The sequence below is a fragment of the Lissotriton helveticus genome, chromosome 9 (assembly GCF_964261635.1).
Source record: "Lissotriton helveticus chromosome 9, aLisHel1.1, whole genome shotgun sequence".
NCBI classification, from domain to species: domain Eukaryota; kingdom Metazoa; phylum Chordata; class Amphibia; order Caudata; family Salamandridae; genus Lissotriton; species Lissotriton helveticus.
The window spans coordinates 306183954-306256042 of NC_136070.1; positions in this window are offsets into that span (position 1 = coordinate 306183954).

A 72089-nucleotide genomic window follows, 5' to 3' on the forward strand; every position below is an offset into this window, starting at 1 on the left:
GTTATAGCAAAGCTAAACGCAGGTGTTGACCCGGACCAAGTTTTCAAAGCTGCTCGGAAACATGCAACACTAGCCATGTTTGGCTTGGAGAAAAGTCACACAGCAGAAAACCTTTTGGAAGAGTTTGACAAAAAGGTCTTGACAATGCTATCCCCCCTAAAACGCAAGATTGGTTATGTTTCCACGGATAATGGCGCCAATGTAGTTAAGGCCATGTTCCTTGGTGACCATGTTAGAGTGCCGTGTTTGGCGCACTGTATCAACCTGGTAGTTCAAAAATTCTTGAGTGATAAAGAGAGTCCAGCGTTCGAGGTAATGGCCACCTGCCGCAAAATGTGCAACCATTTCAGCCATTCTTTTAAGGCCCGGAAGCATCTGCGGAGACTGCTACTTCAACGTGGAATGCCAGTGAAAGCACTCATCCAGGAGGTGGCAACACGTTGGAACTCAACCTTCTACATGCTTGAGCGTCTGCATGAGCAGTATACGGTACTCGATCACTATTTCTTGACAGAGGCTACATCTCAGAAGGAGGACCTGCGGATGAGTAAGGCGCAATGGGACATAGTTAAAAGCCTGACAGACATGCTTCGTCCTTTTGAGTTCTTCACGCGTGCAGTCAGCCAGGAGGACTGTAATTTGGGAAAAGCTATCCCATTGTTGTGCATACTGGAGCACCAACTGATGGCGGTTTCTTCTGAGTTTGCAAAAGATGAAAAAAAAAAAACAATTTAATTTTGTCTGAGAAATTATTACATCGCCTACGTGGTGATGAACGTCTTCAAAACATCAACTCAGATCAGCATTACATTTGTGCTACTATTCTGGATCCACGCTACAAAAAGGCGCTGGCAGACAACGCATTCTTTCCTTTCGCTGATGCAGATGTTCAAAAGTACAAACATTGGTTAGCCTGGTCAGCCAAGAGGTTTGAAAAAGAACGGCAGGTTATTGAAGGAGAAGCCAGTACATCAGCATCAGCATCAGCAGGCCATCCGCAGTCACAAGAATCCACTTCTGCACCTGTGGCTGGGGCACAAGTGACCTCTCAGCCGTTAAAGACACCGGCAACTGGATCATCTGCACCACACACAATGACAACACTAACAGTGGCTGGGGAGGAGGATTGGCTAAGTTTGATGGGGTATGGTTCTCGAAAAAATGTCACAGGCACAGCAAAAAGTAAGCAAAGTGGAGGAACAGTTGATGACCTTGAGTCGATGGTGCAGGACTATCTGAATGACTCAACAGAGGTCTTCCTTAATGATGAGCCATTGCAGTATTGGCATGGCAAAAAACAATTGTGGCCACAGCTCTTCAACCTGGCTATAAACTATTTGTCTTGCCCACTCGCAAGTGTGTCTTCTGAACGTGTTTTCAGTGCTGCTGGTGGCATTGTAACTCCCAAACGGAGCCGCCTCTCGCCCAAAAATGTGGAGCGGCTGACAATGATCAAGATGAATCAGCACCTCATACCACCAGATTACAAAGTACGAGAAAGCACGCCGCATGAAGACGAGGAGGACAGCAACGTAGATGAGGGGATTTTTTCTCTGTTCGGTGCCACTGACCTCATCCAGCCTGAATTCGCAGAGTATGATGACGAAATCTTGTTCTTATTCCCTGACACCGAGCCCTGAAAATGAGACAATCAATCAAGAACTTTCTTTTTCGTCCTTATTCACTTTTATTCCTGTGTGCTTTGTGTCTCTCTTTCTTTGTTTTGCACAGTTAATTTAATTCAAACTTTAATCACCTAATCCCAAAAACAAGACCATCATCAGAACTGTCTTCACTTGTTTGCTTATTGATTTGAAGGTGCCGCAGTCTACATTCCTCAGGTTCACAAGTTCTGAAGAACATGCTCCTCTATCCTCCTCCTCCAGACTGCGATTTCCCTCCAAGCAGAGTGCTGGATTACGCATAATGAAGAAAGACTCAGCACTTGTGGGGGTGTTGTACTTCTTTGCGGGTGAGTTGACGGTTTTGGGCCCATTGCTGTGAAGCTCTAATAATGGACAAAAGTGTTTTGGACCAAATATGAGGTGGAAATTTCTTGCCGTTTTTGCTGACTTGCTTGCCTTTGAGGTGCTCTTTGGCGGGGTTCCGGGGGTTTGTGTGTAATTTTTGGTGTCTGTCGAAGCACTGCTGCGACAGTCTAATCTTGATTGCATTTGCTTTTCAGGAAATCCGTGGTGGAAAACAGGAGTTATGATGATTGATGATGATGACCTAGCTGAACAGCGCCGCATTTGGAACGAAGGCCGAGAGATATTGTAAGTATGAGATTTAGCTTTTTCGCTGTTTGGGGGTGTTGTCGGGTGTTTTTTTGCGGGTGGGTTGGCGCCGGCGGGTCTTGCCTGGGGCATTCCTGGGAAGGTCTAATACCGGATAGAAGTGTTTTGGACAAAATCCAAAAGGAACAGCCTTTTTTTTGCCATTTCTTCAGACATCTTGCTCAATGTAGCGTTTTGGGGGGCTTCCTGCTGTTCGTGGGTGGGTTGCGGCCGGGGTCTCTGTCGAAGCACTGCTGCGACAGTCTAATCTTGATTGCATTTGCTTTTCAGGAAATCCGTGGTGGAAAACAGGAGTTATGATGATTGATGATGATGACGACCTAGCTGCACAGCGCCGCGTTTGGACCGAAGGCCGAGAGACATTGTAAGTATGAGATTTAGCTTTTTCGCTGTTTGGGGGTGTTGTGTCGGGTGTTTTTTTGCGGGTGGGTTGGCGGGTCTTGCCTGGGGCATTCCTGGGAAGGTCTAATACCGGATACAAGTGTTTTGGACAAAATCCACAAGGAACAGCCTTTTTTTTGCCATTTCTTCAGACATCTTGCTCAATGTAGCGTTTTGGGGGGCTTCCTGCTGTTCGTGGGTGGGTTGCGGCCGGGGTCTCTGTCGAAGCACTGCTGCGACAGTCTAATCTTGATTGCATTTGCTTTTCAGGAAATCCGTGGTGGAAAACAGGAGTTATGATGATTGATGATGACCTAGCTGCACAGCGCGTTACTTTGGACCGAAGGCCGAGAGATATTGTAAGTATGAGATTTAGCTTTTTCGCTGTTTGGGGGTGTTGTCGCGTGTTTTTTTGCGGGTGGGTTGGCGGGTCTTGGCTGGGGCATTCCTGGGAAGGTCTAATGCCGGATAGAAGTGTTTTGGACAAAATCCTTAAGGAAAAGCCTTTTTTTTGCCATTTCTTCAGACATCTTGCTCAATGTAGCGTTTTGGGGGGCTTCCTGCTGTTCGTGGGTGGGTTGCGGCCGGGGTCTCTGTCGAAGCACTGCTGCGACAGTCTAATCTTGATTGCATTTGCTTTTCAGGAAATCCGTGGTGGAAAACAGGAGTTATGATGATTGATGATGATGACGACCTAGCTGCACAGCGCCGCGTTTGGACCGAAGGCCGAGAGACATTGTAAGTATGAGATTTAGCTTTTTCGCTGTTTGGTGGTGTTGTGTCGGGTGTTTTTTTGCGGGTGGGTTGGCGGTCTTGCCTGGGGCATTCCTGGGAAGGTCTAATACCGGCTAGAAGTTTGTTGGACAAAATCCATAAGGAAACACCAGTTTTGGCACTTTTTGTAAGTTAGGGTTCGTTAGGGTTAGCCCTAGCAGCAGGATTGCATGTGTTTAGGGGGGTTCTATTGCAACGCGGTTCTGTTGTTGTAGAGCACTGTTGGAGCGATGGTGGCTATGGATACTATTGCTTGCAGGCAAGTGGTTTGAATACAATCCACGGTCTGTATTTGGGCCTACTGTTACTTTCAAAGTACGTTTTGTAACCATTTTTCTGCTAGGCATCGTTTTTGGAGATATGATTGGGTTCTTCTACATTTTTGCGACTGGCTTTAGTAAGGGTCTTGGTGGGAGCATTGCTGGGAAGGTCAAATTTTGTTCTAAAACACAGTAGTACACCCACCTTGAGGGGAAAGATCGGCTATAATATTTTGGCCATACTTATTGATCCTTAAAAAGGTGACTCAGACAGAGCACGCAATTTCAAAAATATTGTACTGTCTATTAGGGAAATCAAAGTGTCACTTTTTGAACCACACAGCGTACATACCTTTTATTTATTTATCAGTGGTATTGTAATAGCACTTCCTGTTTTCCGTTCAATAATTACAGGCCGGGTTTCAGTCAACATCCGCCAGGCAGGCAGTGGACAGGGTGTCTCTTCTGTCAGTGGTCACCACCACATTGATGGACGAAGCGTCAGCTGGAATGGAGGAGTGCCGCCAATAAGAGGAATTGTTTGCTGCATGCAACTTACTTACCAATTTCAACAGGACAACTCCAACAACATACGCAATACAGATACAGTATCCATTGTTGTCTTTTATTCTATGAGTGTGACTGCATGTGCTTACCTTTAGTTTGTAACCAAAGATTGTCTGTAAACTCTGTATCTTCAATTATTGTTTGTCCATGCTCTGCTTTTTTTTTCTTCTCTCAACAAAACCTACCCAAAAAGAAACCCCCATTCCCATCCATTTTACAAACCCTAACCCTCTTCCCCCGGGCTGTGTTGTTTTGCTTGATGTCTGACTAAAATGACATCAATAATTCCACACACTTGCTGGGGAGGATAAGGTGATAGCAGCAACAGGCTGGTGAAGGAATACGAGGATATCTTCTAGACTTACTCAGCTTCAGTACTATATCTTCTAGTAGTAGTAGCCAATGTCAAATAAATTCAACGCAAGTACTAGTTATACTTGCAAGCAAATACTTTACCATTTGTTAGGCTACATTATGGCACTGTTCTAGTGTACTGTCACCTGCTATTTTCTCGATCGTACCGTAACCGTTGTAATGCTAGAGTAAGGAGGACAAACAAGGTTTCGTTTTCTTTTTTTCCATAGGCATGCAACTGCCACTGTGTCACACCACTAGTACCACCGCAATGAGGAAATGTCACCCGCCCAGGATTGACAACGTTAATCCCCATTTCACCTGGAGCCAGCCCTGGGCCTAGCCCTAATTTCTAACACAAATTACAGGTAAGATAAGCGTTTGGTGGGAGGTAGTATAATGGAGTATTATTTCGGAGTAGACAAGAGATTGACGGTTGTACTACTAAAGTCCTACGACTGTTCAGGAAAACAAAGTTACTGTTACACCCCCGCCCCCCACCCACCAGACTGAAAAGCAGTAAAAAACAGGTATGGTCAGATAAAGTTGAAAAATATATTTATTTAGCCCTAACAAAATAATCTCCCTCACCCACCCTAACCCCAACGATTGTCTCTGAAACGTCCCAAAACGATCCCAACTCCCAAATCCCACCCCCCAAAAGTCTATAAAAAAAGGGCAAGGGACACTCCACTACTGGAGGGTGCTGGTGCTGGTGCATGATGCGGCATGGGCATCATACTCCTTGCGGAGGGTGGCAAGCTCGGAGCGGAGGCCCTTAACCAAGTTCTTATACCTCAGGACCTCCTGCTCCAGGTTGGACATGCGGACTCGTAGGCGGCGTTGGCGTTCCTTGCAGCTCCTGTGGGGGGCAGCTGGTATTTCGGTTGCTTGGCGGTGGCGGTCGGCTTTCTTAGCCCGGCTCGGTCCCGCTGGCTTAGTCACGGAGGAGGATGCAGTGGTCACAGTCGAAGATGTTGCCCCGCTCGACTGCGTGTCCTCCTCCTCCTCCAGGGCCACCAGCCGCCGATACTCGGCGACTGTGGCCTCCAGCCTCCGTTGCCGGGCCAATCTAGCCTGCTCCCTCCTTGTTGTTGATTTGGAAGGAGCAACTATATGAAGAAAGAAAGACATAGTCTGTAACCAATGCTCCTTATTAATAACACAAAGTGATTGAGCCGAAAGTTGGGTCACAGAGTACAAGTAGCAAATTGAAAGCACAGTACATAACTATTGAGGACAGTATCTATGTAACCTCCCACTTCTGCATCCTTGCTCTAACAGTAGTGGTAGTTTAATGAACTAATTCTACGACCACTATGGACTTCCATTACAGTCGACTATGACAGTACACCAGTCTTATTCTTCTTCTTCTCTCTTGTTTAGGGAAATGGGTACGTTATCTTATGCAAGCCGGCAGAATGACATGGACACAGCACAGTGAAGTTGCACCCGAGAAAAAAAGTTGCACACCATGATGATGGAGACAGACTTGCGTTACTGTACCGGTCCAGTACATGCAGGTGGTGAAGCTATTACTTTTCTATTACTGGTGGCACTGAGAATACTCTGTTACAAGGGCTACTGCTTAATTAATTTACCTTTCACCCTACAGTGCAAATGAGTACTAGAAAAGGAAACTGAAGAAGCTAACTAATTTGATTATCTATCACTTCACATGGGACGTATTTAATGACAGATGAGATGACTTTAGGTGCTTTGCTTAATATTGAGTGAACAGTGATACACCCACACATGAATGACGTACTACAAGTAAACTAAAGTTATTAAGAGAGGTACGGAGTGTCCACCGTAATAACCAGATATATGCTGTGAATGCAAACGCAATACAAAGTACTGCTACTATTCATGGTAGTATTGGACACATTTACAATTTCTTTTCCTTGCCTTCCCTGCACTGGGACGGACGTGCGGGTGCGGTGGTACATGCTCTTCAAGGTAACACTTACTTCACCTGGCGACCATCTACTCTCTCTAGATACACATGTGCTATGTAAGAGTCAGAGAATACCATGCTCCAGGCATCCATTCAGTCAAAGTATACGCACACATACAGTTTCTGTTTCACCCACCCAGGCTGCTGTCCTTCCACCCATCCTTGCTTCATCATTGACCCAGCCATGCACCATACCATATTCTTTCCTTCCCAGCCACCTCTGGGTCCAAGCAAACACATATCGTTCTTCTTTGCCAGCCATCATACAAGTTCGCGTCCCACTTACTTACACCCTTCTTTCGCTTTTCGTTCATCCCATCCATCACGTTCGTCTAAGAACTTATTGGGATTCTTCTCACCAAAAACTTCACAGCTAAGTCGAAGTACATTTCGAGGAGGCTACTACCTGGTTGATTTGTAATTGTAATACACCCGTGCAGAAAGCACACTATGCAGTCTTCAATCTCAATAAGTAAGGAATATATAGCTTACCTGTTTCCGCCACCACCGTTTGATCCCCCACAGGAACGGCCACCAGCTCTTCTAACGCCGCCTCCTCCCCAGAGGCCTCCGAGTCCAAGTCCAACACAGCCACCTCCGCGCTGGCCCCGTCACCAGATGTTACACCTACAAAGTACATTTAAGAATGTTAGAATACACCACTCACTACTATATAATATTTGGTCTAGGAGAAATGTTAAAAAAACAGAATACAATGTAATAATTTGTGACTGTCTACTCCATAGTAAAAATGTCCCATTTTCCAGGGAAGGCTGTTGTCTTGCTGCACTTTTATGCACAACTGATGAATGCTTGCTTTTGATTTTTAACACGCACCACTTTTTCTCCTAACAGACAGAAGCTTGACTCCTGAGTCCTAAGAACACGACCAGGATCAAGTTCAAACTAGGTGAGAGTTCGGCTCGACCACAAGAAATGTGTCCAATTAATCGTCAGCACTAACCACTTTTCCGTTTACAGTTAAATAGTTTTATGACAAAGTAGATTTTAATAAATGTGTTTACTTTTAATAAAGCTTTTACACTTAAATAGACTCTGTGGTTTTTGTTCCTCTAGACTAGAGTGGATGAGCTAAAGGTTTTGGAATTTTTGCAAGCATGAGTGCCTCTGACACTTCTTGACTGTGCTGTGACTCCGTACTACTCTCTTGTCCTGCGTACGATAATCTAGAGATCATTGGGGATCTATAATCGGTGACTTCGGGAGCTGAATGACTCTGCCACACTATCTAGTCAGTAAGGAGACAGTGCATAGAGGTATTGCTGAATATAATGGGAGTCCAATGGAATTGCCAAATGTCCAATCTTAGTTAGCTACACAGACAGACTAATAAGAATAGTCTAGTAATACCACAGGGAGTCATATTCGAGGCAGGATAAGAATTTATATCCAGTCTACAAGAAGATCAAAGACGATTTAGAAAAAATCGAATGAGGAACGCTAGGAAAAAATAGGTACTGTTTATTAAAATGTAAACTTACTGGGGCCAGCAAAGGAGCCCTCGCCTGCCCGATCCTGGCCTGCATCCTCAGCACCCTCCTCCTGTGTCCTCTTGCCCTTGGGGGGAGCTGATGTACAACATGAAAGAAAGAAAAACCAGAAAACATGGATGAGATTTTTCAACCAAATCAAACATTTGAAAAGAACAATAACAACATATTTTGGAAAAATAGCAAATAGATAGACAACTATTCCACGGGATCTATCTCATGTGGTATACTACGTTATTCGTATTGCCTGATTTGCGGAACGTTGACTTAGAAAGTTCCTATGTAACTCAAAAAACAGACTACTAAAGAGGTTTGCCTAGGCCTGGCACTGCAGGCAGCAGTGCGCAACACGTGACAGACAAAGTCCATCCTGCTTGCAGATCAGTGAATACTCAAACTATCAATCCACCCGCCACCACCGCCACTATTTCTTCTGATAGCCATGTGACTGTCTAAAGGAAGGACTGGACTTCAGTCTGTTGGGGCTGATTTATAAGTCCCTTGCGGAAGTTGCGGCTGATTTTCCTCCATTGTTGCGTGCCTTTTCTGACGCAGCGGCAGAACAAAAGACTCGCCATGGTGTTGGTGCGGCGTATATATTAAAAAAAAAACACATATGGGCATATGGGCGATGCATCACGTTGTAAAGCCCTGCGCCATCAGGGGGCGTTCCGGCGCAAGGGAGGGCGTACCTGCGCAGGAACGAATCCTAAAAGTGGCTGAGGGAAATCTACAAGATGTCAATCAGTCACTTTTAGGACAATGATGCATGACTCAAACCCTGCGCGCTTGAAGCCGACGTACGGCTTGATGCATCATTGGGGAGATAGGGTACCCCAGAGCATTGCTGGAGCTGCGCCATCGTTGGCACGCAACTCCAGCAATGCGCTGCCTTTACGGCACAGATGCGTAAGGCTTCTGTGACGTTTTGGGCCAATGGGTGGTGGTGGCATGGCACACAATTACTGCCGCATCCCTGCTACTTTGCAGGGATGCGCCGGTAATTGAAAATATGACCCTTACTGTCTAGCATTACGCAGTTCTTTTCTTTACAGTACACTCATACATAATTTCTCAGGCCAATGAAATGCTTCTGAACACAACATACAAAACAAAGAAGCATAGTAGCAAGCAAGGCTACTGAGAAGGAGAGCAGTGCACCTGAAAATGAAATGCATAGAAGATTTTGAAATATAATTTACCTCAATGTAATCGGCAGCATTATTGCTCTTGGTAAAGAACAAAGATTTGCAAATAACAGAGCAGGATAAAACAGAGTAGTAAATGTACTACTACTACTACTCACCAAGCCCGGGGACCTCTACGCCGAGCGCGTCCAGCAAGTCCCGCTCCCGGTCCATGACATCGGTCCAGCGGTGGGTGGCCTGGTTATATGTGCGCCGGACCCCAGAGATCTTGTACATGGCCCGGCACACCTTCTCCCACCGCTGGCGGCGCTCCCGGATGCCATAGCCGGTCGCGATCTTGCCGCCTCCCAGGATCGTCTTGGGGAGGCGGCGCTGGACGTGGAAGATCAGTGCCGCCACTTCCTCCGCGCTGAAGATCTCCCTCGGGACCACTTGCTCCCCCCTTAAACGCCCGCACGGGAGCCGGGCACGGGGTGCGGGACCCTTCCCCTTCTCAGGGTGCTTCCCGGCTCCCTTTACCATGGTCTGGGCAGAAATAAACTTAAATGATAAAGAAGAAATAGAATAGTGAAGAAGAAAAGAAAAGAGTTTAAAAAAGTAGTTTAAAAGTAACTAAAAGCTGCAGAAAACACAAAAATATAGAGCTAGAAAAATAGAGGGTTAGATAATAAGTAAAATTAGATCAAAAAAACTTCAAACAAGCAAAGGATGGCAGAGATTGAGAGAGGATAGAGAAAGCATGCCCAGAACCATAGCAATGAATGAGAAACAAGATGGCCGCGCCCGTTCACGACCGCGTGGGTAAGTTCGCGCGAGATTTTCCTTGCGAGTACGCGCGAAATTGTACTAGCGAGCAGCACACTTTGCGAGATTACACATAGCGGGCGGAAACGGAATTACGTCACGCCAACAAGATGGCCGCGCCCGTGTACGACCGATAGGGTAACTTGGCAAACGTATAGCTAGAAGCGCCTCGTGAACACGCGCAAGATCACGCGAACATACACGTCGCAACAAAAACAATTTTGTATTCGCACGTATTCGCGGCTTCCGAAATCGATCTCGCACGGATTCGCGCCCCAAAAAACGCGCGAAATTGCAGAAAAAACGATTTTAGCTAAACTGAAAGCAATGAGCAGGTGCAAAAGTTCAAACTTAACATTAGTAACATTCAAGGTAGTGCTTCCTGATGGGCCCCTCCAGAGTTTGCAACTATTCTATGACCCTGCTATGACCCAAACAGCAGGCTCATAGAATAGCACCATAAAGGTCCTGTGAAAAAAAAAATTCACTGCAACAAAAAGCAAATTACAGATAAGGAAGGAAGCAGGTGCCAGCCAGACTGGAACTTTCAAAATTACTGACACATTAATGAAACACAAATTAATTGATGGCAGTTGAAGAAGGGCAGGTGTGCTTGCTTTTTTCAACCACCATAATCTACAGTGATAAATAAACCTAATAGGTGCCAGTGAGGATGTACTAGAGGGTGGCATGGGTGTCCCAGAGGGTGGCAGTGGTGAAACAGAGGGTGCTGTGAACCTGTGATGATAAACCAGACGTAGAAACAACATAGTCGCGGCCGTTGCAAGCCGAAAAGTAAGTTCGCAATTGCGAACTTGTCCCAAAATCGGCGCGAACACGCGCCAACACAAAAAACGGAAAAATCCGCAAATCCGCTAGAGTTCGCGGATCTTCGTGGATTGCGAATCCGTAAATACGCAAATTCGCGGATTGCCAATCCGCAAAATCCGCCCATGCTTAGACTAGAGTCTCTCTAGCAATAGCATTACCTAACTAAAGTTCTCTAAGGAAACTCTTACATAATCAGCCCAAGCGAGCGCAAAGTTGCAAACAAGTAAGAGCAGCGCCGAGCACCTGTGTCCTACAATCACAGAAGATTTTACAATGTAATTTACCTGCAATGTAAGCAGCAGTATTCTTGCTATTCGGAAAAAAATGATACACAATACTTATACTACTAGTATATTAGCTACTCACCAAGCCCCACAACCTCGACACCTAGCAGGTCCAGCAGGTCCTGCTCCGGTCCAAGATGTCGGACCACCTGTGGGACAGCTGGTGATAAGTGCGCTCGATCCCGGACTGGTGAAACACAGCCCGGGGCATCTTCGCCCACCGGCGGTGAGGCTCCTGGGTCAGGTACCCGGTGCCAGGCATGCTGCCAAGGTGAAGGGGTGGTGGCGCTGCAAAAAAAAACAAGGGCGACCACCTCCACCTCTCTGAAAAGCTCCCGGGCCTGCACCCCTGGTTGGCGCAGTCTGCCGCAAGGTAGGCGGCCCCTGGGCGCAGGCGCCTTGCCCCTGGAGCGCCGTTACCTTTAGGCATGGTTCTGGGGATAGCGGGAGGCACAAAAGAAAATTTGGAAGGGAAAAATAAAGTTAGGGGAAGGAGTAGGAGCTTAAAGAAGGAAGTAATATAAAACAGTAGAAAAGTGAAAAAAACACTCAGGAAATAAGGCATCGCGAACGAGCGGGACAAGTGAAAAACAAGATGGCCACGCCCATATGCGACAGCATGGGTAAGTTCGCAAGATACTATCCCCGAGCACGCAGACTCCCGTACACGCAATACACGTTCGCGAGCAAGAAAAACACATTACGAACAGACGGGACAAGCAACTACGCGTGCTTGCGTAGCTGTGCGTAGCTCGATTAGCGCATGTGAAACTTCACGTAGATAAGCGTAGCGCGACTACGCAAACTACTCCCAGGGTTAGTATTTAGGCACGGATATTTTTGTCAGGATTTTGTGTTTAGATTTTTATATCTCACACTCTTCTAATATTGCCTTTCACAGTAACTCTGTTTAAAAATAGTCTGACCACTCTTTGTACCAATCCCAAAACGATAGAGTGTTAGAAGCATGCAGTCGTTGTCACACTAGAAATACACTCCCAAGATATGAATCCAAGAAGCATACTGCCTGTTCTTCTGAAAGGGAGAAGGCTACATCACTGCATAGGAAAGTCAGATGGAGAAAGGAAGAGCGAATGACAGAGGAAATGATACCTTCAGTGATGATCAATGGTGGCAAAAATAAACAAGCATTTACAATGCAATAAGTCCTGCATTTTAGAAAGTTTCACCTTTTTGTATTGTAAATGACAATGCCTTTTATTATTGCAGGTTTTTTAAGCACATAAATAAAAAGCACTCTCATTTACAATTCCAATAGCAAATAATCTCTCAATTGCATGACCTATTGCATTGCAAATGCTTGTTTTCTTTTCACTGATGAGAGGTGCTGTGCTTGCTGTACACAATTTTATACTGCAAAATGCACTTTTGGTTTTACATGTTTGCATTTTTCCTCAGGAAGATGGCGTCCGCGAGTCCGTGAGGAGTAGGTCGAGCTCTACCTAGCTCTTGACCCCTGTTGTTGTTTGTTGTCGACTATGGACTGTTAGCAGGGCTACGAGAAAAGAATGCTCCGTCCGCTAGTAACGACCTGAACAACCCAGTTGCACAGAAAATCGACGGATGCGTGTGCCGGTGTGCCGGTGTGCAGAGGGGATAGCGTTTACTCACCTGAGTCACAGGCGTGTTGGATCGCGTGTTGGGTCATCAGAGATCGTCGAGGGATCGTCGAGGGAGTGGTCGCGGGTGCCGGTGCCGGTGCTGGAGGTCGTCGGCATTAGCGGTGTCATCAGCTGGGCCGGCAACAGTAGCAGCAGCGGAATCAGAGTTAGAGTCAGCGCCAGCATTGTGTGGGGGACTGGGTCGGATTCCCTCCGAAAAGACTCTAGCACTGTTTGTGGGCCGTGGAGGGAGAGGGAGACGTGCCGAGTGAAAGGTGCTTGATTCCCTGATACCTACTCCCGGCACCCCATTCCGCACTCGCGCATCAGCGGGGGTCAAGTGCGGAGCTTTGATCCAGCTGCAGAGGAGAGAGACATAGGCTGAAACGAACAGACGAGTTGACGAGCCGAGCCGAGCAGAGCCGACTAAGCCAGTCGAAGCAGCGGCAGGAGAGAGAGGCGAGAGAGACAATCATCAGCCTAAGAGGAGGCTCGAGGTTTTTTCATTTGGAGAGTGGAAATCCGGAGTCCTGTCATCCTGACACCAAAAAGGCGAGTAAGGGGTAAAAAAAAGAGTAAAAAAACCAAAAAAAAAACACAACAATTTCACATTTAATAATACCCCCTACAATAGCGAGAGACCAGCTATAACCTCAAAAGAAAATCTTAAGCCAAGCCAAGTCTTGTCTTTCAAGCCAAGCCAGACCATGCAATGTTGAGTGTCACTTAAACTCAAAACTATTTAAATCCCTGCCCGTTGGTTCTGTCAGAGACAGACAGACAGCAGCAGCTGTAATAGAAACTGTCCAAAGTGTCCTAAATTCTGATTTTTTTTGCTATTTCACTATAAAAGACACTATAAAGACACGCTGCAAGATACAGTCACGTTCGGGGGGAAAATAGATATATAATCTCACAGAACTGTTGGAGACCGAAAACTGTGACAGACTGTTTGAGACTGTGATTGACTGCTAAAGATTGCCTAAAAAAAAGCACAAAAAAAAAACTGCCAAACATCCGAAGGGTTGAGCAAGGGTGTTCACCGCCGAATTTAGCATCCAATAGCATACAGCATCCAGCAAATTTGTAGTAAGTAGTCGGGTGCTATGCGGTGTGGCGAGGTGTGGCGAGGTTAATAATAGCTCAGCAGCTCAATAGCTCAACAGCTTAACCGATTAATTGTTCAATCTCAACCTCTCAAGATCTTAATACTACACTACAATATAACACTGCATGACAGCGTGTCCATATCCGAAGAGAAAGATGGATGCAGGCGACACCTTTATCATACACGGCTTGGGGAGCTTGGAAAATATCTCGAGGCCACTCCGGATTACTGTCAGCAAGTCGCGGTGCTTTGAGCAGGGCACGTAACTTCCTGTCCTTACCCAGGTATTCGAAATATTCAGCGGCTGCTGTAACAATTGCCTTCACTCTTTCAGTGCAACCTAATCGTAAGCACAGTCAAAAAAAAAAGGAGAGGCAGGGGTTCAATCAAGTATTTAATATGGCAACCGCCAGCACGCTCCAAGGTGAAGGATCTGGTCTGAGTAAACAGAATCAACATCACGACCTAAATGCTAAAGACAAAAATATAATTAGTCCACAGCAAGAAGTAAACACTCAGGAGATTCTGGAAGAGGCCGAAATACAAGGACAGGGGAATACGATACGGCGGGTTGAGACCAGGGGGGCAAAAAGTAAAGAAGAAAAAGATAAAAACCGGGAAAAAATCAAGGAAAAAGAGAGAGAGAAAGAGAAAGAGAAAGAGAAAGACCAACCAAAAGACAGATCGAAAGACAAAGAATAGGAAAAAGCAAGTGAAAGAGGCAAAGAAAAAGAAAAAGTAAAAAACAAAGATGACGAGCAGGAAAATGGTCCGGAAATCCAACTGAGGCAAGCCAAACTAGAATTACAGGTAAAAAAAAGCAAAGCGATTGCAGGCAATCAAAAACCTAAAATCAGCTGCTAAGTCAAGTGGGTTGCCACAGGATTCCCAGCCACGGATTTCAACAATCTTCTGTCCCGTTTCTAAAGAACTCGCCTATCAACCGGACCCGGTAGAAATAGATATCAACGAAAGTACTATACCTGAAATTCAGAGGAAAATAGATATTTTGAGCGAGCATCATGGCACTTCAGAGGCGGGTATCAAGAATGGATCTCTGGGCACCCCTAATTGTACCACGAGCGTCAGACTCTCAGATCCCAAGGATAAAACAGAATCCTTTGAAGAGGGCAAACAAGACGAAGTAGTGGACCCGTCAGCTGATTATCGCGCCCCAGAAGCATTATCATCGATAAATGCAAGAAGTATAGTGACAAATAACTTAGCACACTTGGAGGATGCAAGTGACTTAAACCTAAACCCTATGCCAAACTCAAACTCAAACATCCCTAATCTAAATAAGCCGGGAACGGACCTGGAATCTGAGCTTGAATCAATATCAGAGTCTGAAATCTATGAGACAGGGATGTCAACTTCAAGTGAACCTCCAGGATTACGACACGAAGAAATACACACAGATTCCAACGATTTATCTGATTCCAACACTAGCTCCAAAAAAAACAACAACTCTCCTAAAGATAATAGTGCTAAAAAAAAACAAGAAAAAAAAAAAAGAAGACAAAGGAGACAAAATAAACTGGTGGATGAAGATACTACAGACCAAGGAAGTAACGTAGAATTATTCTATCGGCCTGATCAAAAACATAGGAACACTTCCCCACACGCTATGACTAAGTTGCACTCAAAAACAAAAACAAAATTAAAAGGCGATGACATGGTGGCTAGTGAACCATCCCTGGTAGATGTATTTAACTCAATAAAGAAGTTTCAGCTGGACGTTAAATCAGACAACAAGAAACTCCAAGGAGCAATCAGTAAAGTAGGCCAAACATGTTTGGAAATTTCAGATAGAATGGCCTCGGTCGAACAACGCACCGAGAATCTTGAAACCGACGTCCTGGCTCTGCAGAAACAAGGCCAATCACAAGAAGAGACTATTCGTGATCTAATGATGAAGGTAGAGGATTATGAAAACCGGGCTCGCCGTAATAATTTACGCATACTGGGATCCCCGAGGGAGTGGAGGGGAATGATCCAAGGAGTTATATGCTATCCCTGTTTAAAGACTCATTCCCCGAGCTTGCTTCATGGGATTGGGAGAAGGAGATTCAGCGAGTCCATCGCTTTCCCTTTACCATCAACAATTTCCTAGAGCAATGCTTGTCAATTTTGGAAACTTTCTTTTACGGGAAGCAATCTTTGACTTGGCAAGACCGACTAAAAAAAGACAATACAAAGGATATGCTTTTTTTAGCAGACCTGATTTTGCCCATGCAACGGTCGAGAGAAGATGGCGACTACGGCAACTTTTTTCCCCATTTGAAAAAATTGGTGCAACAGTCTTCTTACTGAATCCAGCCAGACTAAAAGTTATATTCAACGGTACAACGAGAAGCTTCTCCAGCGAAATTCAAGCGCAATCCTATCTCGAAGAGATCTCTGACCACAGTAAAGACAAAGCAAATCTTTCCAAAGGGAAAAAATACAACAAATAGTGATCATATGTTTACAGCCAATGGGTCGAGACATAGGTAGAGAGGGTGAGCTGAGAATCTCCTTAAAAAAGTGGGTTGACAGGTAGTATTATAGTGGAATAATTAAATGCCTATAAACGACAACCGTTGATTAAAATCACCAACAAGGACTATCAGCCCTTCAGAAGTTACAGGGGTCAGGGCCTAGAGCCACCAACTTCCGAAGGATCAGCGAGATGCCAACAACCTGGGCCAACGGGCAACAGGTAGCCTCATTAGATGGAGGGGGGCAGGGGGGAGGGAGGGTGGGTCTTAGCTGTTGTGGGGAAGACGGGGGTGGGGGAAGGGGGCCGCGGTACAGGCAAATTGAAAGGGTGGAATCTTGGATCAGGCTTAAAGAGATAAAGAAAAACATTTTTTTATTTTATTAGTAGTACACCAAAGTTACAAAATAAATGGCTAAATTGAGAATATTAACCATGAACATATGTGGGCTCAACGATATAAAAAAAAAGGCAAAGATTAGCAATAGGTTTACACTCAATAGGAGCAGAAATAATATGTCTTCAAGAAACGCATATACAGGGGTCACAGAGACATCTGTTTAAAGACCTGGGATACAGAGTAGTTGTCGCCACCACCCAACCAAATAAAACCCGGGGGGTAGCTATTTTAACGCGAGGTGGGGGTTTAAGTTTTTTAAGATCAGCTTCAGACCCATATGGTAGATGGGCTATTACAGAGTGTCAAGGTATAAGTGGGAAAAAATTTACTGTCTCTTCAATCTATGGCAATGTCACAGACGATCCAACATTGTTACAGTTCCTATCTAACGAATTGGCACACTGGCCTGTTCCTATGATCATGTGTGGGGATATCAACATCAATCTCCCACCAATTTGGCTTTCTGATCTAACATTTAAATATCTAGGCCGGAAACCTAGAACTTACAAGGCCTTGTTGGACATTTGTCATGTTCATGGGCTGGTAGATTGTTGGGAGATGAAAACACCGCAGTATCATGGGTATACCTTTTTTTCCCACCCCCATCGCAAACTGGCTAGATTGGATTATATATTCATCTCTAATGTAATCCTATCTAAATGCTCTTTCAATAGGCTGCCAAGGGTTTTTTCAGACCATAATCCTCTGCTTTTGAGTTTTGATATTGACATTACTAAATCTGATCGCAGTAACTGGACCTTTGAAAGAGCTCTGCTAGCCAACGATAAATATTGTACCCATATGGAACAATGGATCCCAGAATTTTTAAGTTTCAACATGGGTAGCGCCCCGCTAGAGGTGGTATGGGATTCATTAAAGGCAGGGATAAGGGGGGAAACCCTTAGATTTTCTATCCAAAATAACAAAGAAGCCAAACAAAACTTAAAAGACCTAGAGGAGAATCTGGCCAGAAAAGAAGAAGATCTAATTAGATTACTTCAAGGGGGGAACAACATTGAAGAGGCAATTAGAGATGTAGCGATAGCAAAAAACTTAATATTTGAAATATTCACCCGTAAAGCAATCATCAAAGCTACTGCAAACAGGGAAAAAATCTATGAATGGAGCGAACAGATAGGGCACCAATTAGCTGTTAGTGTAAGAGAACAAAATTCTAAAAATACGATCAAATCTATAAGAGACCCCGTTCTCGGCCTAACTCATGATACAAACGATATTAGGGACGCCTTTAGGAGATATTATGCAGAGTTTTATTCTGAAACAGATATTAAACAAGATAAAATCGACGAGTATCTAATTTCGGATATAAGGCCCTACCTATCCAAAGCAGATGAGGGACTTCTCGCTGAAACTCCAGACTGGATAGAAATTCTACTGTCCATACGCAGTCTTCATCTGGTAAGGCATCAGGCCTAGACGGTATTCCCGTGGAATCTTATGTTAGATTCAGTAGCCCACTCAAAGACATTCTAACCCAGTTGTTTACCCAGGTCTTCATGAATGGAAATCCTCCGGCTTCTTGGGCATGTGCAAAAATTATAGTGTTCCCCCAAAAAAATAAAGATCCTACGGAACTAGGCACATACCGTCCTATTACCCTAATTAATAACGACTCCAAAATATATTCCAAACTGTTAGCAAGTAGATTGGCACCTCTAATTCACAAAATTGTATCTGTTAGACAACACGGGTTCGTCCCTGGAAGATCAACCACAGACCACGTCCAGAGGGTGATAACTCTCTTTGACATTGCCGAGGTAGCAGGAGACCCTATGGGCCTAATTTTATTAGATGCTGAAAAAGCATTCGATAGGGTCTCCTGGCAATATCTATGGTCGGTTATGGCAAAGAGTGGGATCGGGGATCATTTTATTCAAGCAGTACAGAAAATGTATATTGCTCCCGAAGCGGTCGTTATGATTAATGGGGTAACATCAGACATCATCAAAGTGACGAGAGGTACAAGACAAGGGTGTCCTTGTTCCCCTCTAATCTTCGCCATTTACATGATCCCTTTATCGCAAAGCTAGAAATGAATCCGTCCATACTACCCATTAAGACATCGAATGATGAAACTAAAACTCTAGCCTTTGCAGATGACATTGCTATTGTTACATCTGATCCAATCACAACAGTAAGGATAATGGAGGAAGAAGCTAAAAAGTTCGGGGAGATTTCGGGATACAAATTAAATCAAACTAAAACCCAGATTGTAATAAATAATAACATCAGTTTGGATGATGCAAGAGTTACTGATAATGCATTATATCTTGGCATTAATATCACATCCGATCTGAACAAATTAGTAGCCCTCAACCTAGACCCTTTAGTGAAACAGACTAATAAAACATTATTGAGACTTCACAACCTACATTTAACAATAATCGGAAGATGCAATATCATTAAAATGGTTTTTTTGCCTAAATTTTTGTACTTCTTCCGGGCAATTTGTCTTAACTTTGACCTAACACTCTTCAATCAAATAGACAATATGCTATCTCGCTTCGTCTGGGGCTATGGAAAAACACGAAGAGCCTATAAACATATCACACACTCAAGGGATAGAGGTGGCCTAGCCCTCCCTAATATTAAATTTTATTGGTGGGCTACAACCATCAAATACAGTCGTTTACTGCTAACCCCCAAACAAGACTCAATGCCCATCAGCTCGACTCCAACTCCACAGGAACTAATTTTGGGTAATAACGCCAATAACCACCTTTGGAAATTATCCTATGAATGTCATCTAAAAAAAGAACGATTTAAAACACTTAAGGGTATCTATACAGTCTGGAATATGGTTCGGAAACATCTGGGGATCGGCAGATTTTCATTTTATACTCCAATAGAAAACAACACCAATCTGCCCGAAATTTTTATGGATTCCTGTATGCGGCGATGGGTTAGGTTAGGAATATCGCAATTCGGATCATTTTACGATTCAACGGGTTTTTGTTCATTTGAATCGCTAAAAAATAAATACGGGCTGAATTCGCATGACTTTTTTAAGTTTTTGCAATCAAGAGATTTTATTCTCAAAAAGGGGGGATCTAATGGTTGCTTCAAAAAAATTCCCACAATTAACACTGTGGTCAGCTCCGCCAGTGTAAAAATTGGAGACATTTATAAAGACCTAGTTGCTGTACTACCAGACGATGTCGATAAACATGCAAATATCTGGCAAAACAAGATCAATATCACAGAGGATTTAGCCCACAAAGCACTCGAACTATCCAGCACTACTTTAATATCGACCAAGCTACAAGCTCAGTTCTATAAAACTTTTTTCGACCTTCATTATACTCCCGAAAAAATTTCAAAATGGGGGGAAGGGAAGGGGACTCTCTGTCCCAGATGCAATCGACCTAAAGTCGATCTGATACATATGTTGGCTACATGTCATACTTTAGATAATATTAAACGAGAAGTTTCCAACTTCCTATCTGAAATATTCGATGTCGATATAGAGATTAGCACAGCAGAAATCATGTTAGGAGTAGACCAAGTTAGTAGACCCATTGCCATGCAGGGACTCATATATATTGCTATGGCAGTCTTAAGAATCTGTTTGACTTCCGCATAGCTGGATCAATATCCACCAACATTTCAACAGTGGCGGATGCGTTTTTTAGCTACATATAATCTTGAAATTGCCATTTATAGCCGGAAAGGTATCAGGAAAAAAAGAACGGGATTAAAAATTTGGGACCCAGTTAGATTATGGCTATTGAGCCCAGCTTAGATCAATACGGTTGAGACGCATCAAGTGTTTTGGAATGAAACGATGTATTTCTTTTTGCTTTTTGTTTTTGTATTCCTTATCCTTCGAAGTCTGTATATTCCTTTTTATATATATATATATATATATATATATATATATTTTTTTTTTTTATTCTGTATAATTTTTTTATTCTTTTACTGCTTTATCTGTACCGGGCGGCAGGGGGGGGGGGGGGGGGGGGGGAGGGAGGGGTAATTGTGATGTAAAAATAAAAAGTTAAAAATCTCAATAAAAATTTGTTAAAAAAAAAAGGAAACATGTCTAACGGTAAAAGAAACTCTATTAAAAATAAAAAAACTTTAAACAAATAAGCATATTCTCATGTATGCATCATCAAAAATAAACAAATGTGTGTGCAAAGTAGAAAAATAGCCCTGCAAGGTCTTTTAAGATTCTGGAATAATTACCAAAAAATGCAAGCTCTTGCTGCCTCAAACTTTTGGACTGTGTAATTTATATTATGGGAGGGTAATCTCGTGTAGACCACGATCATTGAGCTAAAAATATCTTGCAAAATGTCTTGTTTTACTTATTTGCTGCTTTTTCACATTACACTTGGTTGGAACAGACAGACCTCTTTGAGGGACTAGTGAAACTGGAAGTGCGCATTCTTTTACAGTGTTAGCCAGGAGCTTTTTTTGGGTGTGTTGGTGCAGGATGGACAAACCTTGTTGCTGATATCTCGCAAGCTTTTGCAAATAAATGTTTACCCCTGTATCTTTGTCTTATGACTGAATGGACCCTGACTAGTAGCAAGAGAAACAGGAAATAATTTGTAATCGTAAGCAAATGGTAAAAATGGGGTTCTAGAGATAAAAACTATTGTGACAGTCCCATTTTTTAAACAGATGCCCATTATTGTGTACCACCTATAAAACCTGTAGTTGGACTATGCAAAAGAAAAAAACTACGCAGCTTCGTCAAGCCCTAATTTTGCATTAATAGAGGCCATCCCGCTTTCTTTAGACGAGCTGTCTCTAAAGAAAGGTCTGCAGCCGCTATTAAAGTGAAAGGGCGGTATGTGGCACTTTTACCCAAAAGCATTTGTTTGTCAAGTTGACAAACAAATTCTTTTTTTTGTAAAAGCGTCCTGTGAAAGCATGCATGACGCACTGAATGTTGCAGGAAAGCATGTAGGGCCTGCAGTAGGAGAAACGCATTACAGAAAATAGTGCTTACAGAGTAAATAATACATACTGTGTTTCAACCAAAGTAAAAGGGCCAATCCTCATGGGAGGTTACAAATGAAGACAAGGTGGGAGTAACAAGCCTATAAACGAATCAGAATCCTGCATTTACAAAGGACAATGAAACAAGCCAAAGACAAATATGGGGGGGGCAGTGGGCAGGGGTTCAAATCCATACTCCAATACAGCATGCCTCGCAGAGCAGCACTTGGGCTGCCCAGGCTCGACCTAAAAAATGCTAGCGAGGAAAATGGTGCCAGTCCTTCTGTTGCAGTTGGCCCCTCTTATCCCTGGGCTCCCAGGCCACTGCACGTGCTGGACTCTTGCAAACTACACCATAGACACATTTAATTGACACAAGGCAAGTGAAATATGACCTCAGATAACCATTATTGTGAACAAATTCACTGCACCTGCAAAAAAACACGTCGTTTGCATGAATGAAGGAGCTTGAGAATCGAAGAAAGTCTGACCTCTGCTGTTTGAATAATTTAGCTGACAGCTGATCAACGATGTTATTTTTTTCTCTAACTACAGTCATTCAACTGCCACGTGATCTTCCATAGGGCGGTGTTTAATTTCCACTATGCTTTCCCTGGTCGGTTGTTGGAGTTCGGTGCTCGTCTATCAGCCAAATAAACAACTTCCAGCGTGCAGCCAATAAGGACGTGTAATCTTAGAATTCTTCTTGAAAGCTAGACCCTGGGTTAATTACATTTTGAAAGTAATGCACGTTTTCAACATTTTTGGATAGTAATTTATTTTCATATTAACTAAGTCGTATATTTAGATTTGAAAAAAAAACTTCAAGCTATTTTAATTGACTGGGTCAACCACCACCTCACATATGAGATTTCCATTGGATATGAAATTTCAAGTCTTATATTCCTTAATTACATTTGCCAATCACGTTTTTATAACATTTTTAATGCACGCTGTTCAGAGCTACCAGAATCATAGCTTTTACTATTAATTCAACCTTTAGAATTATTACATAAACAACAAGGGCATTGCGGGCTTTCTAAGAACCCAAGCGTCTTGTTTGAACTGGTGAGGAAAGAATAGTTTGGGAAGGAGCACTGCTATTTTCTTTTGTGACATTATTAAAAGAATATATACCAGGATGGCCATTTTAAAGCTCTCTGCTGTGATTTTGTATTTTCATTTAATTCGAATAACTACGTACAGTGAGGCCATCCTATCACTTGATCTCACTAATCTATTGCAAACTTTGTCAAAGTTGTTCCAAACAATGAGGTTAACGACATTGCTTTACGTTCCCAAAAATCATAAACCGAACAATACTTTAAAAGCCATATGAAATCATTCTAGGAAAACCTGGCAAAGATTAAAAAGGAACTGGTGTCTAGAAATGGCCAGGCTTTCTGAGAACTCCTTCGAGCTGGCATGGGGATGCTGCACCGTTTACCTATAAAGGAAGCTTATTTCGAATCTCAGATGCCCTCCTTAAGGCAGAGAATCAGAAGCACAATTACGATCTTGTTGATTGAAAACTGTCATGAGCTGCGAGTTCAATTTGCAGTCTTGTTACCAGTAGGTTGAAGTAAGTGCCATCAAAACCAAAAATTTTAGAAGCAATATATGGTTAATTAATTTTGTTGGGAAGTAATATGTCTCCTTGGAGTGATTTCCCAATTGTTTCTACACTGTGGATGACAACTCGTGTAGATGAAGACAAGTTATTTGGGTCAACATTACTGCCATTCTCATGCCACTGCTCTACCCGACATACGGTAAAAGGTCCAAATATTTGCTGAAAGGTCAGCCAGCGTTAAGATAAGCCTTTTCTGGGAATGTTAGTAAAGGCAAATGTAATCATTTACACATATGTAACTGAGAAACATAAGTTATGCATGAAGAAAGCAAAAAAAAGCAGTGGTGTCCTTTTACAAAGGTAAACATACATGTCAGTTAATCTACACATAAATTTACTCTACATTTTGTTGTAGCTTTGCTGCTTTTGTCTATTCACTTTTTTCGAGAGTAAAGTATTGCAAAGTGTAGACTTACCCCTCTCCACCTCCTGAATTCAGCGTAGTTTACAAGTGTAAAGTAACCACTAGTAACTTTTCGCAAATAAACAGAAGACTTGGCCGCCGGAGCAAATATCTCCCTATGGTATATTAAAGTAAATTAATTATATTTCTTTTTATTTTAAATGTAGAACAAAGTAAAGCAATTCTGAAGGCACTTTTAGCAAAGTTTAGATTTAAATATTTAAGCAATTTTAATGCATTAAATTAAATTAAAATAGTTTAGAAAGATTATAAAATACTCACCTATAAAAAAAGTACATAAGAAACACCATACAGCAAAAAAATTTCAAGAGTTACAGAGATTGAGTGATTACTCCAAGCCTACTCTTTTGAAGCAGCATTTCATATTTTTTAGACAGTTATTTTAAGGTCATCACACACCTGTACATCAACCTACAGGTGTACTAAAAACGTTTATTTTGAACTTAACAAATTAAACACAGTAGATACGCAAGCGTAATGAAAAAGCAAAAAATATTACTTTTTATAGTCATACAACACATGCACAAAAGACTTATTTGAGTACATAATAAATGTGGTAATTTCACATAAATATTCAAAACATTAATCAAACCATTAACAACCAATCACAGAACTGACATTTTCAACATATATCAATATAAGAAAAATAAATGTCCAACATAAATTCTATCAACATGAGAGATTCAAAAATGTCCTACTTATGTTTGCCGTTAATACAAAAAAATTACCCTATAAGGTTGGGGATCAATGTTCCACCCGTGAATGTTTATTTAAGAGGCTTCAATTATCATGATTCCAGTCCTCTGGCTTCTATTGGCCTTTGTGGGGGTGTACAAGCAAAGGCACTGAAATACGCTGATGGGTTTCACCTTTCTGTGGGCCTAGCAATGAATTACGAAGGTCTTCATCAGTGCTTTCATGATTACACTGGAGGTTGACACTCACCCACCTTCGGGCTCCGCCAACCAAGCTGCCACCCCTCAACTATTGCTTCATGGTGCTATGCCACATCAAAACTGGTATGTAAACAACTACAGGTCGTAAGGCTCCCCAACATCTCTCAATGATTTTAAACAAGGAGGTTTATCTTCAGAGATGTGACATATAGTTTTCGTTTTTGTCTCACATGTAGTGTCCACTTTGAAATCACAAAAGCCCTAATAGACCTTTATAATTAATTCCTAGGCCCACAGAAGGTTGAAATGCATCAGCATAATTCAGTGCGTTTGGGAGTACACCCCCTCAAAGGCCAATAGAAGCCAGAAGACTGGAACTACAATAACTGAAGCCTCTTAAATAAACAATCAGAATTAATTGCTAAATATGTATGTTGAAAATGTAAATGTCAGTTCTGTAATTGATTGTTTTTTGTTTTAATGTTTTGAATATTTTTGTGAATGTACCGCACCATGATCATTATATAATCAAAGAAGTATTTTACGCATGTGCTATATATCCATAAAAGGTCATGATTCTTGCTTGTTTATTAAGTTTTTTGTCTCTACTGTGTCTAATTTGTTATGTTTTGAAATTAATGTTTTAGTACTTGTTAGAAATGGAGGTCTCTAGTTGGCAGAGGTAGGTACCTTTGTCCAATAGGGACCCTTGCTTGTAGTCAGGGTAAGGGGGCTACACTTCTAAAATAACCCCTGCTCACTTCTTTGGTAGCTTGGCACGAGCAGACAGCACACCATACCAGTTTAGATAAATAAGTAATCTTTTTCGAACCCAAACAAGACCAAAACGACAAAAATCCACTGTAGAGTAATACAAATATGACTTTCAAATGGTAGAAATAGTTTAGTTCAAATGAAATTGCAGATACAACACTTTTCACACAAAGTATCTTGGATTTGTTGCACACACAAACAAAAAGGATTGCAGGGAAGGTGATGCATTGGTTCCTTACACTCAGGGAAGTTGATGCGTCGGTTCCCAGCTCCGGGGGAGGTGATATGTAGGTTCCTTACTGCTGCGCAGGGGAGGTGATGCGTTGGTTCCTTACCGGAGAGGAGATGATGCGTCGGTTTCTTGCTGCATGGGGAGGTGATGCTCCGCTTTTTTACTGCATCCCCCAACAATGCGACAGACATGGTGCCTTGATGCAATGCGACGTGACGATCCGGGATGATACGTGAGTTCTTGCAGCTGCGCAGCAGGGCATGCATCGGAATCGGGGCAGTGATCTCACACTTCAGAGACCGGTGCACTTGATGTGGTGTGCAGTGATTTCTTCAGCTGTGGGCAGGAGCTGGGTTGGTTTCTTCGGTGATGTGTCGGAAACAGTTACGGTTGTGTCGTGCTTCTCGTTGTTGTACTGCTTTTCCAGCTCCCAGCAGTCAGAACAACCTTCAGAGGCCGAGAACAGCTACAGACACCTCTTGGAATGTCTAAACTCCCAGCAAGGAAGTTCAGGATGAGCTGAGGGGGAGGTTTGTGTGTCCCTGAGACTTCAGAAATGGAGGCAAGCTCAGTTTAAAGCTCTTGGAGATCTTCTTCAAGCAGGGGACACAGGAAACAGCAACGTCCTATTCCTTGTCAGAAAGTAGCCACTGCAGGCCAACCCCAGACAGCAAACAGCACAGGGACAGTATTCCTCCTCAGTTTCTCAAGCTCTTTTCCTTGGCAAAGGTTCCTCTTGTTTCCCAGAAGTGATCTTAAACTTTGGTCTGGGCCCCTCTTCATATAGAGTAAATCTCTTTGTTCTCTGTAGCAGAGAAGCACTTTGCCCAGCCAAAACCAGCTCTGTCCTCTCTGATGCAGCTTCCTGGCATGAGGTGGAGACAGCAGTGTCCTTGGCAGACCAGGCCCATTCAGGAGTGAAATAAATCTCCTCCTCCTACTCTGAAAGCAGCCCAGGTCTATTCAGCCCAGTCCTGACTTACCCTGGAAAGGCAGGACACACCTAAACCCCCAAGTGGCTGTCTGAAAAGAATGCACATCCCCAGCCCCTGTCTCTCCAAAGCAAGACAGCCAATACACAACCTAGCAGAGGCACACTAGATGGTTAGGCAAGCAAATACCTACTTTCTAAAAGTGGTATTTTCAAACCAAGAATGTAAAAATCACCCTCATTAAAAGATGCATCTTAACATTCTGAGTCCAGGCATATCAAACTTTATTTTCCTGTCTTGTTCCCATGGGAAGTAATGCTCATAAGATGTTATCATCAAACTCCCTATTTTATCCTATGGGGACAGTTAGCCTTATAATAGTGAAAAACGGAATTGGCAGTATTTCACATACCCTGCACCCTTCCCACAGGGGTACCATGGGCCTACCTTAGGGGTGGTTCACATGTAAGAAAATGGAAGGTTAGGGCTTGGCAAGTGGCTGCACTTGCCAGGTCGACATGGCAGTACTAGACTGCACACAGGCACGTTAATGGCAGGCCTGAGACCTTCTTGAAAAGCTGCTTGTGTAGGTGGCACCATCAGTGCTGCCGGCCTACTAGCAGCATTTGGCTTACAGGTCTTGGGCACACACAGTGCACTGTACTAGGGACTTAACAGGTAAACCAAATAGACTTATCATGGAAACACCAATTCATAACAACCCTTTACAAAGGTAGCACTTGCCCTTTGGCACTGAACAGCAGTGACAAAGTGCCCAAAGCATCTAGACCAGCAACACAAAGTCCAACACACAGCAAAAACATAGGAGGTAAAGGGCGTAAAAATACAGGGGGAAACCCATGCCATTGATGCCAGGTATAGAAGTACTCCTTTAGGTTAATGTACAGGTGTGTGATGATCTTGAAATACCCTTCTTAAAAAAATATGAAATTTTGTTTTAAATGAGCAGGCTCAAAGTAATCATGTAGCCTCTGTAACTCTTGGAAAAGTTATAGTGTCAGGGATTTTTTTTTGTATTAATCGTTTTGTATGGGTCCCTCCCCCTACTTCCAGACAGTCACACCAAGAGTGGTATTAGGTGTGCCTGAATGGGCCATCGCTGGCAGGCTGGGGGTGTGGAGCTTAGCACAGCCCCACTTGTAACTGAATAGCCTGTTCTCTGTCTTTACACAAAGGGCCTAATGACCCCACAATGTTACTGCAGCCAGCTTGGAGCCAGGGCAGTTCAGGTAGGGAATTCCATCCATTTCAAATGCACTGTCTAGATGCTTCTCCTACCTTCCAGAACCAGGCAATCAGGGTATAAAAAAGGGACACCAACTCTTTCTTAAACTTATGGACCTCTGGTTACTCTACCAGGAAGGACTGCTGTGATGCTACAAGGACTGCCACTCTGCTGGACTGCTGCTCTAAAGGAACTGCTGCCCTGCTGAGTTGACCTGCTGCCTGTTGTCTTCTTACTTGGGAAAGAAGAATTGGTCCTGCAACTTGATATTTAATCCAAGACCCCGGAGTGACTCAAAGGTCTAGTCTGCTGGCCTACTGATCTAAGTCTCAGGGAAATAAAAGGCTCCCCAACCAGCTCCTGGACCCTGCTGCACCAAGTCCATGACCCTAAGTGGTGGCTTTCAAGTGCTGGACCCTTGGTGTCGCTCACAGGCACTTGAAACCAAGCTTTTGGGTCATTGTGACCACAAACCATCCCGTTTGCACCAGAACCAGGCTTCTCACACCAAAATTCTGTGCGAGCCACCGTCAACCTCTCTCTTCACACAGCAAGCATCAATCACCCTTGGAGGAACGCCACCTCAAAGCTCCAACCCACCATGCCTGCTCTTTGTGCCATGCCAACCACCAGCCGTGGCACTCTCCGTGCTCCCTGCAATCCTCTCCAACGTGAATGGGAATCTTGACACAATACTTGAGAAGGTAAAACTTCAGTGGGACTAATCTGGAACAATATCTGACCCACGCTCCATCGCAGCCAGCCTGAACTTTTGACTTTGATCTGGTCCAGTACGACCCGATTGCTGCTGTGGGTGCTTCCTGCTTTTAGGTGCCATTTTACAGTTTATTCTTTGAAAATTCTCTGGTTGAACTGATTGGATTTTTAACATTTTTTTTCTTGTTTTACTAATTACATTTGAATTATTTTAGGTTTCATCCTACTAGACAGTGCAGCTGTGTGGTATGTTAAAGACATCTTGTGGAGTTTCAGAAAGTTGACCGGAAAGTGCTTACTGCCAGTCACTTGCTATTGGCATTGTGGTTTGTAAATCATGTTTTCTGGCTTCCCATTGGTGGCTTTATTCACTTTAGGCTGTCCAACTCGAGTTCGTACCTCTCCATGCAAGAGCCATGTTTACAGTTTTCTTCCCTTAACTTTTTTTCTGTAAGAAACAGGCCTGTAAATCTTGTTCTTACCTCATCACATTTGCAGGGCATTCAAAGACAGAGGTTAAATGTCACGCTGTGTCTTAGAGGGATCCTTGTGTTTTTTTTGCCTTCATCTGACTTTAAAGTGAGAGCATTTACTCGAAAGAGGAATGCAGCATTCTTCTCCATGCAACATGCTTGTGAACTTTAAAAAAAAAAATTTTTTTTGACATCATCACCTCAAAAGGTATCTCATTCTTCAACTGCACAGACCATTTTCCTTTCATTTGTGGAGCATGAAGTTCAGTATTGGCATTGTCAGAGTGGGTGGGAGCATGAACATTTCTAAAATCAAGTTTAAAACTGTTACTTGCAAAAAAGAACTTGCACTGAATCAATCTGATGTATTAGTTCCTTTCTTTCTTTCATGTTGATTCACTTGTAAATATACACTTGCAACTTTTCAACAGCGGCTGCATGCAAATTTCAGGAGGTGCTTCCGGACCGCAATGATTTAGTCCGATGTACTAGTACTACTAACTTGAAACAGTTCAGCATGTGAATGAAATATTTTTTGGAATTCTTGCAGAGACTTTTACATATTTAACACATGTTTTGCAAAATTCCTCTTCTCTGGTGAGTACATATAATTTGTGAAACCACATTTCAGTCTCAGCATCAGTCTAACATATGGTGAACTTGGGCAATTTACACTGTTTAGGACCCATTCACTGTCAAGCACAGGATAAGATATTTTCACATCAAGAGGCAGCCACAGGGTAACACACTTTAACAATGCTTGGTTTTCACTTTGATGTGTAAAGCATAAGCTTTATTTATGACATCTGTGAAAAATCGTTTTGGAGAGTTGGAGAAGTTTAAAAACACTTTTTATTAAATCTTTGTGTTTAAATTTAGCTACACAAAAATTATTTATTCCATCTGCAACTGTGCCTTTTCCCAACACATATATTACTCGATATAAATGATTTCCTCATTTGTTCTTTCAGGTACTAGGTTCATGATTTGAATGGTGCAGCAGGTGCAGTGGCACAGGGGCCAAAAGGTTTAGGAAACCTACTGAACACTGATTATTGCTATATTTCCCTACTAAACATGAAGTTACAAGTGCAATTACATTGCAGGCACAAGGGTCATGATTTCAGTGGTGCAGCAGGTGCAGTAGCACAGGGGCTAAAAGTTCTAGGAAATCCAGTGAATATTGATATTTCTATAGTCTACTACTAAACAAGCAGTCAAGTGCAATTACCTTGCAGGCACTAGGGTCATGATTTCAATGGTGCCGCAGGTACAATGGCACCAGGGTCAAAAGGTCTAGGAAACCCACTGAGCATTGATTATTGCTATAAGGTACTACTAAACAAGCAGTCACAAGTGCAATTACCTTGCAGGAAGTAGGGTAATGATTTGAATGGTGCAGCAGGTGCAGTGGCACAGGGGCAAAAAGCTCTGGGGAACCCACTGAACACAGATTAGCACTATATTTTACTACTAAGCAAGCAGTCATAAGTTCAATTACCTTGCAGGCAATAGGATAATGATTTAAATAGAGCAGAAGTTGCAGTGGTACAGGGGCAAAAAGCTTCAGGAAAACCACCTAACACTGAATATTTCTATATTTCACTACTACACAAGCAGTAACAAGTGCAATTGCCTTGCAGGCACTCGGGCCATGAATTGAATAGTGCAGCAGGTCCAGAGGCACAGGAGCCAAAATTATAGGAAACCCACCGAACACCTATTATTGCTATATTTTAATACTAATCAAGCAGTCACACGTTCAATTACCTTGCAGGCACTAGGGTCATGATTTGAAAGGTGTAACAGGTGCAGTGGCATAAAGGCCAAATGGTGCAGCAGTTGCGGTGGAACAGAGGCCAAATGCTCTGGAAAACCCAGTGAATATTGATTATTGCTATATTTTACTACTAAACAAGCAGTCAAGTGCAATTTCATGGCAGGCACTAGGGTCATAAATTGAATTGTGCAGTAGGTGCAGTGGCACAGGGGTCAAAAGAGCTAGGAAACTCACTGAACACTGATTATTAATATATTTTGCTACTAAACAAGCAGTCAAAAGTTCAACTACCTTGCCGGCACTAGGGCCATGATTTGAATGGTGAAGCTGATGCAGTGGCTCAGGGGCTAAAAGGTCCAGGAAACCCACTGGACGTTGATTATTGCTATATTTTACTACTATACAAGCAGACATGTGCTTTTATTTTGCAGGCACAGGGTCATGATTAGATGGTGCATCAGCTGCAGTAGCACAAGGGCCAAAAGGTCTAGGAAACCCAGTAAATACTGATTATTGCTATACTTTACAACTACCCCCAACACAGAACCAGCTCTGGCTGATATCTCCCACCTCCCTACCGACCATCTGCCATGCCAGTGTTCCCTATGGCGCTCTGAGAGCACTGCCTCCTCCATCCTTTTTCCTGCGATTTCATCCTCTGCTCCTTGACCCAGGCCCCCCCTAACGTGCGGCACCTTAACTGTGATGGACCGACACCCCTTTTGGGTGGACCCAAAAGTTGTGTGCATGGTGTATGCAGGTATACATTGCATGGTTTGTGTAGGTTGGTGGGGTGCAATACAAAATGTACAAAATATACGCGCTACACATAACCTATCTTCCCACCACCATGGTCACCCCCCATCAGTACTCTGCCAACAGGACACTGCCAGCCCAACGGGAGCCTGCAAATCCATTTGGCAGGACCCCGCCGTCGAGATGCCGCTGTGGCATTCTTCTGTGTATCATGTATATATCTAAATACAACAAGTGGAAGACCATGAGCTTGGCTGCATACTAAGTCTCAGACCGCCAAGATCTAAATCAGGCCAGAAGACAATAGTATTTTGCATAGGCAAAACCTATTGGCTTTGACAATTTTTGTTCTTTATTAGTACATAGAATACGAAATACGAAAACCTCTCCAACATTTGAAATGTTGTTCATGTAAAATAGCAACCCAGGCCATTAAAAGGGTGCACATACCTGACTTGTACCTTATTACACTTTGGTGGGTGGAAGCATTAGGGTTTCAAAATTCATGTTTGAAAACTATTCCTTAAAAAAAATATCTACACTGATTTAGTCTGATTTACTACTTCTACTAAAATGAAACAGTTCCGTATGTGATTAAGTACATTTTACTAATTTTGAAGAGACTTCTTCATATTTTACACGTTTGTTGCAGAATGTTTTTAAAAATGAGGTGGCACAAAAGTTAACTGTGTAGGACGCCCTTCTTTCACTTTGATTAACTTGCAAATACATGCTTGCCAGTTTTGAACAGGGGGCAGCATGCAAAGGTCAGGAGTGCACAACATGGCTAAAACCAGCAGCAAAGTCAATAGAGCTCATATAGGTAAGACCTATTGGCTTTGCCAATGCCTGTTCTAACTTTTTGTTGGATCTTTTTGTATGGTGTTTTCACGGTTTCACTCTCTGAAATGTTGCACATATACTTTACACTTTACCTCTGAGTTAAGCCTGAATGCTCTGTGGCAGGCTACCTGAGGGTCGAGCCCAGGTTATTTTAGGGTTTGCTTGTCACCCTGACAAGGATTGTGGTTGCTGCTTGACAGGGGCTCACAGCCCAGTCACCAACAAACTAATTTCTAACACTACCCACCGAAAACTAAATGGGGCCCTTACTTATTACCAAAAATATGTCTATTTAAAATTAATGGCTTTCTACTGTACCCTGTTTTCCTGTGACTGTCCTTGTCTTCACACCAAATAGTGCAAATGGTTTAAAACTCTTCACCTGGTCTGCTGATATGATGCCATTTAATTCATTTAAGAATGTATTTCAATTGTATTAGATGGCTATTGCTAACATAATTTGTGGTAGGGAATTATACCTGTGAGGCAAAAAATATTATAGATCTTGCATGTATTAGGCGATGTAGTGCTTTACTTTTAAGACTACTTTAGAACGCGTGCCATTCGTTTCACAATCTTCTGCCTCCCCTGTTGGCTTTCCATTCATCACGTCTCTTATCTTGCTGCTATATTTTGAAGAAAGCCGCAGCATCTTTTGCAAGGTACAGATCAAAATGTAAAATTATATTGTTTTCTTTATGTGACAGAATAATCAATGCTGTATTGTGTATAATTTGATCTGTCCATCAGTCAAGTTTTGTTGTTGCAGTAGAAAGGTGGTGAAAGGCCTTGCTCTTTCATTTTGTAGATACAGAATTCCCTTGTAGGAAAACTTGCACGAAAAAGTCAATAGTACTTGCTTTTATGTTGTAGAACATTTGTTTCTGAAGCTTCAGTGATGCACCCAGCAGAGGTACTATTCTCAAACATCACAACAGCCACAGGACAAACAACCAATAAACACGCATTACCAAAGTCAGCACGTTTGGCTACTTAGGGTGGATGAGGGAATAATTCAATGAGATGAGAGACTGGTAGATTGGCTGGCTTTTGGATGAATGAGTGAGTGCATGTGTGGATGAACAGGTGGCTGAAAGCTCCAATAAGATGGAACTTGAAATCATGACAAATGGATGAACGAGCACCCTGATAAAATGGTGAGTGAGCACATAATAAATGAGTGACTGAGCACATAATGAAGCAGTGGCGTAACGAACCTTGAGGGGGCCCCCCTGCAGGGTACGTGAAGGGGCCCCCTCCGGGCTCAATCTATAGCCCCCCCAGCAGGAGTGCGGTGCTGACGGGGCCCCCTGGAGGGTGAGGGCCCCCCCACACCGCAGGGGCTGCAGGGGCCTGTGTTACGCCCCTGTAATGAAGGGCTGATTGAGCGCACCTATGAACAGTTGACCAAGTGTACAAATGAATAGATTAACTCATACAATGAATTCACTGGACAAGTGCAATTTCGAGTCATAGGTATGAGACTATTCAGCCACCACCTACCAGGGACGAGATGTAAGGTGCACTGATCACACCTCCAAACAACCAAGGACCTTTCCTACATTGCCTGGAAAAGGGTTGACTGCTTATAAAGTCCCATCCTTAGAATTGTCAGAGGCTGAATAAAGTGTTGTGGCATCAACACCAAAGACTGAGATCTCTGCAGCAAGTATGCTGTAAGAAAATAAGCATTCAGAAGGAGAAGTGACCTAACACACAGTGTCAGGAAGAACACACAACAAACACACAGTGAATGCTTTGATATGCTCCTGAGACCCAAAAGTAATAGGCATAGTCAGAGTTTACTAGAGATAAAATGTCAAATGCTCCTACAGGTACACACCATATGTACACAGGAGAGATCCAAACCTGAGTTTACAAGATCATCATAGAATGAATGAACAGCTTGCTAGTAACACTGAGAGCCGAACAACTGCAATTAAAACAGAACTGAGCATATTAAGTAGGGGACATAGAGATGTAGAACAGAGTCTAACCAAGCAGTGTAGTTGGACACCCAAAGCCCACTTCAGTAGAGAAGAGGGTGACATAGCATCACAGTTGGCACACAGTTAGGAGCATATGCACTGGAGACTTCACACCAAAGTGCCCAAATACCCCCAGAGGTGACAGTGGTGCGCTCTACAAATGGGGATTGATTGATTGATTGATTGACACTATGTTGCCTGTGCCTAGGTGGAGGGTATATACCAAGCAGACTTCACCATAGGGGAATATATTCTATGCTGAAAGTATCGGGGATAGCTGCGTGTACCGGGCAGTAGTTTTCAGACACAATTATCTGCACATATCACAATGACTGTAGACATGCAGTTTCTCTAACAAAAGAGAGGGTCGACTGTACACAGTATCTCTAACAAAAGATATATGATGCACGTGCCCTGACGAAGAGCTCTTGTCATAATCAGCAAACCGCTGGCGGTCGTGACTGGGATTACTAAGTAACCCGACGTAACGTGGAGCAAGTTACACACGGTCTTTTTAAATTGAGAAATACGGCCGACCCTCCACTCACTGTTTGCAAGATTAGATGAAAATATCGCTGACGGGTGCAAGAGCGGCCCTTAAAGAATAATTGAACAAAGACCGCGCCCAATTGAAAGATAGCCACTTTAGTGGTATCAAACTGTCAATCCGGAAACACTGAGATTCCGAGCCGTCTCCGAATAAGATGTTTTATATTTAATGTGGGATTCAATCATTATATCCTGAAGCAGGTGTTGACTCCTAAACATTGTGCCCACCGAAACGCGTCAATGCCCTTTTTGAGTTGAAGTACTTTAAGTCCTGGTGACAACAACTCTGATTGAAAAATTAGTTGGATATCAGAGTGTGATTACAAGTGTGTCTACTGTACCTACCTCATGCCAATAGGATCCATCTTTTCCTTAAGTTTTGTTTCCCACTTGTGATACTTGACTGTATATTGTAATGAGATTTTATTGTGTATAATTTTTTTTAAATTGTGTCTGATGACAAGAAATGATACGCTTTTTTTTAACAAACTCAACTAAATAAACTGTCTCATTTTAATTACATTTTCATTTCTGCTCCTGTATGAATGAGTTGTTGTGGCTAGAAAGTGTTTTTATGACATAAGATTGCACCCAAAAGGGAATCTCGTTTTGACATTTGTTGACATGCAGTTGCAAATGTGCACTTTGCAGACCATCACGCCAGTTTGTTCAAAGGCCTGGTATCACTATCAATCAAACCCTGATCTGCTCACAAAAAAAGCCAACGTTTCCTCATGATGTTGATCAGGAACAGGTCTGGCTTGCACATTAGCATTTTTTGTATTTTCTTAATAAGTTTGGTGCCATTCAACGAATCACTACAAAACTTTGGAAATCAATTTCCATCCGCCTTGGCTCACATGTAAAATGTAATGTATATTAGTCAAGAGGAGGCCAAGTAAAAAGGAGGGTGTTCCCAAATGTGTGATTTCTCATTTTAATTTTTGTAGAAGTATTTGCTTTGCATACAGGAAACACTCCACTGAACATAATTATACCTCATTTGGCATGAACAATATCCTCAAATCTTAGAATTAAAAACATAGTCACATCCTGTACTCCGCCAGCCTCTTGCGGTTCCACCCCTTGTCTTCTTGCCTTTTTCCCCCTCTACCGCTTTCTTTTGCTATGCGTTTGCTGGGGGTGGGGCCTGGCTGTGGCTTGGTGTTCCCACGGCTCTCTGGGCCTCCCCTTTCACCCCTTGGTTCTGCGTCCGCCTTCGCTGTTTGGGGTTATTGACGTGCGTGCCTGCGGCTTAGCGTCTGCTGTCCATGCACTGCCGCTGCTTCTGCCTTCACAGTTCCGCAGTTTTGGGTGGTTACGCTCTGTTTGGGGGTGTTATTCCCTCTCTGGTGCAGTTTCGCAGTTTGGGGTGGTTACTCGCTGTTTGGGGTTGTTATTCCCTCTCTGGTGTCACTTTGCACTTGGTTAGTTGCCCTTCTCCTTCTTCCTCCGGTGCTCGCACGGGGGCCTTCTGGGTGCGCTCCCTGCTCTCACCCTCTTCAAGATGGCCGCCTGCTCTCTTCAGCACCTCTCTTCTGAAATGGCCGCCCCCCCTTCTGTGCCACACCCTCGTTGTTGCAGCGGTGCTCCCCTCCGGTTCTGCTGTTTGTCTCCCTCTCCACTGTGTGTGCTCTGGTGGGTTGCACCACCGCCCCCCACACCTCTCTCAGCCTCATCGGTAGGCGGGCCCTTCGCTTCTCGGCTGCCTCTCCTCTTTGGGCCTCTTCCGCCCTTCCTGTTGCTCGTTTCCCCCTGCTCGCCTCACGCTCACTCTGCGGCCTTTCCCTCGTGGCTCTGAGTGTTCTGCTTAGGGAACAAGGCTCCCTCGCGTAGTGGACGCCTTCAGATTTGCCCACTCCAATATGGCCGCCTCGCTGCCCTATTCCCACTCCAAAATGGCCACCTCGTTTCCTCGTCTTGCTTGGAGGGGGCGGGTTTTTTTTTTTCCTTCTCACCGCTTTGCCTACGGTGTCGGCGGTGGCTTCTCCTCCCTTCTATGGGCCCGGGGGTGCGCGCCTGGGGGCGGGTGCTCTTACTTGGTTTGCTCGGTGGCTCTGTTTACTTCTCCTCCGGGGTGGCCGCCATCTTGCGCCCGCTCTCCTCCTCCCGGCTGGCTTCTCTTTTCACTTATTTCCCTGCTTCCCGGTGGCGGCTCTTTGATTCGGCTTGCTCTCGTGGTGCTCCTTCCATTCATGCACCCTTAGTTTCCGTTGTTTTGGTGCTTCTCAGCTTTTTTCCTTCCTTGCTCGCCGTTCTTTAGACTTGGGGGTCGGGAGCTCCGGACTCAGGTCTGCTCCCTCCTTGCCATCCAAGCCACGCTACTCCACAGGGCCTACTGGACGCCATCCAAGCTCCACAAGGTCGGCATCGCAGAGTCTAGCAAATGCTGGAACTGCCAGAAAGAAGAAGGCACCCTTGAACACCTCATTTTCACCTGCGTGAAAGTCAAGAGGTTCTGGACACAGATCAACACCTTCTTGAACGATATGCTCAAAACCGACCTGACGATCAGCTTCGTAAGCCTGGCGACAGAACACCTAACCGCGAACCTAAAAAGTAGAGAAGAGAGAGAACTCCTAGACCTACTCCTCACAGCAGCCCTTAAAATAATCCTAACGAACTGAAAGAACACAGCCAAAGCGAACTTCAAAACATGGATTAATTGGGTCACTTTCCTGAGAGGAGCAGACAACATCACAGGCAACTTCTCGAAAGAACACAACGCCAAACTACACATGTGGCGCCCACTCGATGACCACCTGAGGAAACCCCAGTAAACCCCCCCCCCTCTCTCTCTTTTTCTCTTTCTTCCCTTCTTGTAATTGAGGGAAAACAAACGATAAGAGCGCGCATCCACAAATGGACTGTTATAGAAAAAAACGCTATTGTACGCTCCACCTATATATATATATTTTTGTATGGTTTTTTATATGCCAATAAAAGTTTTTAAATAAAAAAAAAAAACATAGTCACATCATATTCACTGAGTAAGCTCTTTCTCCTATCGGACATTTCAGATCCAAATATCCAAACATGGATCGAATCAAATCAAGTCTTTATTGCTGTCTGTTAAAAGTCATAACAATATAAACAAGGGATAACCATGTACTAAAAATATTCACACAGCTTTATAAGCAGAAATAAGGGTTGGAATTCAAAAAAGCATTATAAACGTGTCTTTGGCCATGGGTATTAGGCGTCCTGCACATTAGGTTTCAAATGGGTTTAGAATGGTACCTCCAAAATAGATCATCGTCAAAAGCAACAGGCAAATTAGGCAGGGTTGCACCATACTTTAGGACTATTTAGTTTAATTTGGTTAGGACAAGCAATCTTTTAATTATACCTGAGACATAAAACAATTGAGTACTTATCTGGGCTGATAAACTCTACAAAGTGCCTACTCAAAATCATATCTTTAGGCCTCCTTGGTGCTTAAACTCAAAGCAGAGAAAGAGTGTGAGAACTGCAAGGCATTCTACTAACTTACTGTTTCAGTCTCATAAGATGCCATGTGAGGGGAATGTGAGGTGCATTTGTACGAATATGTCTTCATAGCATGTCTAATGGCAAAAGACAGCAGGCACAAGGAGATGAGGAACGGAGCACTGAAACTTTTCAGACACTCACCCCCAGTCACAGATCTGGGTTGAATCCATCATCGTTCTTTAGCTCACTTCGCCACCTCAGTTCAGACCCAGCCATATGCAAATCAGTCTTGACGCTGTGCGTCATGGGAACAATCCAGCCCGAACGGCCAAGCCAGGTTTTCCCTGAACAACAAACAAGCATCCTGGGACTGGTTTTGGGGTAACACCCCTCATCAGCCAGGCTAGCTTGAATCCAGTGCAAAGTGAGCAAGGGATGCATACCCTGCCAACTTAGGGTGAACAAAGCAAACACAAGGAAATGATGGACGGAGCGATGAAACCTTTCAGACACTCACCCCCTTCACAGATCTTTGTTAAATGCATCATCGCTCTTTAGCTCTCTTGGCCACCTCAGTTCGAGATTGAGGGACCTGAAGATTCTGGCCAGCGGGATAATAGATGCGTTGAAGAGCGTGGGGCTGAGAGATGAGCCCTGGGGGACACTAGCGGTGATCTCCTTTGGTTCAGAGGTGAAAAGTGGGAGGTGGATCCTCTGGGTTCTTTGGTGAGGAATTAGGTGATCCATTGGCTTCCTCTTGGATGCCGATGTGGTGGAGTCCTTCAATCAGGGTGTGGTGGGATACCGTGTTGAAGGTTGCTGAGAGGACGAGGAGGATCAACGCTGGTGTTTCTGTTCGGTCTAGGGGATTTGGATGTTGTCGGTGGCTGTGATCAGAGTGGTTTTGGTGCTGGGATTGCTGCGGAAGCGGGATTGGGTGGCTTCGAGTAGCTGGTTCTACCCCAGGTGTGTTATGAGTTGATTGTTGATGATTTTTTCCATTGCCTTTACTGGGAAGGGCATCAGGGAGAGTGGCCAGTAGTTCTTGAGTTTGTTTGGGTCGATGGAGTGTTTTATGAGTACCGGTCTGACTTCGGTGTTTTTTCAGATGTCGGGAAATGTTGCGGTGGTGATAGAGGTAGTGATTAAGGTGGTGAGTTCGGGCAGATCCTTTGGTTTCCAAGCTTGAAGATGTGGTGCGGGCATGGGTCTGTGAGAGCTCCTACTGGAAGGATTTCATGGTCAAAGTGGTGTCCTTGGTGGAGATGATGTTCCAGGTGGTCAGTGTGGGGTTTGTGTTGGTTACGGTGGTGGTGTATCTGGGGAGGAAGTCTGTAGGTTCTACGTTTCTGTATATGGTTGCAATCTTGTTGTGGAAGAAGTGGGAGAGGTTGTCGCACAGCTCCTGTGAGATTATGATGTCGTTTTAGCTGACAGTCAGGTTGGAGAATTCCTTAATGATGTTAGAAAGTTCCTTGGTGTTGTTTTCACTTGTTTTGATGCGTGCGGCAAAGGCTGTTTTCTTTGTTGCCCTCAGCAGGTGGTGGTAGAGGTTGAGGGAGGTTTTGAAGGCTGCCCTGTTGGAGGTGTCCTTGCTAGCTCTCCATCTCGTATCCAATTGTTTACTGTCCTGTTTCGCTGTTCTGAATTCTTGGGGGTGTTAGCTGGCCTTTTTGGATGATTTTCTCTGCATGTTGCTCTTGATGGGAAGAATGTTGTCTGCACGATTGGTGATCCAGGCGTTGAAGTTTTTCCTTCACTGTTTGAGGCTTGGTGGTGGTAGCAGGGTTGGAGGTGTTGAGGGAATTCACCCAGCTGTTCTCTGAGATTTTGTTCCACCTCCGGTGGGAGGTGTTGGTCATTTTGGGGGTGGTCCTGCGGGGCCTTAAGGTTTAGAAGTGGACGATAGAGTAATCGGTCCATGTGAGTTCTATGACATGGCTGTATTTGACGCGGCTGCTGGAGGTTAATATTGTGGCTGGTGTGTGCCCTGCGGTGTGTGTGGGGTAATGAATGATCTGAGTCAATATGAGGCCGCTCAAACTGTTGAGGAGATGTGCAGTGTTTTTGTGGTTGGGATCGTCGTTTGGGACATTTAGGTGTCAGAGGAAGATGCAGTACTTGAGTCTAACGCTAGGGGTGCAATGAAGTCTGTGATGATGTTGCAGAAGGTGAAGCGTGGGCCTGGAGGTCAGTGTGCGAGGTGCCTCTGGTGGTTGTCTTGTCATCCGTGTGGAGCTTGAAGTTGAGATGCTCCAAGGGGGTACTGGTGCTGTTTGGTGGTGGGACACTGTATAGTCCCTTTGTGGATGATGGCTGTTCCTCTTCCTGGCTTGTGGTGCAGTCCTGGTGAGTGCTTTTATCTCCATCGGGGATCGCTGTGGTAATGTCTGGGGTGGGTGTTGGGTTGAGCCAGGTCTCAGTGAGGAAGACTATGTCGGATGCGAGGGTGGTGAGTTTTGTAAGGTGGTATCTGTGTTTGGGGAGGGGCTGGTTGGTGAGCTGGTATGTCTGCAGCTGGTGAAGTGGCAGTGGGTGCAGGTGAAATGTCCTACCATGGGTTACCACAGGGACAGTGTTTGTTATAGCATCTCGGATCAAGGGTGTAGAGCTCAGCAATGGTGTATCTTCAGGAGGCGGAATGGCCATGGGTCCAGGTGCAGACGGGTACCGGAAGGCTTGGCTTTAGCATGCCTTTGGTGTTCCAGCAGTACCCCTGCTGCATGCACCTGCTGTGCGGTCATGCTGTGATCTGCATTAAGTAGCTCCTTAGGTGGGTGGGGCTTCTGTTGGTGGGAAGAACAGTGGGTGGGAAAAACCAGTCGTGGAAAACCCCAGCCGAAAATCGTGGGCAGCTGGGGTGTCACTGGATCAGTCTGGAATAAGCAGGAACTGGAGGCCACAGGCTAGTGGAAAACTAGGTGTCCAGGTGCCTCCTGATGTGGTCATACTGCGACCTGCATTAACTAGGTCCTGGTGTGGGTGAGGCTTTTGTTGGTGGAAAGAATGGTGCACAGGAAAACCCAGTCGGGAAAACCCCAGCGGGAAAACACGGGCAGCTGCGGGGTCACTGGATTGGTCTGGAATAAGCAGGAACCAGCTGCCACAGGTAAGTGGCAAGCTGGGTGTCTAGGTACCTACTGATGTGATTATGCTGCAGCCTGCATTAAGTAGGTCTGGTGGGGGCAGGCTTCTGTTGGCAGGAAGAACAGTGAGTGGGAAAACCCCAGCAGGAAAATCCGCACAGCTGCAATTTCAGTGAATCAGTCTGGAACAAGCAGGAACTAGAGGCCAAAGACAAGTGGCAAGCTAGTGATACACCTAGGTACAGACTTGCATGCCACCACATCCTCCAATGAGGAAGTGGAGACTTATACTAACCGAATTTATGAGTGCAAAGTTACTGCTAGTAACGTTATGACTATATTCCAATTCGTTGACTACATAGTCCTCGGTCTCAGAAGTGGACACCTCCACAACCTAGATGAAGACATGCAAATGGAAGAGAATAGGCAAATACTTTACTCATGGACCCAATCATACACACAAGACTGCCATTCATTTAAAATCAAATAAATAGAGCCCAGACTGTGAGTGATGCCCCTTTGCCTTGGTCTATGTGACCTTGCAGTCAAAAGGAACCCTATCCAGCCCCTATGATGTAGACTACAATCCTCAATGTGATAATAAACTCATGGAATGGGCAGACTTCTGTTGTAGTTGAACTTATGATCAAACACCTCACCCCAGTACATGATCTGTTTCCATACAACCTCAGTGGAGCAGAGGAGGCAACCCCTTGACAGGTCAAAGTGTTTTGTCAATACATTTGGCGAGGAGGATAAGAGTATGTCAGTTGATTAAGATAGTGAAAAAAACATATTCTAGGCTTAAACAAGTCTGCATACATATTTGTGTAATCTATGTGAATGGTTTTCTTTCAGTGTACTGATATATAAGTGATGGAAAGATTGTGAAAGTGAAGTGTAAGTGCATTATTAAAGCATACCATATTTGCTTAGTCTGGTATGACAACATTATTGTCTCAGGATGGACTATATGGACAGAATAATAGTACATAATTGACAAGACACTGTCCAACTGCAATAACACAACAACTGTATTGGTAGCACACGTGAAAAATGAAGCAGCTTTTCATTCATGGAACTGCCAATCCTCACCTTTGTTCTGTGCCTAACCCTGTGAACATGGAATGTCATAGATCAGAGGTTACGTCTATATGTAAGCTATGTTGCATACCTATGTTTTGCTAGACACAAAAAGCTTCTACTATCATGCACACAATTTATGACAAGAACAGCAGCAACAAATACATGTGTATCTTGACTTAAGGATATCACAATTGTGTTTAATTATGTTGTGTGCACATGACCTATTGTATCTCTTTTGGGGTTGTGTGGTTGGATGTCAGAAGATTTAGAAAAGATAGGAAGAGAGAGCATACCGGGCATAACCTGTAACAAAGACAATTAATAGTTCTTAAGGTATTGTTCTATCCTAAATATACTACATCATGAATACATACATGTAATTACTGTAAGACCAATGTGTGTCTATTGTTTTTATAATGAGTGATTATATTTGGGGTGTACTGTTATCCTCAAGGTGCACATGCTATCCTAGTGCACAATGTTGTAACTTAACTACAACCCACACATCACAGAAATCCCCAGAAAGGAACAGCTGTGCAAATGGTGGCCAATATGTTTAGCTGTAAGTGGTGTTTCTAGGAAGTGCACCTCATTAAAGCACCTTCTGAAAGCACATACAGCATGCATGCATATTGATGGAGTGCCAGGGGTGTTTGTTCGCAGAAAATGTGGTGCATCTGGTGAGGTGGCTGAAGTGCCTTATATGTACAATTAATGAGACCTAATGCATGAGGGAAACGGCTAAGGCAAACAATTCCCTTGTGACTCTTTGCCTTTCTTCCAGAGACCGTGACATGGCAATATACTGGTGCATTCTGCTGGTGATGTAGCTCAGTACCTGTTGTAAGCATTGTGATTGGCTCGTGAGTCAGATATCTACATTGTTAGATTGGACCTCTTGGAATGATCCAGGGATCGTGTAATGGAATGCAGAAAGTATTTTCAAATGGTAGGGATAGCCTGGGAGTTTACTGTTAATGAATACAACTCCTGCTTCTTGTATGCAGCCATGTCATGGAATCAGATCACTTAAAATGAGAACCATAGTTTGCCAATTAATTCTTTCATGGACATGCGAAGAATGTTGATCATTTGCCTTTACACTCTTTCTCTTCTACTTAGATGATTGTTCCTCAAAGTGAGGAGCAAAGCTACAAAGACATTCACCAAAGTAGTGAATGCAAAAAAATAGTTTATTGTGTGAGCCTTATATGGTCAGCCTGTCCACGATTGGATGGTGTTGTAATGGCTTTTACCTTTAGATGGGTAGTGGAGTCTTGAGTCATTACTTCTTCTCTCCTAGCATTGATAGGGGTGTTCCATGTTTTGGAAGCCTTCCTGCAATATGTGTTAGAAGAATTATTTTAGATTACATTGTTTAATAATATTTTATAAGTTCAATAAAACAATATATTTAAAAAATAGTAAATCCATACTAAAGGATTTCCTTTTATTTTTTCATTTTTCCCTATTTTTATTTACTGCCTCTGTTGATTTCGGTGAGATTTTGCTACAGAACCAGTGACTGTTCATGTGTGGTGCTTCATTTACTCCAAGGATTGGCTTGAGGGTGTGTGTTTTGTACTGGTATGTCTCTTCCTAAATCCTCTGTATGTTTCCCTAAACCCCAACAGTTAGAAATGTGCCCTGCCTGCAGGGTAACTGTGTATTTTTTACTGAATCATATTGTTGCTGGCTGTAGAACCTCAGCTAACAGGGGATAAACTGTCTGTGTTCCACCTTTCACTATGATGAAATTGGCATACGCCTAATTTTTATAGTTAACTTACTTATAAATCCATAGTGTATAGTACATAGTGTACCCAGGGCCTACACGTTAAATACCACCAGTGGGTTGCAGCACTGATTGTACCACTCACTGCAGTGAACATGAATGACTGCAGGTCTACCCTTGGTAGGCTGGCTGTGCAGTGTTAACATTGCCAGTTCAGTGTTACATAATATTCCCTTTTGATGTCTGAAACCTTTTTTTTTTTTTTTATATTAGCAAAGCACCCTTGCATGCCTTGCTGTCAATAAGGCAGGGTGCATGGTATTTGAAAGCAGTACATGTAAAAGTGTAATGGCAAATGTATCCTTACAGTTAAACTATAGGAAGGGTTGACTGTTTTATAGAAAAACATTGGTATACAATATTTAATAGTGTTATCTCCTGCTAAGAAACACCTACAGATTACATTCTTTTACTTTTTGAAATTTTTATTGCAAGTACACTGTACTAGTGAAGTTGGATTTGTAATACATATTTTGGAGAAGTTACAATTTCCCTGCCAAAGTCTTTGCAGGCCCATTTGCATGAGCCTCAACTGTGAACCAGGAGCTTAATAGCCCCCTAGCGGAGGTGTTAACCTGCTCCCAGAACTGAGAAAAAGTTCTTGGGTATGAGGCAGAGTTATGTCCCAGCAGGATGACCATCTGAGCTGTGCACAGGAACTTAATTATTTTCAAAGAGTCCTACCCTGTCCTGGCAAATGCTGGAAGACACCTGGGCAGGGCCCTTCTTTGTTTCCACCGTCAGGCAGGCACCAATCCTAGTGGTAGAGGAGCTGTCACCAGAACTGATTTAAAGTGACCACAGAGGAGGAATTGCTCATTTCCTTGGCCACGCCTCTGCAGTGGGCACACAGGCTCTACACAAGGGAAGAAGGCTTTCACCGTCTTGTACTTAGGCAAGTGGGATTGTTTGCAGTACAGCAGACAGGAAATGCTGTAAGGGTGGGTGCAGTCACCCCTGGGAACCTTTACCCTATTGGTTACGGAGAGGCCAGGCGTCACCCCTACCCACAGGCTGATGTCAGGCATAAATGTTGTACCCATGGTAGCCTCCTCAGAACACATTTTGGACCTGTGGAAAAAGAGAAGAGAACTGGATCTGCTGCTTGTGACCTGAGAAGAACCTAGAAGACTGGAACTTTTCTCCCTCTTGTTTCTTGGAAAAGAAGTGTACTCCAAGGGTCGGAAGGTTGATCTCCTATCTAAGCTACAGGAGACAACAAGCTACAAGAGGCCTTTTAAGCCAATTCCTAGCTGTCAAGTTACAACTGGACCGGACCTGACCTTTACTCTGCTGCTGGCATCTGCTGGAGTGTGTCTAGACCCCTAAGTGCTACCCATATGGCCCTGGACCCTTGCCTAGTGTCAAAGAGTACTCCTTCTAACTTTTCCTGAAACCAGGTGCTTAGAAACATTTTGGCTCTCTGGATGACCAAGACCAGCCTGCTAAGTTGATCTGAGAAAGGTGTATTGTCCCTGAGTCAAACATTCAGGTTACTCCCACTTCGAGCTGTTCCTGCAGCAGCAATTTCAATTAATTTAGACCTCGCAGAGAAGGTTCCCGGACGTTTTGACCCCTCTCCGACTGCAGCCTTGCCCCACTGGAAGAATCATTTTCAACTATCCTAAAGTCCATAAAATCGGGCTCTCCAATGGATCCTGTACCCTCCACTAAGCTTTTGGATCTAGTTTTACTGCAGGTGGTGCTGAATCTCCTTAATGCTTCTTAACAGGAGGGTCTTGTTCCACAGAGTTGAAATCACACTATGGTTCTTCCACTCCTGAAAACACATCATCTTGACCCGCCAATTGGTCAAATTTTCTACCAATTTCTTTGCTGCTTGGTGTCTACAAAATTCTGTAGAAACCCATGAATGCAGTGCTCCCAACCTATACTGAGGCTCATATTTTTTTCATCTCTCACTGTCTGTTTTCAGGGCTAGACACAGTACTCAATCCTCTCTCATGGGAGTTACTGAAAATCTCAAACAACTCCTGGATGGGGAGGTGACAATGGGCATGCTCATTCTATTAGATGTTATTGCAGCTTTTAATATTGTGTCCCACTCCATCTTGCTGAAAAGATTGACATCTTTGTGTCATAAGAGAACGGCCTTAGTTTGGTTAACATCATTCTTAAAGGATCGTAAGTTTCAAGTCTTTTCAGCCAATTTTAAATCCGAAAATGTGCTTTAACCTCTGGAGTTCCTTTGTGCTAAGTTCTCTGCTTTTTAACATCCACTTTCGCCCATTGGCAGACATAGTGGAGAGCTGTGGCTTGCCCCTTTTTTCCCACACTGATTACACTCAAAGTATCTTCTTTTTGTCATCTGCACAGGATCATTGGCTAACTGATCTTAACCTGGGCTTGAGTGGCGTGGGGGCTTGGATGTGTGATTACTCTCTCAGGCTCAGCGGCCAGAGGTCATGGTCCTGCGAAGGAACCTCCAACTTTAAAGTCTCCAACATTGGCTGGACTTCCTAGGTTCTGTCCCCCAAGGTTAGGAACTTAGGCTTTTTTTGGCGAGAATCTCTCCATGAAGCCTCAGGTGTCTAAGTTATCCTCCACCTGTTTTGCTGTGCTTAAATGGGTGAAGAAGATTATTTGGACGATCCCCCAATCTGCACAAAGGACTAAGATCCAAGCTCTAACCTTATCCAGATTAGACTATGAACATCTTGTATTTGGGAATAACTCAGGCATCTATTCAATGCCTACAAATGGTTTAAAACTCAGCAGCTAGACAACTGTTCTGGCTTCCAAACCACGCTTCAGTTTCACATCTCCTTTTTTCTTCCGGTGTAGCGCTGGCAAACCCCTCTACATTTGTCTGTATTAGGTTGGTGTACTGGAATCTCTTTCTATGCTTTCTATGCTTAGTGCCGGGAACCCCTTCTTGGGTAGCTGTGCACTTCATAAAAGAATAAATAATAATACTAATCTGAGCTCCCAGTGACCTCGTCTCAAGGTAAAATCCTCACTGGCCAAAGGCCCTTCCGTGGTCACAAAATTCAAATGTCCCCAACTTTGAGCATTCCCACCAGAAGTCAACTGCTTCTCTGAGACCTCGCCCAATGACTATCCAGCGATGTGGAGCCCTCTTCAGCCACAGTCTGCTACCTTCATCAGTGAGGGTTTTTGACTTTCATTCCAGAGATTCAGTCTAAAGATAACATTTCAGACTGGATAGAACCTGGTCTCTGCATCCAAACTGCACTCTATTCCTGTAGATTTTAGCTTGAGCCTAGGTGATAGGGGTTGGCGCTTAAAACTTGTAGCAATATTTCTACCTTTAAAAGTTTATAACTTTGGTTTGCTTTGTGGATTTTTGTCATTTTGGTGTCATTTAATCTACAAAATAGTCTTTCTTTTTTTAGATTGGTTTGGGATTTTTTTGTATTGTGGTTTGACTTTATTACTGTTTTCCAACCATCAAAGACTGTATTCGGGCCCTAAGTCCCACATCAACTGTTGAATCTGAAGTTAGCACTTATTTAATTATACATCAAGCAACTGGACTCTTTGTCAAAAACAATAATGGGTACCCCCATCAAGAGTAGCCCTACCAATGTCCTTCAGAAGCAGGGGCGCATTTTTCAAGATTTACTGCTGCCGCAAAAGCCATGCAAAGTGAATACAAAGTCTTAAAAGTCTCTTTAGTTCCCAGCGCAAATGTTTTTGTGCCTCTTCTGTGCCCTTTGTCAGTACAAATAGTGCTTTGTGCTACTTGTAATCATGTTTGTCAATGGGGCATTACCAGGGTGGTACTTAGGCATTCCATCACAAGCACCTGTGTTTTTGGATGCAAAGACCAATGTACTAACATTGTCAGAGAGGCCTTTGTGGCAAACAATAATGCCTTCTTGAAGGGGGCATAACGTTGGACAAGTATATTTATTTCTGTAAACAGTTCACACATTATTTTTTGTACTGGAAAGATATAATTGTTATTACAGCTTGGTGGTGCTGAGCGATTTTAATGTCTGGGCAGATACAGTTACCTGCCAGGAAGTGGCTAAACTATTGCAGGGGATTCTTAGCTTTTTGGTTGAACATTCTAGTCTCCATCCTACTTATGTCAAGGATTGTTGGGGCAGCTAACCTTCAATTCTGCAAAGGAAATTTTCCAGATTGTGAAAGATTTTTCAGTAGTTAGGTGTGTATCTAATACCACCTTACAAACACAAGATCTCACAGATAAGCTGGAGAACATTTGAGACCAAGATAAGGGCAATCCTTGAAGTCCTTGAGTCAGGCAGAAATACTATCCAGTCTAAACATCTGACACCCACACTGGATTCAGATATAGTGACAGAGTTTAAGACCCCTGGTTCCACCACCCCTAATCAGCCTGTGGTTCTTGGCTACTGGCACAGAAACAGAGCTTTCCACCTTCTCAGTGACACAGAAATCTGAGTCCCAACTAAAACCCTTACCCCTGTCCCAGTGGCCGGAGATGGCTGTCACTCCCAGTCCCCACTGAGGGAGATATGTAATAGATCACTGGCCTCCAGGCAGCTCCCTGATGCTTGGAAAATGGCCTCAATTGTCCCTCTATTAAAAACCCTAATGCAGAACCATTGGTTCTCTCCAACTACCGACAACTATCATTACTTTAAGTTGTGGTTATGAATTTAGAAAAGTAGGTGAATGGATTGTTAATGAAGAGACTGGTGCAGTGTCAGGTGCTAGATATTGTTCAGTCAAGCATTCATCCCCTACACAGCACTGAAACAGCTGTGTTGGCCATGGTGGATGACATTTGAATGCTGTCTGAACAGGCTGAACCATCTGCGACAGTTCGCTTAGATCTGCCAGCAGTATTAAATGCAGCCTTCCATGGCATTCTGCTGGGCAGGTTGCAGGAAGTCGGAATTAAAGACACTCTCGTTGACTAGTGTTGATCCTACTTGATGGGTAGAGAATGCCTCTGCCTCTTTTCCTCTCTGACTTATAGACCTTGCGTCAAGGGGTGCCACAGGGCTCTGCTATGAAGCTAAGGCTTCCCCTGATTATTTAAGGTTCAAGAGGAGGGGGATAAAAGAACTACAAAAAGAAACAACCTCTTGTCTAACCTATTTAATTTGATTCAGGCAACTGCTCTGCTAGTCTTAATTACGTGTACAGCACAGATACAAAGACTAAAGTAGAAGTGATTTTCCTATTAGTTCTATTTTATTTATTCAAAAACATTTTTATCTCTTGTTTGTTTTTATAATTCTATTTTTATATTGAATATGCTATTAGCTACATATTCAGTTCAAAAATCTTTATTTCGGTAAAAAATTTACCATAAAAGACCATCATATAAAACAATTCATTTAAATGATTTATGCAGTGGATTATAAAATTCATAAAAACGATACTAAAAAGGAATCCATATAAAGTAAAGACAGATCCGTACTCAGTCTATGTTTTGAGGTATTTCCTTCTGATGCACCAAAGGGCGCCCAAGTACTTGGCCATAGTGAACACAATATGGTATGACAAATCAGTTTTTAGGACTCTGAAGGCGGGCTGGCACTTCTTGAATCCCAAATTCCTACATAGGGGGATAATCCAGTGCCTACGAATCCCATGATAAACTGGACAGAAAAAGAGGATGTGGAGCTCACTTTCGTCCGAATTTCTGCATGCTGGGCAGGTACTACTTGGATCATGGCTCCATCTGGTTGTAAAAGTTCTGATGGGGAGAGAGCCATGTCTCCACTGGAGATATAATTTTCTCAGTACAAGAGGATAAATTTTATCTAGAGTAGGTTCCATGTTGTAATTCACCTTATGAGAGAAAAAGAAAGCTGTCAGGGACCCGAGATGTTGGTGGTTGAGTATCAGGGAAAGTTTGCATTCTCGGTATGTCCTGGCTAGATCCTTTTTAGAGAGGATGTGGCACTTGTTCTGGGGGTCAGACCACATAGTTGAGAGACCTATGGCCTCCAGTTCTAGTTTAATAAAATTAAGCCATTTGATTTTTCCGGCGCCTGGAGTGGCAAGAACCTCCCGGAGTCCTTCCCTGTAACTGGCCAATTCTGGAGTTGTCCATATTCTACGCCAGAAGGCCAGTGGGCGTAAAGCCAGGTCCTCATCAAGCGGGCATAGGCCTAAGTCCATCCTCAAGGGGACAAGGGGGGTGCTCGGTGGTAGCCCCACAAGGTTACGAATAAATTTATTTTCCACCTTCAGCAACTTTGATGTATTCTCATGGCCCCAGAGTTCAGATCCATAGATGACAGCCCCCTTGGCCTGGGATTTGTAGATCTGTAATGGGGGGCCGATCGGCCTGATTGTGGATTTGTTGTTTGCTAAGAGCTTCGTTATGCCTCCCGAATGCTGGGTCAATTTCAATGCAGCTCTCTCCAGGTGAGAGCTCCAGGTAAATTTATCATTCAATACAATTCCCAGGTATTCAAAGGTTTTTACCCTTTCCAGTTTGGTATGTGCGATGCTTGGACTGAAGTGGAATTTCTGTGGGGGGTTGAGGACCATGAATTTCGTCTTCGTGGCGTTGATTTCTAAACCATGGGCCTCACAGAAATCCACAAAGCCATCCAGGATGCGCTGGATGCCTTTTGCCGACTTGGATAGAAGCAGTGTGTCGTCGGCAAACATGATGGCTGCTACCCTCTCAGCAGCCAATTTTGGGGCGTCAGAGTTGGATACACCCGCTAAATGGGAGATTACCCCGTTGACATAGAGGCAGAACAGGGTTGGTGCAAGCACACAACCCTGCCTTACCCCCCTGCCAACGGGAAACTTCTCAGACAATTCTCCCATCCTGCCGCATCTAACCTGGGCATAGCTACTAGTGTGGAGGCGTATTATCATATTCAAGAGGCCTTCGGGGACCCCCAGTTTATCAAGGACCTCCCACAACTTGTTCCTCGGGACCAGGTCAAACGCTGCCCTCAGGTCTACAAATACAGTATAGAGACTGCCACCCTCCAACTGTACAGTTTTCCAGTGTATCATAGCGAGACGAAAGACCTGGTCCACTGTGGAGACCTTCTCCCTGAAGCCTGCTTGAAAAGGGCTAAGGATGTTGAAGTCCCTGATCCACTCATGTAGGCGATTTAACAAGAGCTTGGAAAAGAGTTTCTGGGAAACATCAATTAGGCTTATGGGCCTATAGTTTGCAGGAAGGAGAGGAGACCCCTTTTTAAAAATTGGCACTATTTCTGCCCCTGACCAGGTGGAAGGGATTGGCAAACCTTTCAGAATGGAATTGAATAGTACCCCAAAGTAGGGAGCCCAGACTTTAGGTTCGTGCTTGTAAAGATCGCCTGGGAGCCTGTCTAGGCCCGGCGCCTTACCTGCAGACAGGGAGGAAATTGTCAGGGTGACTTCTTCTATACTAAAACCATCCATGTCAGTTAGACTATTTTTGATTTTAGGGGACTCTCCAGCAAGTTCATTTCTTCCACTATCACTGCTATGTGGATGGTATAGGTTTTTAAAATGTTCCTCCCAAGCAGATGGTGCTATACAGGCCTCGACTGCTGCAAGTGGTTCAGCCGAGCCGTGCCTGACGATTTGCCAAAAGGTCCGCGAATCTTGGGAAGCAAGGGCAGCTGTTATTTTTGTCCAATTCTCCTCGTCCCAGTCTATTTTTGCAGTGTGGATGGCAGATTTATAGGCTACTCGTCTCTCCCTAATTATGTTCGGTGTATCTCGTGCTTTCAGTGATTCCAACAATAGGGTTTTTGCTTCCCTACAAGAGGCATTGAACCAGGTCAGTCTTCTCCGTTTGTGCTTGCAAGGCCTGGCAACTGGGTTCAGTACCTCTGCAAGATTGGTACATAGCTCCGAATGGATATTAGTGAGATCAGCCAATTGTGCCTGAGTACCCAAGCTACCCATGATTTTAGTCTCTGATTTGCTGGCTGGAAGGTTCATGCAACACACCACTTTTTCCATATAAAAAATAATTTTCTTTTCAAACATAAGATGGAACAATCAATTGTTGATATTATCATACAATGAACATTATTTTCAAAAAATAAAGTGAGACATTGATTTCAATGAATCAAGTGAGATATTAATTTCTTAACCATTGGAGGAAGAAAAAGTTAATAAACCCCACACAGAAAGAATATCATAATACAAGTGAAGTCGAATTCATGCTCTCACACAACCTTTCTCACCAGTCAGTCTTCTCAAACATACTAACACACCGTGCAGAAAAAAAATCATAAAGGGAAAAGAAAAACCATAGGAAAAACACATCTGAGCTGATCATAGCTTGATATATTAGAACCATATTCTTATAAGGGGCATCAGTCCATCCTGTTAGGTTAAAAAAGCTTTCTTTCTTTGGCTGGTTTCCTTATATTGGAATTTTCAGACGTGCAAAACTGGCCTAAGGCCTAGGTTAGACAGGAGGTTGTTTCTATTTGTGCCACAGGGCTCTGCGCAGAGCCCTACTCTGTTTAATTTGTACTTCTGCTCTCTTCTGAAATGTATTAAATGCATGAATTATGGTGATGACATTCAGCTTATTATCACTGCAGATAGGGCTAGCAATGAGCCTTTTGATTGTTTTCACATATGCATGAAAGGTGCTGCTAGATGGTTGCATCAGTATTCCTTAAAAGGTAACTCTGAAAAAAACCGAGGCTCTGTCTCAACAACATCGGCAGACCCTGAGTATGTTATTTCTCCATTTCTGGCCCTCCTTCTGGATGGTACACCCTGCTCCTCTAGAGGTTGTAAAAAATCTAGACATCGGTTTTGAACCCAACCTCATATTGAAAGCTCAGGTCAATCATTTGCTTTCAACCTGTAATTTTTTTACTTAGGGTTTAGAAGAAGATCCGTCTCTTCCTTCCCATGTGGATCATCAGGTGGTGATCCAGTTGAAAATTCTCAGATGCCTGGATTACTGCAAATCCTTCTGTTTGGGGGCAGACAAGGCACTGCTAAGGAAATTACAAGGCATTCAAAATGTGGTAGCCAAGATGATACTGGACCTTTGGTCATCCTCTTCAGAGGCCCTAAAACATCAGCACTGGCTTCCAGTTGAAAAGCGAGTACATTTGATATCACTCTGCCATGTATACAAAGCAACTCATGGAATTTGCCTTGTCTATCTAGCTAATAAATTCAAGAGTTATACTCGCCTGGTCTGCTGCACTCCTCTGATGCACATATGCTGGTTTCTACCTTGGGTCACCCATGCCATACAGGAGGCAAGGCTTTTTACAGCTCCACGGCAGAACTGTGGAATGAGCTTCCTGTTCATCTGCAAAATAATCCCCCTTTTACTTCAAATCCATAAAGCTCTAAAAATGTGTCTCTTTGGCATCTAGTTGTATGCATTATGCCTTTATCGATAAAAAGTATTTCTGTTGTGAGAATACCTTTTAGTCACCCCAGGCTCTCCTTGTAGCCATGTTTTTGTGGGGAATCTTTTGCTTTAGTGCCAGAACTTTCTTCGGGGTATATGTTCTCCTCTATAAAATAAATACCATAACATACTTCCAGTACAAAACCTATGCTAGATATCACACACACCCCTTTGCACCATGGTGAGTGTGTAATGATGAACATCGGTGGAAGTTGTGAGACAGTGAGGTTAAGAGGGAAAGTGCTGGAAGGAACTTGCCAAAACCCATACAAGGTGATAGCAGGCCCTACCATGAATGTTTCCCCAGAAAGTCCCAATTACCTGGACCACACATTGGAGGGACAGTGAAGAGAGTTGAAGTATGCACAGAATACAAAAGAATGAACATCACTTTAAAACCAAAGTAGATCACCAAACCACAAATTTGAGGGTGAAAGCCACTGCACGTAATTCAGCATTGTGTGGATGACCCAGCTCAACATGGAGCCATTTTACCTCAACACTTGTAATGTCTTAGGCGGGAGAGCTGCAGCTTTAGTTAGGGTCAAGGTCCTACAAGCCTACAATAGGGCATATGGCCCTCAGGACTTTAAAGGCAGGAGATTACCGAACAGCAAGGTCCTTTGGTTGCCTCAGGTCAGGAGTCTCTCTCCTAGAACTGCATCAGAAATGTATGATCAATCACTGCTTTAAATGTTTGGTGAATTTCAGGTGTCCCTATGTGGCCCTACTCCAGGTAACAGTATAACCACATTTCCTGCTATCTTGTACTTAAAAATACAGATTACACTAGTTAAAAAAAACAGATGACAATGCTACCAGGTAAGATCATAACTAGGCTTTCCTGTTTTCAGTTTTTTTGGGGGGCAAATTCTGTTGGTTTTTTCATTGTTTTCATGTGATTTAAATACCTTAAAACAGTGGTCATCAGTGGTTACACATTTTCATGCCTTTAAAAACAACTAAAACATTGTTTTCCAGTGTTTATGGAAGTTTTTGCTTTTATAATTGCTTGCTTTCTGCACTGATAGTGAATGGTATACAGACAGTGTATGTACAGAGTATATGAGGTCCAAATACATTTTTACAAATAAACTTATCGTACTACACCATACAATACTTCTTCAGTGAGTCTTTGGTCATGCACGCTCGCTCTTTCCTTCCCATGTAAACTTTTATCTGTGAAAAAGACTTGAAGTTCAAGTTCAAGTTCGGGCATTTATATAGCGCGCTACTCACCCAGAGGGTCTCAAGGCGCTAGAGGGAGGGGAACATTATTTGTCGAATAGCCAGGTTTTCAGTTCTTTTCTGAAGGAGATGTGGTTCTGAGTAAGGCGGAGGTGGGCGGGGAGTGAGTTCCAGGTCTTGGCAGCCAGGAAGGAGAAGGATCTGCCACCCATGGTCGATTTTCGGATGCGTGGGACTGCGGCGAGGGCTTGATTGGATGATCTTAGTTGGCGGGTGGGTTTGTAGAAGGACAGTCGAGTGTTGAGGCATTCGGGTCCTAGATTATAGAGGGCCTTGTGTGCGTGGGTGAGAAGGCGGAAAGTAATTCTTTTGTTGACGGGAAGCCAGTGGAGGTCTTTTAGGTGTCCGGTGATGTGTTCTTGGCACGGGATGTCTAATATGAGTCTCGCTGATGCGTTTTGGATGCGCTGGAGTTTTTTCTGTAATTTTGTTGTAATTCCGGCGTAAAGTGTGTTGCCATAGTCCAGACGACTCGTGACCAGTGCATGGGTGACAGTCTTTCTTGTCTCGAGGGGATCCAGCGGAAGATCTTTTTGAGAATGCGAAGGACGTTGAAGCAGGAGGACGAGACAGCGTTGACTTGTCTGGACATTGAGAGAGAAGAGTCTAGAATGAAGCCAAGGTTACGTGCGTGGTCTGTGGGTGTGGGAGCTGTGCCTAGAGCGGAAGGCCACCAAGAGTCATCCCAAACTGAGGGGGAGGATCCTAGGATGAGCACCTCCGTTTTGTCTGAGTTGAGTTTTAGGCGGCTCTGTTTCATCCATTCGGCTACTTCTTTCATGCCTTCGTGAAGATTGGTTTTGGCGGTGTTGGGGTCTTTGGTGAGGGAAAGGATTAGCTGGGTGTCGTCTGCGTAAGAGATGATGTTGAGGTTGTGTTGACGCGCGATAGAGGCGAGAGGGCTCATGTAGACGTTGAAGAGGGTGGGACTGAGTGAGGATCCTTGGGGTACGCCGCAGATGACTTCGGTGGCCTCTGAGTAGAATGGGGGAAGTCGGACTCTCTGAGTTCTCCCAGCTAGGAACGAGATGATCCAGTCCAAGGCTTTTCCTTGTATGCTGATGTTGTTGAGGCGTTGTATAAGGGTGCTGTGGCAGATTGTGTCGAAAGCGGCGGAGAGGTCGAGTAGGATGAGGGCCACTGTTTCTCCGTTGTCCAGGAGTGCTCGGATGTCGTCGGTCGCTGCAATGAGGGCGGTTTCGGTGCTGTGTTTGGCTCGAAATCCGGATTGAGATGGATCGAGGGAGTTGTTGGATTCAAGGAAGGTGGCGCGCTGGCTGTTGACGGCTTTCTCGATGACTTTGGCCGGGAAAGGGAGGAGGGATATGGGTCGGTAGTTTTTCAGTTCTGAGGGTCTGCTGTGGGTTTTTTCAGGAGGGCGCTGAGTTCGGCGTGTTTCCAGATTTCTGGGAAGGTGGCAGAGTTGAGAGAGCAGTTGATGACATCGCGGAGTTGGGGTGCGATGATGGAGTCAGCTTGGTTGAAGATGTGGTGGGGACAGGGGTCAGAAGGTGAGCCCGAGTGGATTGAGTTCATGAGGCGAATGGTGTCTTCAGTGGTGATTGGGTTCCAGGTACTGAGGTTGTGAGTTGGAGGAATGGGGTCTGAAGGGGGTGGAGCGGGTTGATCACTGGGAGTATTCTTGAAGCTGTTGTGGATGTCGGCAATTTTGTTGTAGAAGAAGGCGGATAGCGCATCGCAGAGGTCTTGGGAGGGAGTGATGTCGTTGGATGCTGCGGTGGGGTTAGTGAATTCTTTGACGATATTGAAGAGTTCCTTGCTGTTATGAGAATTGTTGTCGAGACGGTCCTTGAATGCTGATTTCTTGGCGGATCGAATCAGTTGGTGGTGTTTGCGGGTGGCTGTCTTGAGGGAGGTCATGTTGTCTGAGGTTGGGTGTTTTCTCCAATTCTTCTCCATGGTGCGGCATAGCTTCTTGGATTTTTTAAGATCATCATTGAACCAGGGAGCCTTTTTGCTGGTTGATTTCAACTGGTGCTTTTTCAGGGGGGCTAATTCGTCCGCACTGTGGGTAATCCCTTTCCTGAGGTTGGTGGCCGCTTGGTCTGGGTCTATTGAGAGGGTGGGAGGGTTTTGGTTGAGTGATGTAAGGAGTTGGTCGGTGGTGATTTTGTTCCAGTTTCTCCTGGTAATGGGTTGTGGACGGTTGTGGGTCAGGGTGGTTTTGTAGCTGAAGTGAACACAGCTGTGATCCGTCCAGTAGAGAGCTGTAGTGCGATCGAAGGAGATGTGCTTGCTGGAGGTGAAGATAGGGTCGAGCGTGTGTCCGGCTATGTGAGTGGGGGAGTCAACAAGTTGTTCTCAACATTGGTACTTGAGACGGGCAATGCCAAAATAGCCAGTACGCAATTTGCTAACTCTGGCCACTGACATAGCTTTCGATGCCAATACCGGTGCACCTGAAGATTAAGATTCTCTGCAACAGGTTCTGCAACACTTGCGTTGTACTGGGCACATATGCCCTCGAAGTTATTAAAAAATTAAGCAATACTTTTGAAACTCCGGAGTAAATTTCCCTTTATGGAAGGGATCTATAACTTGTGCTGGGGTACCACAGTGAGGCTTCATTGACTTCAAATACCATGGTTGGTGAAGGGCTATTTCTCGGACATTGTAAAATAAAAGTTCCTGAATTGCTCCTCAACATTTCTTTGCTTTCCAAGTGGCAAGCACTCTAACATGAAACATGTTGCAGTGCCACAGACACTAAAAGTGTCTCCCAGCCTACTCTCAAGGAGATGTTTCACATCTACACCAATTATGCTGAACAGTTGGTAGACAAGGGTGTTTTCAAACTCTAGTTTTATTATGTCCACTACAGCAGTCATGGTTTCCTGTAAAAATCTAAGAATGCAGTAGAGTGTACTTTTTTCAAATCACTATCAATATGTGACCAAAGATCTTCACATTTCTTGCCTTTGGCATCATCGTTCAGCAAAAGTTCTGTAAATAGTCGCTGCATAGATAATATAGCATTCATGGCCTCTAGGACTGAGAACCACCAGCTAAGTGACACAGTTGGCCTGACTTTCTTTGATGCCACACAAAGCACAAAATGAGAAATATTTGCGTTTTAGTTGCAGCGCATAACAAAACAGTGCACCAGAATGGACTAAAAATCAATAGCATTCTTGATTAACTCTGAAGACCATCTAACAAGTGGCGAGCATCTCTTACAGGGTAGAACATCAGCTCAGGTATCAATTTTGACAGGTCATCACACAACTTTTTCATATACGTAGCTGAATAAGTGCAAGTACAACCAATAACAATCTAGTCTTTGTTGAACTTGATAAGAACTTTTTGTAGCAGCATTCCAAGTGACACTGCGTTCCATGTTTTCCAAAACTCTGGTGTCATGTTTTCACCAGTGTCCCAGATGCTTGGTAACTGCACTCTTTTGACATATACCTGTCACTATACCTTGCATTAAATGTTTAGAGATGGGGTATTTGGCAATTCACCTACTATCAATACTGACTTACTAGAAAAGAGGGCTGATGTATTAAGGGTTTCTACCCATTCCCTGTGGGTAAACATGATGGTACATATTGGGAAAGATTCTTATGAAATCTACATTTTTCCTATCAGTGAAAGACTCAAACGAAGCCAAAAAATCAAATATGATTTTGAAATTTCCTGATTCTCTACAGTTTATAAAATAATTAAACAACACCTAAAACATTCTTCTAAACTCTGTATCTTTAGACCAAAGAACACAAAACTGAAAAAAGCAAAAGGAAGAAGAAACAATAGTTTAGTAGCATCCCTAAAGAACAAAACTCAAGCAGAATAATGTTAGTCCAGTCTTTCTAACTTCTATCTTATATAACAAAGCTGTATTGGCCCCTTCAGGAAGAAATAAAAATGACTCTTTCACTCTCATTTTCCTTTCTTTGTATGGCATTTAGTTTGTGGTTGTGCAGGGATTTTTTCAGTGTTTATATGTTTACACTGGGAAGGGCTATTTCACTTCTGGTGGAGTTTTATCAGTTATTATAGGTTTAAACCTAAAACCGGACAGCCTAATTATAACATTTCCAAATTGGAGGTTCTTTTCATGAAGTGATTTTGACATTAGCACTGCTAGTTGTGTTAATAAAATGAATCGACTTGTAACCTTCACTTTTCTTTTAGTAACTTTAGAGATCAGTATGTGGAGGTCACCTATAATGCCAAAGAGGTTCTCCACAGTTAGGGACCTTGTTATTGACAGATAAGACCCTAAAGGGTTAATTTCTTAAATGCAGAAGGGACATTGCACAAAAAGACACAATGCTTGCCCACATGCCACAAAGAAACCTGGCTGCTATCGCTGCTATCCTGAAGGAACATGGCTAGATCCTGTTCTGAAGCTCAAGTAGGTGTATTGCTTTTCCTGGGTAGTTTTCAAATCCCCAGAAATGACCAGAAATCATCATAGTGAAAAGCAGTTTATAAACATAACTGTGAATTTTACTGTTAGTAATGATACAGTAGAATATGAATAGTCAATGTGATTAAAATGTTTAATCAGGTTAGAGCCATGAGACATCGATGTTGTTACACTGAAATGTGCTAGTGTACTTGATGTTACTGGCCTTAGTAAGAGAAGACCGGTTTATAAGCACAAAGTGCAATAGAGGAGGGAGAGTGACTTCCACTGTGGGATTTTCAGCTCTTGAAGAATTTGTGATGTGTTGCTATTTTCATGCATTACATTCACTGGAACACACAATAGTCCCAGATCACAGATGAAAGTTAAATTTATTGATTTTTTTAAAGTAATAATACCCTTAAATTAAAAATATGTTTTAATTTTGAACTTAGTTTAGAAAGGCTAACAATTATAAAAATAAATTCAAAGCATACAAATATTTGCTACAAATTAAATAAAAATGTGTGTTAAAATAAAAAAACTTTTTTGAAGAATTAATATATTTAAATCCATTTACTAATGGAAAAGGTAATTTTAGGAGTTACTGTCTTGTAACATTATCTTTAATTAGTCATAAGTGCATATTATTTGTTTAAATTTAATATATCTTTATTATCTATTAATATAATTAAATTGATGTGTTTAATAAAAAACTAACTTTTTCCATTTTCCCTATATATTTCTTAGGGATTTCCATTACAAATGGTACGTTACTAATAATCATTTTACTCTCGTAAATTAAACTGTAGGAGATTCATTAGAATTCATCTTGGTGTAAATCTCCACTCAGATATGGCAAATAGCTCAAAAAGAGAGCTACAGTTAGGAGTAGATGTACCTATACCCATGAATCGGGCCCAGAGTTTGTTTTCTCTCCTCCCTCAATAACAGGAAGAAAATAGGAGGTGAAAAACAAAATTAAAAAAGGGGAATATTTTGCAATACGACAGGCATATATTGAAAATGCCATTGCTCATCTTTGAAATGAATGGGTTTGCATTTGAATACAACAAAAAACATCTGGGACACCTGTTGGTCTTCGCTAGAGGAATCTTCTGCTTTCCTCTTGAAGATGCTGCTGCTCAGTCCATGAATAAATGGATTCACTCTTCTCTTGGCTGACACACTGCACATGGTAAGGGTCATCTTCACTTGAAATCTACTAAAGTTAAGGATGAGAACGCAATGTGATCCTTACGATGTTCGGCACATCTTTTCCAATACAATTTAAGGTTCAAATAGTCAGTTATAAAGGGTTGCATACATTGGAATTTTAAACTGTGTTGATATCAGATTTAAAAAGGGGTGCTCCGAGCCAATGACATTTATCCAAAGGTTTACCAATATTTGCTTTTATCAGGTTAGAGTGTTGAGATGACTTCTTTCCTTTCCTAAACATTTTTCAGAGGATAATATTCAATGGATTGTGATAATGCTCTCTCTTTGGGCCTGCCTAAAAACAGATATTGCAACATTGTAGGACATTCAGAATACAGCATCCAGAAGTCTGTGGCAAAAAGCTGATCATGATTCTAACACAATTCTAAAACTGCAGAGACTACCATTGAGGAAAATAATCCATTGGCAATCTGCTAATTTAATCCATCAATTGGCGATATGTAAAAAAAAATCCCTCTTTGTTTGGTAGAGTACAAAAATGTAAAGTATGTTCCTAGCAGAGATCAATAGACCAACTATATTTTGTTGTTTCCAAATTTTGTTTGAAGAATCGGGTAGCAAATCTTTACAAATGCACGGAGGTTAAGAATGTACTGACATTTCATTTATATCAAGAAGTAAGCTGAAATCGCGTAAACTACTGAAGACAGTTGTTTATATCATCTTTTCCTTTTAATATCTGTGCGTTTCTCTATTGCAACGCTGAGAAGCCTCTTTCAGAGTGTATATTGTGATTCATAAAATCTTCCCAAAAACATAAAATATGGGGGTTCATTTTTCCCTTCACATCCATTTGACTCTATTTCAGGTTTTTATGTGGAAATTGGGGGTATTTTTCCCCTCAGGAATATTTAAGAGTAGCTATCACGTGGCTCAATACAGTCAGACAAAACTCCACATAGAGGAGAGGGTAATTTTTTTTGTATTAAACTACAAGTTGTGCCATCATTTTTCTTGCTGTGCATTAACCTATATCTGTCTTTCAATGGTGTGGTACCAGAATGTTGTAGCCAAAATATCGTCTGACAACAGCATAGCGTTCTAAAAATGTTTTTCTTTTAATCACCCAACTGGACTTAATAAAAAATCAACACTAAATGGAGCAATATTTTTGCTATCGATATTTTTTTTTTTTGTTGAAAATTTCTTTATTTGCATAATAAGTCACTGCATATTGTACAGACAGTTATATAGTGTATCATTGTATCTTGACGTATATCTCAGTATGTATTTCAATTATAACATTTTCCATTTTCAGTGAACATCAACCACCCAACTCCAAAACTCCCACCCTATTCCCTCCCCCTCCCAGCACTTACTCTTCCATGTATCAACACTATAACGGTTTTGTGTCATTGAGTACATTACAAACAGCATCCGATAGGGGTGCCAGTCACCATTGTACATCATATATGTATAGCATCTAGTTCGTTGTGTGTGTCCGCATCTCAGTTCCCGCGTGTATTCGATCATGGGCATCGTATCCCCCTACTACGATCAACAGACTTGTGCTAGTCCCCTTGTTCCTGCATACCTTGTTCGAACGCTATAAGTAAGGCATTCCAGTCCATCGAGATGGGATGTTTCCTGAGGCCTCTGCGTTCTTCCCTGCCTAGTTCCTGCCCCTCAGCTTTACCCCACCGGATCACCTCCCCACTCCAGGTCTCTATGTCTGGCGGCCTTGTCGATTTCCACCTCATCGCCACTGACCTCTTCGCTAGTAGCAGCGCCAGATCCAGAAATCTGGATCCTACACTCCTCTTCTTCTCTTTGTGTCCTATCCCCAGCATGCAATACGAGGCGGACGTGTAGGGTCTACCTGGTGCTATGTCATTTAATATGTGGTGTATTGTACCCCAGTAGTGTCCCAGCTTAGAGCATTCCCAGAACATGTGCATCATACCTGCATCTTCTCGCTGACATCTGGGGCAGGTATCAGCCGCAGTCGGGAACATTATGTGTATCCTGTGGGGGGTCAAGTATGCCCTGTGTACTACCATCAATTGTATAAATTTAAACCTAGGGTTCTGAGACACTTTCTTCGGTAATCTCAATATCAGGTCCCATTCCTTGTTGCTCAGTGCCACCTCTAGATCCGCCTCCCAGCGCAATTTCAGGGGTTGTAGGGGGTCGGCCCTGCCTTCCCGTATCCCAGCAGTCAGCCATTTTGTCAAGTGACTACCCGTCCCCATGAGGTATTGCATCGTGATCAATGTGTTGGTGGGAGGCTCCTCCCCATCCTCCAACCAGTGGGTGCCTATGTAGTGAGTCAGTTGTGCATGTTGTAGAAAGAGCGCTCTCGGCGTCCTATGGAGCCTGGCGAATTCCTCGTATGGCAGTAGTCTGTTATCCGAGAAGAAATCCCCGATTTGCGTTATTCCCGCCTCCTGCCACACCTGTAGTCTCCGTTCCGTCATCGGGCCTGTCCCCAGTGGAATGCCCAACAGGGGTATCGAGGGCGCATAAACCGAACGTCCGGTCGTATATCTGATCGTCCTCTTCCAGTATGTAAGAGCCAGTTTGAGAAGGGGTGGGGTCGCCTTCGGCGTTTTGACTCCCGGCAGTAACAGTCGATGGACATCCCCCCGCCGTCTATCACCCTCCGTCATATTCAGCTCGTGTAAATTGCGACCGGCCAACCAATAAGCTAGCCATTGCAGTTGGCACGCACAGCTGTAAGCGAACAAATCAGCCACTCCCAAGCCGCCCTTATCCGTGGGTAGCTGCAGTCTGATCATGCTTATGCGTCTCCTACCCTTCCCCCATATGAGTTCGAGTAGGAGAGTGTTAAGTTTCTTAAAAAAGGGCATAGGGATAGAGACTGGTAGATTCGTAAAGAAGTACAGCAAGCGCGGCAATACCACCATTTTTGATATAGCCACCCTCCCTGCCACTGATAGCGGCAGAGTAGTCCAGAATTGTATCCGTGCAGCTAGGTTAGTCAGGGCACGCCCCAGATTCCCGTCCAGCAGGTCTTGCGGTTGTCGGTACACCTGGATACCCAGGTACTTAAACGTCACGGGTGCCACCTGGAAACAGTGCGGTGGAAATTGAAACTGTGACCCCGTCGCCGAGCCGCGAAATCCAAACCCGTACGACTTTGTCTCGTTGATGGCGAGGCCCGACAACTCGCGGAAGACCTCAAAAATCCGCGGCAACGGCGTCACTGGGTTATTCATGTCTCTCAGGAATAGCAGTATGTCGTCGGCATATGCCGATATGACATGGTGAGCGTTAAGCCTAGTAATCCCCACCGCAGCCGCCGTAGAACGTACTTTCAGCATTAAGGGCTCCAGGGCGATTATAAACAGTAAGGGCGAGAGAGGGCACCCCTGTCTCGTGCCTCGCGCTATCTCAATCCGATCAGAGATACATTTGTTAGTTCGAACCCGTGCCGTTGGCTTTCGGTACAATAGGGACAACCAGGCTATAAATCCAGCGGGTATCCCGAATTTGGTCATGACCGCAAACATGTAGTCCCACCTGAGCGTATCGAAAGCCTGACGTAGATCCAGTGAGATACATCCCTCGGTGTCGCTACCCCCTGTATTCGGAGCCATTAATTGACTGAGTCTCCACAAATTTAGCGCCGTGCTCCTACCCGGCACAAACCCACATTGATCGGGGTGCACCACCTCTGGGATGTGCTGGGACAGGCGCGCCGCCAGTATCTTACTGAGAATTTTGGAGTCAGTGTTCAGAAGTGACAGCGGTCTATAGTTATCCAGTCGCAAAGCATCCCGTCCTGGTTTCTGAAGGGAGACAATCAGGGCTTGTAGTGTCGTGTCAGGCAGGCCATTGCTCTTCAATGCCTCGTTATATAACTCATGAAGGCGGGGGGCCAATAGGTCCATGTACGTCAGGTAAAACTCTGCCGGGAGTCCGTCTGTCCCGGGCGCCTTGTTTTTGGGCAAAGCCCTAATGGCCATTCTAATTTCCGCAACCGTAATGGGTTTTGCCAGTTCCTCACTGTGTGCCACACTCAGTTTAGGAACACATACGTCGGAGAAAAATTCCTCCAGTGCCGGTTCCGAGAGTGGGGCGTGAGGGCCATATAAATTAGCGTAGTAACGTCGGAACGTCGTGTTAATTTCCCGTTGACCCTGGATCAATTCCCCGGAGGGATCCTGAATCTCCATGATTGTGGTGGTCGCCGGTGCGTCCCTGGTCAGGCGCGCCAAAAGCGTACCCGCTCTGTCCGCCTCTGAGTGCTGCCGCGCAGTGTATTCCCTATAATCTAGGGCCTCTAGGTCTTCTGGTAGTTCTGCATACTGCATATTAGCCTCCTGTAGTTGTGTGAGGGCGCCGCCCGTGCCTGCAGCCTCGGTTTCCAGAGCTGCTAAACTGTCCTCCACCTCTCGCAGTCTCCCCAGTACCTGATGTTTGATGCCTACCTTGGTGCCCATGGCCACCCCGCGAATAGTCGCCTTGAAAGCGTCCCACTCGACCTGCCTGGAGCTTGCCGTACCAGTGTTCTCGGTGAAGTAATGTGCGGTAGCGTCTGAGAGGGTGGACTTAAAAATTGAGTCGTCTAGGAGGCTGGGGGACAATCGCCATGTCGGTATGGGGGTGGGTAATCTACCCCATTGCAGGGACAATTCCACCGGGTTGTGATCCGATAGCGTCTTCCCCATATGTCCCACCTTCACGACCGACGACTTAAGTGTCTTGGAACAAAAGATGCGGTCTATCCTGGTGTGGAGTTTGTGCGGAGGGGAGTAGAACGTGTATTCCCTGTGTGATGCATGAAGTGCCCGCCATGTGTCAACAAGGTCCCAACCCTCAGCCCATTGTGCCAACGCCTCCGCCTGTCGTCTACTCTCGGCTGCATGTAGAGGGGGATGTGACCTGTCGAGCGTGAGATCTAGGACCGCATTACAGTCCCCGCCTATAACCCAATCATACTCCACCCAATCCGCTAGCGCCCTACCCAGGTCCGCAAAAAACTGTGATTGTTCTACATTCGGGGCATACAAACATCCAAGCACTACACACACACCGTTCAGCAATCCCCTAGCAAGCACGTGGCGGCCTTCTCCATCTATTTTAGATTCAATGAGTTTAAACGGGACCGTGTTATTAATCCAAATGGCCGCTCCCCGGGAGAATGCAGAGTACTTAGTGGCAAATAGCTGGCCCTTCCATTTCCTCAACATTTTGGCCCCCTCTGTCTCATTCAAGTGCGTCTCCTGGAGGCACGCTATATGCACCCGCCGTCTACGCAGTTGTGCTAGAACTCTGTGCCTCTTATGTACCGAGCCCAATCCCCGTACATTCCAAGTGCAGACCACATAATCGTTAGGGGATGTCATTACCCCGGACACCTTCAAGATATTCCAAAACCATTGTCCGTATCAATATTGACCACAAAATGGAAAGTTTCAGTGCTACCTTTGTGAACATTACCCCAACACGCAGGTCCCCCTCTACAACCGCAGAAGACCAAACCGTAACACCCAACATGGGTAAGTGAATTCTGGAACCGTGCCTAGGCTTAGGGGTGTAAGCCCAGACAAACTCTCACAACAGTGTACTTCAAAAAGTCTCGTAACCATTGTCCCCCAATTTCAAAAGTGTCCCAAGTTCCCGACCCCCCCCCTCGAAACAAATTAGAACATCCGCTACATTACCAGTCCGGCGCTGTAGGGGCCACGATCACATGTCCGCCGCCATCTGGGCCGTAATTTGGGGAAACAACTGTATGCTGCCTTCCGTGTCTGAAGCCGCAGTATGGGAACTTGTCCGACTCGCTGATGGCGACCCGGCGTTCGCGTCATGTTCCGCCAGGGCGTTGGTGGTTAAGCGCACTATCGCTGCCGAGCCGATTCCTTCCTCCCAGTCCTGATGATCAGTGCGGGGCTCCTCCGCGTCCGGATGACCAAGGCGACCCCGGGACACCGTCCGGCCTTCCGACCTCTGCGTCTCCGGCACCTCCCGCTCTTCTCGTGTGGAGTGCATCGGGGTGAGTGTAACCTCCAGCCATTCCGAAGCTTCCTCTGGAGTGTCGAAAAAATAAGTTCTGCGATCGTGAATGACCCTGAGGCGCGCCGGGTAGAACAAGGCGTATTTCATGTCGCGCTCCCGTAGTAGTTTCTTCACTCCCCAGAAAGACGCTCTGGCCCTCTGCACCGCTTGCGTGAAGTCTGGGTAAATGGATACTGAGTGGTTCTCATATTGTATGGGGCTTTGCTATCGATATTTAAGGCAGGATATTTGCAACAGACAATATTTTTATTATCAATATTCAGATATGCAATTTTCCTATGACAGCTGCATATTTTAGTAAAAAGAAAACACACGGTCCCTGCAGGCCAGCTTCAAGCTGGCTGCTAGAATCTTGGCAGTTTTCCAGTGCTGGCACATATAAGATGTTAAGGAAAACATGTACGAACTTTCTTCAAAGGCCAAGCCCTGCTTCAGCGAAGTCTACATTTAAAATGCCCTGCTCGTTTCCATGTACTTTATTATACCTTAAACCCCTTCCGAAATGTTTCTCACTTCAATGTTCCTTTGTCCACAGTCACGTGCTCCAGTGGACTATCCATAATAATGCTCACCAGATGTTCACAACTCTTTGCGTGAAAACGCTAAGCTTGGTTTCCCCGTTTACTCTTGGTTTCCTTATTTTTGGATGCTAGTGGCGACCTACAATTTGAGGGTCTCCCTCCACTGCGCTAAGGTCATCTGGTTCCATTTAATCACAACCTTTCCTAATTGAAGAGGCTTCCATTAGGTCACCTCAAAACCTCGGATTCTCCAGTCAAATGCAACCCAGCCGCTCAACGATTTCCTCCCGAACCTGAAATCCCCATGGATTTCGTTCTAAAACATCCCATCTTTGGCATATGTCAGGCCCTCAGTAAGACCCTATTTTTTTAATTTCTAGCTGTGGCACTTCGGCAAATAGACTTGAATGGCTCATGCGTGCCAATGAAATTAACATACGTTTTATCAGTCTACGGTAGGATCAGAGTGCCATTTAAATTCGCAGTTTAGTGGCACATGAAAAGAAGTTTTAAGTATAAAATAATCCGAACAAAGCAGAACGGGAAGTCATCGATTTTTTTTCCTTGTCATTTGGCAGTTTAAGTACTTGTATTTTAAGTCACAGGTTTATAGATGAGAGTTCTCCAAGGGCAAGTATTAGTTAATAGAGCTGGTGACAAGGAAAATTGAGAAAATTAGTACCAATTAATTAAATACTTGGAGCCAAATTTACTATTTTTTCAAGCAGCACAGCAACCAAAGTTGCTGTACTACATTGTGTAAAAGAGCCAGATCAGAGGAGCACCATATTTACGGAGATATAGCACTGTATGGCCACGGAGTCGCTGATGTCCAATGGATTCCTACTATCCCTCCCCACAAACCCATCAGTGTCAATGAAATGGCCTCAGACCAGCTCTTTCGGTTAGGGGTCGTAAGACAACAATATATCTATTTTATGCACACACACAAAAACCTTTATAGACATCAAAATTTGCACAGTAATCACATTATTCACATCTTGTTTACAAGTGAGACGTAGCCTTAGCAGAGACTCTAGTATATAGGAGTTACCTGACCATAATTAGTTTGTTCCTGTGCAACCAACAAAACATACATTCCAATTGAGATCATAACTGGTTCTATGACTCTTCCTCCTAAACCCCCCCGTCCAGCTGATGGGCCCCTCTTTATGGAACATCCCTACTTCACTTTCCCATACAGGGACCTCACCCACCTCAGTTGCTCTTGTGAAGGGGGCCCAGCTGCTCAAAGGATACCTACCTCGGGCACCCCCTACACCCAAGTTCCTCATCACCTAAGGGCATGTGCTAGCTCGTGCCAACCTTGCCCGCGCGAGTGGTTGACAAGTAAGCACCATGTGTCAGCCACCGCCCCAACACCCCACGCTACTGCAACCTCCTTTCGATTTACTAACAGCAATCCTTGGACACAGTTTTTTTTTGGGGTATAAAAGGATGCTGTAAAGGGATCTGTAGTGTCCCCACCAATAATGGCCTCACCCACCACAGGCTAACATAGTTTCCCGTGTGAGAAATAAACAAACGTCCCTAGGGCCCAGAGTTGGGAAGAGAACTGGCAGCTGATCACAGGACCCACTAGTACCCACTAGATTTAACTTTTTCAAATTATACAAAATGTTTAGAAAAATTTCTGACAATGAGGTTTTACATTAAAAACATTTCCATTTAATAAATCATCAACAAACATATTCAATGTATATAAGTGCCATTACAATAAAAATTTTAAAAACTGTGATGTTTCACAGCGACATTTCCTTAAAAATTATATACAAAAGATCACATAAAAGAACCAAAAAGTCGACGCAGCGTTTCGGTATGTTGAAATACCACCTTCTTCAGGACAGTTCTCTAGTCAAAGGAAACATACAATTATTGATCTTGTTGACAGATTGTTTTACAAATTATTTCACATTTTTTATTATTAACATGTATGGGGACCTCTATTAATTTACTACATTGCATGCATTATATACTGTATCAAAAGGGTCTCAGTAACAATCGATTTTCAGGCACTCTACAGGGTATGCTAGTGGATCTTTAACTGTTTCAGCTGTGGCCAGTGGTTAAAAGTATTGTTTTACCCGACTTATAGTCAGGAAAGCTGTTTTGTGGTTAAATTAATTGTTTTCCACAATCCTGCAAAGGACAGTTCATAGTAATAGGTCATTTACCTCAATACAAATGTATGCTTTCGCCTAGGTTTTTCATCTCTGGCCAGCCTGGAGTATTCTTTGGGGCTGAGGAAAGACTTTATATTTGTCTTGCTTCTACCACTTCCGGATAGTTCCGCCCTTGGAAGTAATGATAGAGGCATTCCCTGTTAGTTTAAATTTTAGGGTCTCTCTTCTCTATATTCCCAGATTCTTGCTCGATAGTTACCTTCTACGAGTAGGTTAATGAATTCCCTTTCCCTCGTTTCGTCTTGTAATGGTCAGATTTCAATAACTTCGTCTGGTTCGACGATAAGGGGCTGTGATGTCACAAAAAGGCAGAAAGAGGGGAAAAACAACCTTTGTTACACTACGGGTTATTTTAGACTTTGTTGTCTTTGACTATATCTGCCTAACTTTGCAGTTACCTGTGTGCTGTACTTTCTCGGGTTCTTTATATACGGAGGAGCCACCGATTATTTGTCCCTTTAAAAACGGATAGCTGTGAACACAAACATTAAGGCTTGATTTAGTGTCCCATGTTATATTGCTTCAGAGCTTGAATACCACAGTATACCCAAGGTTCTCTCGGCAACCTCTTACCTAGGTAGATTAATTACACTTCAACAGATCCAGTCGTGGTTTTGATTTCCACTTTTTGATATCATGGATGCTTTCTATTCGGCCGGTGGTTTTCTAATTCACCATCTGAAATGTAAAGTTTACTTATCATTGTTAGGGTCACGCTATTATTATTGCCCTTCTTTCAGCTACGCTCGTAATGCTTTTGCTCATGCCAATAATTGGTTCACAGTGTACTTAGTCTCTATCTGAGTTGTTTACTACATACTTTGGATCCCTATCCTCTTCAAAGTATTTCCAGGATTTATGATGTCTACAACGCTGTTCTAAGATGGGTAGCGTTTTTAATTTATTTGAGAGCAGTTTTTATAGAGAAAAACTCTTCTGGTCTGTAACCCCGTTTACACTCTCTAGGTTCTTAGACAATAAGAACATGTTACCCGACCGCGGAGTTTGTGTCTCCTCACCTGTGTGGATGTGGTCGGCCTCCCTGCTCCTCACGTACGTCTCCCGTTTCGCGCCAATTTCATTTGCTTAGTTTGGGTCGGCGTGTTTTTGTATTGTTATTTCCGGCAAAGGTCTCGCGATACTGCGTAACCTTTGGCTGGGGTAGTTGCTATGGAAACCACATAAAGCCTTTGCCGTCTTGTTGGCTTTTTTTATATATAAACGTGCTTCGTTGATATGAACGGTGCAACGGAGAAGCTTTCACTATACACATGAACAGTTTAATTCTCTAGTTTGTTAATGAATCGAGTTTTGTTCTAACAGAGTTCTCTTAATATAAAAAATAAAAAATAAAATGTTATATCCGGCAAGCCTCTCGCGGTGCTCCGTGACCTTTTGTTGTGTGCATCGCTATGGAAACCACGCGGCACTTCCGCTCTCCTCTCGGTTTCGTAGTGTGAAACTTTATTGATATAAGCACTGAATCAAAATAACATTATTAGTATCAACTACACTGACTTTATTATTTGGTCTATAAGTAGGTGCCCAGTGTATTAACAATGAAGAAAAACGACAATTAAGATTTTAAAATGGAACCCTGTCTCTCGATTTTTAATGGGGTAGTTACTCGCATCATCTATGGTTTTTTGAGGACTGTAGGAGTGCATACATGCGCTTCATCTTCTATAGTTGTTGCATGCTCCCAGTCTCATGGTTATATGATTTGATATACCTTTGGATGCGGTATCGACGCTACTGTTCTATTTTATTTATGGGGTGTCTCATAGAATACGCTCCCAATCTTCTCTACTGTTTAACCCCTTTCTAACTGTGTTAAATCGCGACATGTAATATTGTTCTCTTTTTTTCCTCTTGTTGTCAAGATCACCGCCTCTACTATTTATAGTGACTGACTCCAGTCCACACCACCTAAGGTCGGTGATTCTGTGGTTGGCTGACGTCCAGTGTTCGGTCAGGGGTGCCCCTTTCTTGCCTGTCCTTATTGCGGATCGATGTTCATTAAGCCTGAGCCGAATCTCTCTCGAAGTCTCTCCTATATAGGCTAGGTCACAAGGGCACTTTATCATATAGATTATCCCTTTTGTTCTGCAATTGATGAAAGATCGCACTTTATGGGTCGCATCATTTTGTTTTATCTCTGAGCCCTTCAGGATTGCTTCACAATTTGTACAGTTACCGCAGGGGAAAGTACCCGTTGGGAGGGGGGCATTATCTATACTTGGTTGCGTTACAAAACTCTCTTCTCTATAGGTATGGACCAATTTATTCCTTATTGTTTGATTGCGTCGATAGGAGAACATCGGTTTAGGCATTTTCTCCCTCTTTTTATTTTTAATCATGTGCCAGTTTTTGTTTATTATATTTTTTACTTTATTACTTATTGGGCTAAAATTCATTACAAAAATCAATGGTTGATTCCCTTCCTGTGGCTGTCTTTGTCTTTTCACTAAGAGTGACTCTCTGTCATAATACTTTGCTTGTTTCCATGCATGTCTGATCATGCGTCTCGGGTACCCCCTCTCTATGAACTTATCCATCAGGGTTGTTGCATGTTTATCATAGTCTTGTATTTGTGTACAGTTTCTTTTCAAACGTAAGAACTGTCCAAAGGGTATATTATCTCTTTGGCATGGGGGGTGGTTGCTTGTGTAGTGTAGCATAGTGTTCCTGTCCGTTGTTTTCGTAAACAACTCCACTTGCAATTCTTGATTCACATTTTTGATTATTATATCCAAAAATTCACATTGTTTTGTATCATAT